A 70,741-nucleotide genomic window follows, 5' to 3' on the forward strand; every position below is an offset into this window, starting at 1 on the left:
TAGCTTCAGTTTTTTTTTTTAAGAAAAGATTTTTAAAAATATAAAAACGTGTTATATAAATTAAGTGAGTTTTAGGTGGAGCAATGTTTCAGAGAAAAGTAAAGGAGTCCTAAAGTCCCCATTATTCACCCACTGAAAATTCACTGAGGGACTGTTGTGTGCCCAGATAGGATTAGGGGAGGGAGCGAGGAGGCAGCCTCCAGCCTCCTGGGACTGAGGTCTTGGTGCAGACAGGCAATAGAGGCAGGCTGACCTTCACAGACGATCAAGAGGAATGTGTAGACTCAGGCGTGAACTGGGACATAGGTGCTGCTGTACTAGGTGGCCAGAAAAACCTCTCTAAGGTGACATTTGAGCCGAGGCCCAAAGGAGAGAAGCACTCGGGAAAGAGCCCTCCCAGGGACCAGCTCAGTTAGTGCAGAGACCCTGAAGCCCCATGATGCATGCTGGCAGCTCCATAGAGGACACCGAGCTGCCCTAAGTTCTCCGGGAATTCAGGTGACCCTGGAAGGACCCCAGAACAGGGTGGGACCAACTTCAGAAGGGAAGCAAATTAAAAATGTTACCATTGGGGAACTCGGGATAGGTCAGCAGTGAAGGGCTGATCTAACATTCTGGAAATCAGGGGAAGTCTGTGGCTCCAGCTGGCTATGTGCTCAAGCACAGATGTTCCCCATCTGTAAGGAGCAGGAGTGGATAACAGGGGAACTGGGTGTTGTGTCTGGCAGCAGTCACTACGTGCCTGCAAACTCCTACTCAGTCTTCAGAACCCAACATACATTTACCCTCACCGGAAAGCCTTCCAGACAGTTCTGAGCTAGCCAGTCAACTCCTACCACCTGCTTCTCACAGGAGCATGGAATGTTTGCTTCTGTCTCCACGGACAGCAATTCTGTTTATGCCCCTGGAGTGGACACGTAAGCACAGGGGTGATATCTCAGGTCAAGAACAAAAGACATGAGAGTCAGTGCTGTCTCTGAACTAATAATGCTTATGGATTCTGTGTCTCCAAGGCCTGGCCTCTAGGACATGTCCAGGCAAAGGGACCGAGTGACATGTCTGCCCAGAATGAAGGGCTTTGGTTAAGGTTTCCTGATACTGGAAGTTATTGAAAGTCCAGGCAGCCACAATGCATGCCGGGAAGACTTGGTTACTATGTCCACCAAGGAGGACGGACTGGAGCCCTGTTGTCTCTGGGATGGGGAGGGCAAGAGACATGGTAATGCGCAGGTTAGAACAACAGAAAGGGGCAAGCAGACCCAGGCTTGGAGCTTCAAACGCAGGAGGGGGGGACGAAGGGGGTGTCAAAATGCAGGAGGAAGAGAGAGGGTGGAAATGGAGGGGGTGTCGAAGGGGGCTTAAGGGCCTAACATCCTCGTGAGGCCTTACATTCATGCACTGCCTGCCATAGACACAGGGAACCTAGAGAAGCCAAGGCCCAGCCCGCCCCAAGGCCACTACAGGGCTTGTCTGGGGCCCAGGCTGGGTGCCTTGGTCTCCATAGCTCCTCTACTCTGAAACCATGTTCTCAGATTAAACATGAGGACCTGGGGAACCTGAGGCACTGTGGTGAAGACCGTGCATGAGGTTTCCCAACCCTATAGAGGTAGAGCTGCCTTGTGCCTGGGTGCACACGTCTGGCCCAGAATCCTTGGCTGCCTTCCCTCCCCCTCCTCCCCAGTGTTGCCCTCTGATGCCCTTTGACCCACTCAGCCTGTCACCCTGAGACGCTGTTTCCCATAAATCCCTCCTGGTCTTTTTTTTTTTTTTTTTTTTTTTTTTTAAACCTCAACTCACAAATAGATTGCACATCATAAGACACAGTGGCTTTTGGAGGCCAAGGAGAACTCTGTAGCAAAGGTCGCGGCTGTCTCAGGTGTGCTTATTGACGCTTAGTTAAATTGCCCCTCACGTCCCAGGAAGGTGGAAGTCTTAAAATCACTTCTCCCTCAATCTGGCGCCGCCCAGGCCCGGAAGCCCTGAGTCGCCTCGCACTGAATTATTAATTATGATTTTCTTCAGTAATTGTCCACCTGGAGTACGGACCAGCAGGCTCTGACTTGCCTGACCTTAAAGACAAGAACTCAAAGGCTCCTGGAGATCGGTTGCCTCCATCGGTGGAACTGCTGTGTGACCCTGGGCGAACACATTTCCTCTCTGGGCTGTTCCACGTGTGTGGTGTGGAAGTGAAAGCTTTTGAGTTTGCTAGCAGGGAGATTTTTCTCTTGTTTGTTTGGAGACAGTGGCTTACCACAGAGCCCTGGCTGTCCTGGAACTCTGTAAACCAGGCTGGCCTAGACTTACAGACATCTACCTGCCTCTGCCTCCTGAGTGCTAGGATTAAAGGCGTGGAACACCACTGCCAAGCTAGGAGGGACATTCTCTAAATTGTATTTTTAATTTCAAACTTGAAATTGGGACTCTGGTCCATTGCGATTTTAGATTTAGCTGGTCCTGTGGAGGAAGAGAAACATGTCTTCCATAAATCATTCCAAGGTCACCTGGGGTCAGGATCCATCCCTCAGCCGACAGGGAACAATTAAGGGGTGGCGCACCAAGGAAGGCCAGGTAGAGAGCCAAGAAAGTCACTTCCCTTATAGTCCATCAGCCAGAGATGGTCACATGGTTCCCAGGTACAAAGACAGTTGGGAAATGTAGTCCCCGACTAGACTAGGCAGCTACTAACCTTTAGCAAACTCTGCCCTCTGTTTGGTATTCTTATTCTCTCTCTCTCTCTCTCTCTCTCTCTCTCTCTCTCTCTCTCTCTCTCTCTCTCCTTCCCTCCTTTCTCCCCTCCCTCCCTCCTTCCCTCCCTCTCTGTCTCTGTCTTCCTCTGAAATGAAGTCTTTTCATGTAGCCCTGGATGGCCTGGAACTCTCAGAGGTGTGATACTCATTCTTTTTCTTTAGTTGCATTTGTATTTATTTATTTGTATGTGTGGTGGGGGGGGAGGGGGGAAGAGGGGGAGGGGAGGAAGATGGAGGAAGAGAGGGGTAGAGGGGGAGGGGGACAGGGAGAGGGAGAGGAAGAAGGAGGGGAAGAGAGAGAAGGAAGGGAAAGAGAGGGAGAAGGGGAGAGAGATAGAGGGAGGGAGAGGGGGAGGGAGAGGGAGAGGGAGAGGGAGAGGGGAGGGGGAGGGGAGGGGGAGGGAAGAAGGAGAGGGAGAGGGGAGGGGGAGGGAAGAGGGAGAGGGGAAGGGTAGGGGGAAGGAAAAGGGAGAGGCAGAGGAAGAGCTGTTCCTTTGCTGGCAGCAGCTCATGTGTGGGAGTCAGAGGACAGTTACAGGAGTTAGTTGTCCCCTCACACCCAGTAGGTCATCAGGCTCACACCCAGTAGGTCATCAGGCTAGATGGCAAGTGCCTCTATCTGCTGGGCCTCAGTGTTCTCTTTTCAAAGGAATTACGAAGAGGAAAGGAATTTCATCCCTTGTCTATCAGTGAAGGGAAACACAGCATGTGACTTCCTACCAGGTAAGGTCTGCCCTGTACCTGTGAGGGGGTCTAGTGAGGGCAGAGCATGGACAGACAGATACAGGGATAGTCGTTCAGATGAGCAGTCTGTGAGGATGAGTCCCCGGGACTAAGCTTAGAAGGCCCGTCAGCAGAAGAAGGGAGACTCTCTGAAAACAGTGTGTGGCTATCACACAGCCCTGTGCAAGAACAGTGTACGGATCCAAACCTAACTCCACAGGAAGCACTGAGGGGCTGGCAAGATGGCTCAGTGGGTAGTGTTCGCTGTGTTAGGGCGAGCACCCAAATTCGGATCCACAGCACCCACATAAATAGCCAGGTGTGATGGTGTTCACCAGGAGCCCCAGTGCCTGGGGGAGGGGCGGGGCTGGGAGAATACCAAGGACTCCCAGGCCAGACAATCTAACTGAATCAGGTCGCTTCAGGCCATTGAGAAACCCTGCCCCCAAAAGACAAAGAGGCTAGAGTAGGAGGAGGACCAGCCAGTTTGGCCTCTCAAACACACACGGTAGACACTGACACGAAAAGGCGTAGTTGGGAAAAAAGGAGGAGTGGACCAGCCTCAGGAAGGCTGAGAAAGAAGCTCCTAGATGTGAGGCCCTAAAGAACGGCAGAGAACAGGGGAGATCAGGGCCTGGGGAGACCTGAGTTCGGGTCCCTAGCACCCAGATAAAAGCTGACCATGGCTGAGCATGCCCGAAGCCGCGGCACTGTGGACGGAGACAAGTCCATCCCTAGGGCTTGCTGGTCAGGTGGCCGGGCTGAAACCACTTCTGGGAAGTGAGAGGCCCTGCCTCAAAACACGTAAGGTGAAGGACAAGTGACAAGTGACAGACAAGTGACATCATCCACCATGTCTGCATGTGGTACTCTCAGTGCACATGCAGTACACCATACACACACCACACACATATACACATGCACTACCACACATACACTCTCAGTGCACATGCAACACAACACACAATGTACATACCACATATGCACACACATACACACATGTACCACACACACACATATACACACACCACATACACATACACGTACTCACGCACACATACACACATGCACACCACATATATTCTCTCAGTGTACATGCAACACAACACACACATACACACACGCCATACGCATACACACACCACACACATATGTACACACAACACACACACGCACACACATATTACATACCTATGCACACACACATACATACACATGTGCCACCACACATATACATACCATCGTATGTACACACACATCACACACATACATACCACCACATGAACACACACACACATCACACAAACACACAGGGAAATTTGATCAGTGGCCTCACTGATTATATTCTTTTAAAGCCTCATTATAAAGATGGCACAGCAGAACCTAGGGTGGGGCTCCATGGTAGAGTGCTGGCCTTACACACAAACTCATCAGTTAAAAAGTAAAGCCAGCTGGGTGTGGCGCTGCATGCCTGTAATCCCAACACTCTGAAGTGCATGCAGAAGGGAGCTTGAGGCCAGCCTGGTCTACATGGGACCAAGGAAACAGAATGCTGGACATGGTGGCATGGACCTCCCATCTCTTGTGAGACTGAGGCAGGAAGATCATGAGTTCAGAGCCAGCCTGGGCTTCATAGAAAGTTCTAGGCCAACTTGGGTACCCAGTTAGACTCTGTGGCAAAGAATAACCATCGAAACAGGAAGTGAACAAGAGACTGAGCAGAAGGGAGGGAGTAGGGGAGAAGGGTGCACCATCCTTCGTGCAGGAGCGTCTGTGATATTAGTCAGATATCACGGGCAGCATAAGTGTTTACAAAAGACCCCAAACTCAGGGAATAGAGACTCGAGGTCCTGGAGTGGCAGTAACGTGGTCATGTGTTCAAAGTGATGGACTGAAAGTGGCCTAGGGGCGCTACATGGGCACCCTGGGCACAGTTGGAATTTGTGTTAACTCAACCTGCGGCATACAGATCAAATCCCTGCCTGGAGATCAGCAAAGGCAGTTCCTTGTCCTGTGGCTGCAGGTGACATGACCATGGGCCCGCTGACAGAGCACCACTCCATGTGTGAGAAAAGTGCTCTCGAAGCTCACAGCAAACAGGATTATGCTGAGCCAGACAAGCCAAAACCAGAGGTTATACACTGTGTGATGCCATTTATAGAACATTCTAGAAACCACACAATTATAGAAATGGAGAACAGATTAGTGGTTGCCAGGGTCAGGGTTGGGGTGGGAAGTGGGTTTGGTTAGGGAAGAGCAGAGTGGGGGGACTTTCTGTGGAACGGAATGTTTTTGGGTCTCCATGATGTTACCATAGGGGTCCTGGTAGGGGTAATGTATTGTGGGTTTGTTGGATGTCATGGCCAGACCAGGGGAAGGGCACTTAAGTCTGTGATAATCCTGGAAGGGGGTGTTTCCTAAAGACACTGCGCGACCCTCTCTGCCTAGGACCCGTTGAGAATCGCTGTAACTGTGGGACACAGAGGCATCTCAGAAACCTGAGGGATGTTGATGGGGTCACATTGTATCCTGCCTGTCTTCTCCTCAGGCCTCAGTTTCCCCATTTGTGGTGGGATTGCTATTGAAATATACAGAGCAAGCGTTCACTTCCAGCAGCTGCTCAGGGAATGCTGCTGTAGATCAGGCCATGACTACGGAGGCCTGGCCTCAGGATGTCTTTGAGAAGTCTCCAATGAATCAAGGTCTGGGGTTCCCTGAGATCTTCCTCCAGGGCAAAGCTGCTGAGTGGGTCCACTTCCCGGCCTTTGCCTACACTCTAGACTCTGGTGCAGAGAAGTCTGCAGGTGACTTCTCAGAGGTTCCGGCTCTCAGGAAGCCTCATCATGGTCTGTCCTCTTTGGGGCCATGGGGACATCGCAGAGGATGAACCCTTGAGTTCTTATTCTCACAACTGTCGTGAACAATGGATCCACTGCCCCTGCTTGACAGAGGCTTTGCCAGGAGAGTGGCCTTGTCTTAGTGACAAACTCAGTCTGCTCCTCGGAGCCATGCCTGAGTCCTTTGGTTAAAGCTAGCCTTGCTGGGTGTGGTGGCAAATGCCTGTAATCCAAGCACCTGAAGCAGAGACAGGTGGGTTTCTCTGATTTTGATGCCATCCTGGTCTACAAAGCAAGTCTAGGATAGCCAGGGCTACATAGAGAAACCCTATGGGGGGTGGGGGGGAAAGCTGGCCTTGAAGGACTGGGGAGACAGTTCAGTGGGTTGGAGCTCAGATCCCCAGAACACACACTTAGCAAGAATGGTGGCTGCCTTTAATCTGAGCACTTGGTGAAACACCACCATCCCCTTCCACCCCGTCCCCTAGGCAGGCTGGCTGGACTCGCTGAGTCTGTGAGCTCTGGGTTCAGTGAGAAACCTTGACTCGACGAAGTAGAGAAAGACCAAGGAAGAAACTGACATTAACTGTGCATCTCCTCATGCTCACACATGCACGCGCATGCTCAGGCGTGCACGCACACTTTCTCCACCGCATGACATGCAGTTTACAGACTTGCAAACACACACACTAACAGACATATATATGACACAGGCATGTAAAAATATAAATAAAAAAATAGCAGGGCGGTGGTGGCGCACGCCTTTAATCCCAGCACTTGGGAGGCAGAGGCAGGCGGATTTCTGAGTTCGAGGCCAGCCTGGTCTACAGAGTGAGTTCCAGGACAGCCAGGGCTACACAGAGAAACCCTGTCTCGAAAAACCAAAAAATAAATAAATAAAGAAAGAAAGAAAGAAAGAAAGAAAGAAAGAAAGAAAGAAAGAAAGAAACTAACTTCCCAGGAGGTAGGGCACTCCTTTAATCCCAGCACATGGGAGGCAGGAGCAGAGGGATCTCTGTGAGTTCTAGAACAACCTGGTCTACAGAGCAAGTTCCAGGACAGTCAGGGCTACACAGAGAAGTCCAGTCTGGAAAAACAAACAAGCAAGCAAACCAAACCCAGCTTCCCCTTGCGGTGAGTGACCTGGAGCTCTCTCCATTACGGAGCCGATGAGACAGAGTGGCCAGGTGGAGCTGGTGGGAGGGAACCCCCAGATCTTCACAAAGCTGCTGGAGGATGACTGTCTCCTCTCCAGCTGTAGCTCCATCCACTAAGACCCCAACATATCGGGGCTTGGACAGGAAGAAACATTTAAATGCTGAGTCAGCAACCATTGAGGTTCCAGGTTCAGGTCCAGGTGCCTCGGGGTGCTCTGGGTCTCAGTGTCCCATGTCTGGATCCATTAGCCAGTCAGAGCCACCACAGGTGGCTGGGGAAGTGGGGCGCCATTGGGAGAGATGGGGCTGGGGTCCCTCCCCTTCCCTAGCCCTGGAGCGGCTGGAGAAGGTGTGGTAACAGTGGCAGAGGCTTCCTTTTCCGGTGATGGTATTTACTGAAAAGCAGCTCTGCTTTTAGCTGCAGAAGTTCACGGCCCCAGCCAGGCGCCTAAGCCAGCTTCTTCCCCAACCGCAGCAAGGAGAGCCTCACAGGCCGGTTTCTATTTGGTGTTGAAGGAAAACCAAATACCACAGGCCCTGCAGAGGGCAGGGGAAGAAGCTGAGTCCCAGGTGTCACCGACCACAGTCCCAGCCCAGTGGAGGAGGGGTCCTTGCTCTCAGTTACTGGAAAGAGAGCGGCTGGCTCAGAGCGAAACCTCCCTGACGATTCCTCTTTCTTTTACAAGAAATAGAAAGCAAGTTTCTTAAACTAGGAAGCTGGAGCCCCGGCCCAGGGCCCCTGTCCCTGCCTGCCTCCCCTCTATTAGCCCCAGGGACCCCCTAAGTGGCTGCTCCTATTCCACTGTTGGAAATCTACGCCACACACACACACACACACACACACACACACACACACACACACACACACACGCTCACTCAGGGGAGGGGGCTCCGCTCTCCATGTGACTTTGTGTGGATGGTTTAGGGTGAGGGGTAGGTGGCCTGCAGGGCCAGGAGAGTCCAGAGAAAGAACCGTCTCCAAAGCCTCCTCACTGGCCAGCCTGACCTCCTGACATATGCACACCCCATAGGCATTTGTTGGATTTGGCTTTGGGGAGTCTCAGAGTTCGGCCATGTTGTCTGTGAGACGGCTGAGTGATGCCTCCATAAGTCTCTCAGTTCTAGAGGCAGTAATGGAGAGGTCACGTGAGGGCCTTCCTCTGCTCAAGATACATGGCTCCTACTTTCTTGACCAAAAAGCTGGTGTTCTCTCTGCCAGCCTGGTGCTCCCGAGGCTGCCCTGGGTTCCCGCTCACCTCTTTCAGTTCCAGCTCTGTTATTGGGTCTTAGTTCCTCTCCTCAAACCCACACTGGCTTAACTCTGTTCGGCCTGTGGGCCCCCTGCCTCGGGGCCTTTTCATCAACTGTCTTTCCTGGGCATACCCACTGGGCTTCCTCTGGAGTTGAGCAGACCTCCGCCACCCTGCTCTAACGTGCTCCCCGAAGCCTTGACGTTGTGCTCTTCACAGCTGCTGCCCCTGTTTGTCCCAACAGTTTGAAGGAGACTATCTCACACCATCCTCCGTGGGTTCTGAAGGGCAGAGTCCGGAGTTCAAGGCAGGCTTGCCAGGGTTTGCTGCATGAATAGATGTGATTCTGTGATAAGGGAAGAGGGAGATGGTGTCATTCATCACACAGGCAGGAAGCGCTTGGGCATTCCCCTGCCTTCTCATCTTGCCTAAGATGGCACAGGGTATGCTAAATCACTTTGATAGGTGAAGCAGGCAAGGAGCCGAGGTTGCCAGCTCATAGTGGCTGAGGCTCTAGTGTGCACCTAAGCGAGTCCTGGCCCCCAACATGAAGGTGATGTCATGCAGGGACCCAGGACAAACTGCTCTGGGATCTGGCTGAGAGACACTCGGCCAAGGGACCTTCAGACCCTTGAGAGGCCCGGGCTTCTGCCCTGCAGCCCTGCTTGTCACTGTCCTGCAGAAAAAGAGGACGTTCTAAAGAGACAGGTGTCCTTGGACCATCAGATCATTAACACAATAAGCCCCAAGAAACTAGAATCCTTCCCCCTTCACCCCAGAATCTTCTGCTGAGAGAGGGGCAAGGCTTGTTTCCCAGGAAGAGGTTTTCTGTCAGACCAGCTTGTGGGAGAGGCTGGGTCAGGAAGGGACAAGGCCACACCATGACCAGGACAGCTTAGCCCTGCAGGCCTCTTGTCCTTCTCTGCCTAAACCTAACAGATGACAAGACCCCTTTCTACTCTGACTGTACAACTGTGTCCTTAACTGGCATACAGGCACAGGTGACTGAGCCCAGCTGAGCAGGGCCGGCAGGGCCCGGGCTCTGACCCTAACACCTTTACAGCACAGAGGCCCTAGCTCCCGGGGAAGGGCCTCCTCCATGTTGCCTCTGGAAAGTTCTCTCAGGAAGTGTGGGAGCTGGTGGAGTCTCAGAGACCAGGAGCCCTTATGGCCTTGCACACGGCACCCAGCCAGGTCCCGGAGAGCAGGGACTTTCCAGCATGAGCCTCTTGGCTCCAGCAGGCCTGGCGTTGCCTCAGTTTCTTTGTTCATTCTTCTTAGAGAACCAAAGGCATAGGGCTGCACAGCCCCATGGTGAGCCCTGGCTTCTCCCGGGCTCTGGGCAGAGCTGTCTGGTGTGGGCTAGCAGCTGGGGCAGCACCTCTGACTGTTGTCCCCTGGCATAGCTGCCAGTGGGCTGCTCCCAAGGCGGATGCTGCTGCATGCAACAAGACAGATATGAGGGAGATGACAGGAGAAACTGCTTCTCAACACATTCTCACGCCAACTTGATAGCAAGGCCTCTGAGGCCTGGCTCGCTGAGCCGATGGCTCTGTTTGGCCCCTGACACAACCTTAAAAAATGTGATTCAAGCTGAAGCTGGACATGGCACCCCGTGCTTTTAACTCCAACATTCGAGAGGCAGAGGCAGGAGGATCTCTGTGAGTTCCAAGAGACCGTGGGTATCATTGTGAGACCAGGTCTCAAAACAAGGAGGCAGGGGGATCAAGGACTAGCAGCATTTGAAACACCAGGTAAAATGGCCACAGAAGGGTCACAATAGGGAACATGGTGGTGGATTTCGCAGTGTCTTTGTGGAGCAGCACTAATGGCCACTCTATTGGTTACTTGGTTCTGCTCCACCCACTTTTCTCACTTAAACACCCTGACAGGGTCTTGAAGTTTGAATAGGAGTTCGGTAGACAAAGATTAAAAGGGATTCCAGAAAAGGGGGACAGGATCATAGGTGAGATCAATCTGTTTAAAGGATAACAAGCCATGCATTGATGCTTACTGTATACACTGGAGAATCTAAAGGCCTTTGTTCCAGCTGGAGGTTACAGAAGGGCACACACAACACATGGCCATGTGTGGCTGTGAGCCTGAGGGGAGGGTGCTACTCCTGTCTGACAGAAGAGTGGATGGCCACCCCTAGGGTAGGCAGCGGACCTGTGCCCAGGTAGGTACCATTGGGACAGCTGACAAGGGAGCCAGGCCTCGATGAGTCTGATTGAAGGAGTCCGTGTGAGGACTCCAGCCTCAGGGAGGAGCAATCTGAACCCCTCAAGGGGTACTTCTGCAAAGGACCCCTCTGTCTGCCCCATCCCTGTGTTCTGCTCAGAATCACAGATATCCCTGTTTACACGCCACAGTTCTGGCAGGGTGTCACAGTGCCCAAGGGGCTAATCCTACCCACTGGCCACTTTTAGCTGGTAACCCTGGGTTTCAGAGATGGTCTCTCAATCACCATCTGCCATTCAGTCAACAAACATCTTACCAGCATGCCACAGTGCTCTGGCCGGATAGAGCAGCCTAGGGTGTGCTGCTTGGCCCCTGAGTGGCATACAGTAAGCCTTTTAGCCTGGAACAGTCAAAGGGACTGAAAGAACGGAGGAAGCCTTTGTCCAATTGTGGTCAGTCTGGACTGAGTGTCTGCTGTCTGCTAGCCCTTGAGCAAGTGATCTTCTCTGAGAAGAAAATGGCTACCGCCTCCAAGGCCAGTGGCCAGGAAGCAGCACAGGGATGAGAGCCCAGCCGCCCAGGGCCTGACTACACTCAACTCCTGATACTGCCTGTGTTCTAACTGTCCTGTGAGCTAGCAGCCAGCCAGAGTGGGGAAGCAGCTAGCCCATTCACACAGCCCAAAGCCCTGTCATCAGCCCCACAGACCCTTGAGGAGTCAGTCAGAGACAAGGACAGTGACAAGGAATGGGGAGGGGGTGGCCAGGGATACAGGAAGAGACAGGGTGCTCTGAAAGAGGGGTGCCTTGGGCAGGCAGGAGATCCCGCCAACTTCCACCCCCGCTGGGGACCAACCTGCCGGGAGCCTGTGAGGAGGTGCCTTACCGCCCTCGCCAAACTGACAATGACTCCTGTGTGCACCTTGGTGAGAGAGAGGCGTTGTCCTCTGGAAGGGCTGGCTGTGGTGGCCCATGTCCCAAGTCACTTGGCAAGGAGGGGTTCCGGTGCCTGAGGGTGATGTGTGCGTGGGTCTAGCCTTGTGGCTCCTGTGTGTCTGTCTCAGTGTGCCCACGCAGGTCTCGCACACCTGTGGAAGGTGTGTCTGAGCAGGCCTGTGGCCTGGGCCTCTTTTGTGTCTGGGGCTGGCATGTGTGTTTGGCTGCCTGCACATACGATTCAGTGCTTTGGTTGTGTTCAGTCGGTCCGTCATGTGCTCACCTATCTGTGTCTGTCTGTGGAGCACCTCAGAGACCAAACGGTGAACAGAGAGAAGACATTGGGCCTACCCATAGGCCACAGTCCTAAGTTGAGATGCAGTCACAGAGGGCTGGCTCAATGTCATCTGACAGTTGTCTTATGGCTTCTAGCTGTGGATCAGCAAGGAGCCAAGCTCACGGGATAGCCAAGCTGCCCACGGCAAGCCAGGGTACCTGGTGTCACTTGACAAACCTGCTGGGAAGACATGTCACATCATCTACTCCCCCCACATAGGGAACTCAAGATAGACCAAAGTACAGACACCACCAAAGTCCAACTTGGTGAACCAGTGAGCTTTATTGGGGTCACTTACGGGGGAGGAGTTATATTCACAGGAGCAGCAATGACTCAAAGACAGCTACATCACCAAAGCCCACCCAGCACGGGTGACGGCTCTCAACGCCAGGATCCTGGAGCTCACTGCACAGCCTGCAAGCAGTTCAACAGGTTGCAGAGTGTCCTTTCCAGGTCTAAACCTCTTCCAGGCAGTTGGTCTGGTCTTAGTCTTCTTTGCAGCTCAGCTTTCTTTCTGAGGCTGACTCTCTGCTGTATTACTTACTCTGGCAGGGCCCGGCCTAGTGGATCTTCTTAGTTTCAGGGACTTCCTGAAGTTATCTTGAGTTATTTACTTTCTTGCTTAAGGAGCTTCCAGGCAGGATAGAATGTTTCAATCTCTGAAGAAACTGTTACATATTACCTGTGCTCCGGACAGGAGTGACAGCTGCCCATTTTGTAGAGACTGCATCTGAGGTCAGGGAGGGACCACACCTTCTGAAGCTGGAGGAGGAGATGACCTAACATTCTCAGCTGCCTTCCCCTCCCCAGGTCCCTTCTTGTCCCAAAGTCTTGGTAAAGCCTTCACTAAAGACAGGACTGAGCACTTTGGAGTCAACCGGCCTGGATCAACTTTTGTCTCTGCTATTGAATGGCTGTGTGACCCAGGGCAAGCCACTTGGCCTCTTTGTGGTGTTTCTTCATCTGCCAAATGGGAATGATGGTTTCAGTCTCACTAAAGTACCTGGTCACTGCTGACCCTGACAGCAGCCCGTTAGCTCTGGTGTTCTCCAAACTGTCCTGGCTTTTGGCTCCTACTCCTCACTGGCCCTGAGGCTAGTTGAGGGAGTCTATGACTGACATGCCTGAGATATGCAAGACCAGGACTGCTGCAGGTGAGTGTCTATCAGGTGATGCAGTGGGCGGGGCCTGGAGCGGGGCCGGCTACCTGGTTGTGGAAGCTGTGTATCTGAGGACAGAAGAGTTTTGCACTCACTTCACCTCCTCTCTCTTGGGTCTGTCTGGGCTTCCTGGGCCAAGAGTTTGATGCAGGCAGAAGATCTGTGGCAGCTCTCTGTTCCTGTGAGGGATCTGTGACTCAGTTTACCCATCTGTCCATGATCACCAGAGGCTTCCATTGTCTCTGCTTTAATGATATCCTGAATCACTGGGACCTTAGTCCAACTGCCTATGACAGCAAACAGAGAGCCCTAAGGGTGGGACATACACCCTCAGAAGCCCTAACTAAAGATCCCTTGGTGGCCTCCCAGGGCTACCATGTGTCACTGGCTTATGGCCCCTGTTTTGGGGTTTCCTCCTCACCTGGTATTCCTGTTCCCAAGAGCACTCAGGTGGCCCAGGCTACTGTCCCCTTGCCTCTTCTGGCTTGTTACTCTTCTGGACTGCCTCATGCCTGGGTGTTGTGGGTGGCTCAGGGGAGGTGAGGTGGCCAGAGTTACTTCTTGATGACTGCCAAGGCATGGGGCTAGTTCAGCACTCCTGATCTGTTGATGGTATGGGGCTCGTGGAGAGGACAGAGCAGGAAAGCCAGGAGGTCGGAATCATGGGCTCCAGGCTGAAGGAATCAGATCATTCTGGGCATGTTTGAGCAGGCCTAAGGGCAGAAACACCACATGAAGGACTAGCCTTTCAGCTTCAAGTATAAGGGGTGGGCGATACTTGCACAAAGATCCTGGAATTGCCTGAGGGTGGGGCAGTGGGAACTGAGGGGTGGGGAGTGCAGGCAGGTGGGAAACGGGAGGTTCAGCTGTGTTTGACAGTCCAGGCAACAGGCTTCCCTGAAGGGGCTGGGTGGGTATGTGAGGAGCCGGCTCAGGGCAGGTGGCAGGACTTTAGGATGCAGGGACACAGCAGACATCAGGGTATTTGTTTTCTTTAGCTCTGATGCTGGGCTGAGACAATGGAGGCAAAAAAATGAGAGCTGTCACCTGCTACCTGCCATTGCCACTGCCATCAGTGTCCTCTGAACCCTCTCCAGTGTCCTCCCAGTCTATCCCTGTGATGGCTTTTCCTTTTATTCTTTCCTCAGTGAACTCCATTCTAGACCCCACCTCTTCTATGTATAAAATTCTTAACCCCCCCCCCCCCCCCCCGCTTCCACCTGACTAGGGGTGATTGCTTTGGCTGGGGCAGATTCCACCTCACCTGTCCTCTGCCACCTCAGCCCCATGTGGTCAGCCAAGGGGATACTCCTTATTTCCAGAAACACATCTGCTTCTGCCCGATTGTTCTCTCAGACACTATGAGCCCCTCCCCTCCCCCAGAGGTCATGCGGGGCTCAGAGAGGTCTTTGTTGGAGAAGGCACTGACTTGTTCTCTGAGGTGCCACCTCCCCTTCAGCACATTTTTAAACCATGTAAGGAGATTCAAAACAGACCTGGCATTTGAGAGTGCCCCAGGCCAGGGTTGGAAATGGCCCGTATAGAGCTGAGCACAGGGTTCGTTTCTGAGCCTCTGGGGAGAAGACTAGAGGCTGCCTCAAGGCAGTGACTGTGCCAGTGCAACGGTAGCCACTGTGTCACTGAGGGTAGACAGGTGCCTGAGATCACCACCAACGCACAAAAGCTAGCCCAACCCCCAAACACAATCAGAAGCTCCTGGATCCAGCTGTCCCTGAAGCCATCTAGTCTGAACACCTCAGAACTAAACCAGTATATTTTCTTTTTCAGTCTTTCTTTTCTTTTTTTTGTGTAAAGGTCACGTATGTTTGTATGTGAGGACACGTATGTGCAGTTAGACATGCATGTATATTTATGGTCAATGGCAGGAGTCTTCCTCAGGTTCATTCCACCTTAGTTTTTGAGACAAGATCTCTCACTGAACCCAGAGCTCTCTGATGTGACTGGTCTGGTTGGCCTGAAGCCCCTGGGGGCCCACTGTTTCTAGCTCCCAAATGCTGGGGTTGTAAGCGTGTGTCACCACGCTCTGCTTTTCTTGTGTGTCTTCTGGAGCTAGAACTCTCAGGTCTTAAGACGTATGGTCCAAGACTTCCACCTATGTCTTCCAGCCCCTCAAATCTCTGTACTTAAAACTCACCCTGGGTTGGGTTTCTGGTGTGTATAGTTCCCAGAATTCCGAGAGGCACAGGATTGACACAGTGTTTCCTATCTCCCTGCCCACCTTGCCTCAGCATCTTCAGGCATTCTTCCATTGGAATACACTGAGAGCCTGGTGCTGGGGAGGGCTGTCTCCCAGTGTTGGCACTCACCATGGACAGTAAGAGTTGTCCCCTCCTTCAGGCTCAGTGAGGCCCAGCTCCCAGCAGACTGTTCTGTGAGTCTCTGCAGGATCATGTAAAGCAAGCTTGCTGGGCACACCAGGGCAGGAGGCCCTACCACACTAGACCACACAATACACCTGGGGATGCTGAGCCTCTGTATCTGGATGTCTAGAGCTGACATTCCTGGCCTTCTCCTTGGATAGGTTCTTCTGCATTCCTTGGCCTCTACCAAGGATGTGAATGACACACCTTGCCCAGCACTGTGATAGCCTTGGATGTCTCCATATGTCCCAGGACAGAGGCAGTCCTGCTTGTGAATCCTGGGGGAGACCTCTTGTGAGCTCAGTGGATACCCACGGTGATCAATTCAAGATGGCACCGAGGAACATTCAGGAACTTGGTGTCTCTAGGAGAGCTGGCTTGCTTGTGTAGAGAGAAAGAAAGGAACACAGGGTGGGGTCAGGAGGGGAGACCTTCAGAGAGGGAGAGAGAAGAGGGAAGCAGATGGGAGAGTCAGGGTGAGGCTTCACTGTGAAGTTCGGAGCAACAGCAGCCATTCTGTGTCAATGAGCAGAGCCAGGTCGAGGACAGAGCCCAAGTCCTGGGGTCCATGTCCCTTCTGATCACCTAAGCTTATGACTTAGTTAATTAAGCAGTCCTTAATTCCCTGGAGCAATCTAAATACTTTGTCTATGAGGTGGGGTGTTCTCTAACTTCTGAACCCGGTTGGATGGAGCATCTAGCCTGCAGTTAAGAGCACCAAAGCCCTGTGGATAATATATTGCTTCCAAATCACCCTTGACCACACATCTGACTTCCCATCAAGGCAAAGAGACACACTCTTCCTACCAGGCTGGGGTAACTGGGATTTCACATGGCCCTAGACAGATCGCTCAGCTGGGAATGTGCTGAGAGGTTTGGCTCTTTCCAGAAGTTCACTTGCCAGCTCCTTAGAGTTCAGACTGTTGCTCTGGGCCTCAGTTTCCCCGTCTGTGAGCTGGGGTGACAGCTGGGCGGCCGATTCCCCAGTCTGTTGTGAAGATGGTTCTGTATGTAGAGAAAGCAACAGGTCTGATACCAGATCCCTGCTCAGCAAGCATGAACTGCAGCTTCTGTGGCTTGCCGTGGCTCAGGAAAATGCTGCCACAAGGCCCTGTAGGGGTGGCTTGGGGGTAGAATGAGATTGGCAGAATCAAGAAGTGAGATCAGGGCTGGAGAGATGGCTCAGTGATTAAGAGCACTGACTGCTCTGCCAGAGGTCCTGAGTTCAAGTCCCAGCAACCACATGGTGGTTCACAACCATCTGTAATGGGAATCTGATGCCTTCTTCTGGTGTATCTGAAGACAGCTCCAGTGTACTTATATAAAATAAATAAATAAATTTTAAAAAAGAAGTGAGATCAACTGGAAATAAAGACAATAAAGATGCTGTCAAGAACATTCTTGAGAGTCCCTGGGTCTGGGCAGCCCTGGGTGAGCTTCCCAGAGCCAGAGGCCAACTAAGCCAGGCCTAGCCTAGCAGTCCTGACTTCTTTCCAAGGCTCTGCCGCATCTCAAGAGGCCATGGGGCACTCAGCTCTTAGAAAGCAAACTGGTACTTGCATCTGGGCCTGGATTACCTGGTCCCCCACCTAGGGTGGAGGGGGGGGGGCTGGGCTGCACCAAATGTGTGTTTCCTGCTTGCCCTAACAACCATCCTTCACAACCGTCACTTTCTCTGTTCCTTGTCACTCCCCTGGGGACACCATGACCCTTCTTACTATGTGAGTCACATGAGATGACTTTGTCCCCCAAGCCCCTGCCCCAGTCCCCAGAAAGAAATGAATAGCCCTTGTCCTTTCGAGTCCTGAGCTGGCTATGTCTCCCAGGTGGCCCCCAGGGAGCTTACTGGGGAGGGTGGGTGCCGTAGCAATTCGGAGGAAAAGGCTGAAGAGATAAACCAGAAGTTCATTTTGGGAACTAGGGCTTTTCAAAATAACTGAGGCTAGCCTTGAACTCCCAATCCTTCCTCAGCCTCCTGAGTGCTGGGATTACTGCCACACACCACTGTGCCTGTTTATGTGATGCTGAGACTGGAACCCCAGGCCTCACACATGCTAGGTCAGAGTATACCAACAGAACCACATCCACAGCCCAGAATTCTGCTTTTGTTTTGTTTTGTATTCTTCTGTTGCTTGTTTATTTTGAGACAGAATCTCGGTGTGTAGCCCTGGCTGGCCTGAAGCTGGGTCTGTAGACCAGGCTGACCTTGAACTCATAGAGATCTGCCTGCCTCATGAGTTTTGGAATTAAAGGCATGTGCCACCATGCCTGGCTCAGATTCTGTTTTGTTTTGTTTTTAAGACTTTATTCATTTTTATTTCATGTGTATTTCATGTGTTTTGCCTGCAAGTATGTCTGTGAGGAGGTCAGAAGAGGGTGAGCATCAGATCCTTTGGAACTAGAGAGATCTGGCAGTTGTGAGCTACCATGTTAATTCTGGAAACCAAACCTGGGTCCTCTACAGGAGCAGCAAATAGTCTTAAACGGAACCATCTCTCCAGCATCCATAGAGTGCTGGGTTTGCTTTTAAAGCTTATGAGCCTGTTCATTGAATACTTCTGTATTAGATGCTTTATGTCCAAGCCAGAAGGTCCTGCCCTTCTGGAATTCACCAATTAGTGATCTATAACCAGTCTGCCAGTCAGTGGTGATCAGGTCCTGCCTGAGGTGGGCAGGTTGCAGCCCTCTGGTCTTTTGGGATCAAATACAATGTATTTAAGAAAAAGCCCATCTTCTGGGCATGGTGGCACTTCAGGGCTGAGGCAGGAGGATATTGAGTTCCTGGCCAGCCTAGACTATAGTGTGAGCCCTTGTTTTAGATAAACAAAGCAAGGAAAGAAAGAACGCTCACTGGGGAACTGCCTCCAATTGGGACATGACAGAGGGCTGAAGGGACCTCAGTGGGCCCTGCGACTCCCTACACAGGGATGTGGAGTCAGTACTGGCCCTAAATTTGGACTAGCCCTTGGCAGTGTGTGACCAGTGGAGGCCACAGCTTCTTTTTGGCAGGCCTACTTCAGGTCTGGTGTGAGCATGGGGGTGATGATGCTTGGATATCAGTTTTGGCTATGATTGTACCTCTGTGTGTCCACAGCAATGCTGGGCTTCTGCTGACCATGGGGACCGGCCCAGAAAGATCCAGTCCTCCATCACCCAGCAGTGACAGGAACTCCTGGAATGGTGGGGGGGGGCAGGGCATCACCCCACACTTCCTGTTTTGGTCCTTTTAAAAATAAATAATGAGCTACAAGTTAGAAGAGCTCAGTAAGTTCCAGCCACCAGAGTGGGAAGGAAACAGCAGGTGCTCATGGTCCAGCTTCACACCATGCCCATCTAAGAAAGTTCTAGAATCCTGTGTACCTGGCAGCAGGAGCCCTCCTTCCCTCTCCCACCTCATCTCTGGGGTCAAGAGAAGGAAGAGAAGACATGTGACCAAGGTAGGCAGCAGGTGGCAGGTCTTGGGAACAGACCTGCAAACCCTGACCACCCACCATTCTTTGCTCCTATTTCAGAAGGAAAAAGAGGCCCTGGGGAAAGAGTGGCGATAAGGAGGGACCAGAACCTTCCCGGGAGGCCAGGCAGGCACTGTGAGGGGCCAGTGTCCAGGGAGCAGGCAAGGCCAGGGGAGTTTGGGGTCTGAACTCTGGGAGCTGTGGGAGGGACAGAGTATGGGCTGGTGTCATGGTAGAGAATCCAAGCCCCCACTCTTATCCCCGCCCCCACCAAGCCCAGTGATGGTGGACAGGTTAAGAAGAGCTTGCTGAGGAAGGAACCTTCAATGGAAAGCCCGTGGCGTAGTGTGGGATCTGAGATGAGAGACTGAAGGTAATGGAACAGCAGGAACAAGGCTCCAGGGAGCAGTAGACCTGTCCTGAGCCAGGAGGCCAGCACGGCAGAAGCCAGGGAAGAAGGAGAATATTATGAGGTAGGAGGAGGTCCAAAGAAGAGACAGGATGGGCATGGCCTCAGAAGACAGTCCAAGGACCTGTTTTACCTGAGTGAGGTGGGAGCCATCCCCCCACCTCCCAACCCCCAGCCACATTCTAGAAGAAGGGACTGTGGTGCTGGAGCTCAAAGCAGGGAAATCAGTGAGGGGACAGAGGCTGAAGTCACTGCACATCAATTGTCATGCACAGCAAGGGACCCAAGGAGATGCACCTGCATCAGAAGCACATACCCGTGGGCTGTGGCCATTCATCCCCGCCCACATATGCCCACATATGGCCACATACACCCACATACAACCACATACACACACACACACACACACGCACACATATGCCCTCATACTGCCATGAAGAAGACACACACTTCATTTTTATTGATCCCACGTGTATAGTCTAGATGTGTGTTCCTCATCCTGACCCTACACATGGGGGTGATGCAATGCAGTGTCCAACTCACACACAGCTACATGGGTGTATTCTGTGACTGTATGTAGAGACTTGACGACCCATGTAGCAACCTTCCACATACACCACACGTGACACACACTGCACACACACACACACACACACACACACACACACACACACACACACACCTCACTCACACCCCTGACACCTACTAGGCCATAACACACCACACAAACACACACACCCCTGACACCTACTAGGCCATAACATACCACACACACACACACACACACACACACACACACACACACACAAACGTACCTAGTGATCCATTGTCTCCATCAGAAATCACGTCAATATGCTTCTGACTTCAGAATAGAGATCCAGCCACTGGATTTGGGGTGCAGTTTCTGCTTCTCACTGCTCGTCTTGGTCGGCCTCCCAGGAGTAGGGCCTTGTGGTTCATGCAGAGCGGCCACCTGCTTTGGGGGCAGACACAGGCTATGTTAGCTGTCATCACGTTAATAACGAGGTCTGATCTGGGGCCAAGCGAAGCCCACGGGGCACCTTCCCGGAACAAGGGCGTGCTCACACACTGGCATGCACACCCACACACCCTCTGTCCTGAGCCGGGTGTGTGGGAAAGGGGCAGACCCATGTGGGAAGGAAGGACTGAAACTCTAAGGGACCCATGAGTCAGCACAGGGATGGGACAGTTAATGGGTGTGTCTCTCAACTCCGAAGGATGAGAAGATGGAAGTCTGGATAAAGTCCGCAAGGCAGGTGGGTTAGTCAGGGCTCCCGACTTGAGAGGGACCAAACCCCAACTCCGATCAATCCAAGCTAAGAGGAACTCAGTGAGTCACATTAAAGACATTCTAGAGACGGTTTGCTTCAGACACAGCTGGATCCAGGTGTTTGGATGACTTGTGCTTCCTACATCTCTAGAAGACTGTTGACATGAGATACAGAAGGCTCAGTGGATGTTAGCTCTTAACTTCAGATGACAGCAGCTGCCAATGCCACAGTGACCAGGACGATCCTCCCAGCACAGGAGCTGCAAGGAAATCACACTCTGATATTCAGGCTCCCACAGCTGTGGGGTCACAGGCTGTGAGCAGACTGCTGTCACCAGTAGAGACAAATTCGCCAGCAGAAGGGAAGCCTCTGAGTCTGGGCAGACCTGGGATTCAGGCTCAGTTCTGTTCTTTAGTGGTATCTGCTTTCCATGCCTCAGTTTCTCCCCTTGTAAGACAAGGACAAAGAGGCTCACTTCTTTTGTTGTAGTTGTTGTTGTTACCTTTGTGTGTACCTGTGCATGTGTGAGCATGTTCATATGTATGTGCTCATGTATGGAGAAGTTGTTGTCAGTGTCTTCATGCTAGGTCTCTGCCTTATTTCTTTCTTAATTTGTGTTGGTGGGACGGGTATATATGTGTGTGTGCGTGCGTGCATTCGTGTGTATGTGTGTGTGCAGGCACGTGCGTGAGCGCACACATGCACGCATGTGTGTAAGGAGGAATGTGGAGACTAGCAGTTGACATTGGGTGTCTTTATTGCCCCAGACTTTAGTTTTTTTTTTTTTTTTTTTTTTTTTTTTTTTTTTGGTTTTTTGAGACAGGGTTTCTCTGTGTAGCTCTGGCTGTCCTGGAACTCACTCTGTAGACCAGGAGACCAGGCTGGCCTCGAACTCAGAAATCCACCTGCCTCTGCCTCCCAAGTGCTGGGATTAAAGGCGTGCGCCACCACTGCCCGGCCAGACTTTAGTTTTTAAGTCAGGGTCTCTCGCTGAACCTGGAGCTCTCGGATCTGCTAAGTGGCTGGCTGGTGAGCCCCAGGGATCCTCCAATCTCTGCCTCCGCTATGCTGGGGTTGCCATGGTAGCTGGCCTTTTATGTGAATTGTAGAGATTGTACTCAAATCCCCAGGCCTGTGTGGTGAGCACCCTACCCACTGGGCCATCTCCCCAGACCCCAACTGTTTGTTTTGGAGACAGGGCCTCACTCTGTAGACCAGGTTAGTCTCAAATTGGCAATCCTTCTGCCTTAGTCTCCTGCTTGTTGGAGGGTCCCTTGCCAGGGAAAGCCCGGATTTGTGTCCAGGCCACGCAGCTTGAGCATGAGGTAAGATTCAAGCTGCCCTCATGGAAGGCGCCTTGAGTTGGAGGTTGGTGAGGGAGTGATGTCTGTTCTGCTTCAGTCTCTCTCCCTTGTGAAATGACTCACAACTGTGGAACAAAGAGAGACATCACACAGGTGTGTTGAAAGCCTACTATGTGCTTAGAATGTTAGGATGGTGCCTGACTTGCCATCTCCGAGAGATCTCTTTCCACTATCTTCTCCAGCATTTGTAGACAAGGTCACGATGGTACCTGCTATGGAGAGACCAGAACAGTGACAGAGTACTAAACAGAACAGGAGACATCTGGGCTGTGACTGCCCTAGATGAGGCGGACGGAGACCCAAGTGTGGGAAATGCAGTCCAGGCTGGAAGAACCATCAAAGCACAGGTCCAGAGGTTGGAGCCAGTGAGGCCTGCTGGTGCTTGCACGAAGGCCAGGTCCAACCCCTCCACAGGCTCCCAGAGTGCAGTCTGTCCTCCTCAGACTCCTGCCTCTCTTCCTGCAGAACCAACCTCAGGCCAGCATCGCCTTGCTGAGCCATCCCAGCTGTGGCGGAGGCGCTGCTGTCCTGGTTCGCTTGTTTAATGACAAACAGCACTTTTGTCCTCACTTAAACACACAACAGATGCTGCTGTGTCCCCTTCCCTGGTGCAGGCCTGAGGGCTGCCAGCCTTTGCTGTGCCAGGTCCTCAGCTCTGTGTCCTAACCTGGCCCCCGTGTCTTCACCTGTGGAGCTGGGACACTGGAGAGGGTCTGTAGGTGATCTTGCCGCCCACTATCCGGTTCAAGACAGCATTGGGGTTTGCCAGGGGTGTGTGGGGCCTCGGGACAGGATGTTGTCCTAGCATGGAGAAGAGTGAGCCAGCTAACCCCTCAGAGACTGTGGGAGGGTAAAAGGCAGGCATTCCTGGAACCGGAAGACAAGGCTCTGCGTGGCCCGCCTCTGTGGGATGGACACATTGCTTGCTTTAGCCAGAACCTCCTTCCACAGCAAAGACAGAGACGGTGACATCTCTCAGGCGATCGATCATTGTGTGGGTGCTGCACACAGCCGCCCTCTGGTTGTGTGGGTGGTGTTGTTCTGAGAAGGCAATAGCCTCCCACTGAGATCGGCTCCAACTCCCCTGGGTCCTTCCCACAGCCCTCTTTCCGAGTCCCAAACTCCCGAGGGAGGTGTGGCTGGCTCTGCTGCCTGTCTGCATAGGGCTCTGAGCAGCCAGTGCTGGAGGTGGACCTGAACCCAGGCCTGCAGGGTGGGGCTGCCTATGCTGCAGGAATGGGCTGGGGTCTCAGAGTGTTGGTGGCTCTGTCTTCTGACCTCCTGACCTCCGGGCATCCTGGGCGGCAGACCATGGAAGATGGCTGTCATCCTGTGCTGAGGGATGACGGTGTCAGAGATGTTTGCCGAAGGATCTGTGAACAACAATGAAGAGGAAAGGACTTGGGGACCAAACACCTGGGAGCTGCAGCTTCTGAGACGCTCCCCAGAGCCCTGTCTGCACCGAGCGAGGTCACCCCCATCCTTTAGTCTTCACCTCCCTCTGCACCCCACATCTCCTCTCTTCTACTCGTCTTGGACCCAAGCTTCAAGTGGTGAGAGAGGTCAATCAGAGCCAATGCAGTGATGTCCTACCCTGGTGAAGTTCCCGTGGCCCCTGCACTGTCCCCCAGACTCTGCCTGGAACCTCTACTTCAGCCAGTTGGCCCCGCTGGATTTCTCAGCCCTCAGCCCTCGTCAACCTCAAACTTGGTTCAACAATGGCCTGCTATGGAGGCCATCCCTGCCTCTCCATCCTGCCTCCCAGTAAACACTGCTGTTCTCACACACCTGCTGACACCCCCAGAATCCAGTTCACACTGTGCCCAGGAGTTTCCTCCTAAACTCCAAATTCTCACTAGTTTGTCCTTGCCTAGACCTTTTTTCTTTCTTTCTTTCTTTCTTTCTTTCTTTCTTTCTTTCTTTCTTTCTTTCTTTTGTTTTTTTGAGACAGAATTTCTCTGTATTGCCCTGGCTGTCCTGGAACTCACTCTATAGACCAGGCTGGCCTCGAACTCAGAAATCCGCCTGCCACTGCCTCCCAAGTGCTGGAATTAAAGGTGTGTGCCACCACTGCCCAGCTAGACCCTCTTTCTTGTCCTACCTCCAGGTTCAAACTCCAGATAAGCTCTTGGTGGGCTAAGCCTGTCCCAGCCTCCCTTTCCCCTGAGCTCCCCTGTACCAGCACGCAAATCCTGTGCTGTGCTGGCTGCCTAGGCCTCAGCTTCACCCTCCATGGCGGGCACCCTGGGGACAGTGGGCACTGTGTGGCACTGTGAGATCCCCAGATGCTGCAGGATCCTGTCAGCAGTTACATCTCCAACTGCTCGCCAAGCAGACCGGTATCTCTTTGGACAAAGCTGTGGGTTAAATTTCATGAAGGTGGCAATGTCAAGTCCCATCTCCACTGCTTTCTGGCTGTGTGTTCTGGGCTGGGTTGCTTGAGGTCTCTGGGTCTCATTCCTCACTGAACTGTAGAGACTTTTTGTCTGGGTTGATTCCCTTCAAAATTTATGGACACACATTGCTGCATGCCCCAGGGCCCTTGCGTAGGCTATTTGTACATCTCTCTGAAATATCTTTCCTGCTGGCTTTGCCTGGGAAGTTCAGTGCTGCCTCCTCCAGGAAGCTCTCCCTAATCTTCCCAGAGCACCCTCACTGATTTGTGGTTTTTGAGCCTCAGGCTCCTGTTCCAACCAGAGATTATTTTTTTTACCTCTGTCATTACCACAGTATGAACACTGTTGGAAGATACTAGTCACCAGGGTCACCTGTGTTGTCACCTTGGTCTTTGCATCCTCTAAATGAGAAAGCTGGGACTGCAAGGGTCCCCTCCCAGCAGGCCCTCATCCTCCCTCCTCCACCTGAACTGGACACTGGACACTGGACAAAGCATGGAGGCAGAGCCATCCCTCTTTGTGGTGTCTGTGATGTCTCTGAAGGCTTGGGGTCAGGTTCGCCAGCCATCTCCCTCTCTCCAGGCAGCCCCTGGTGGAAGCCTCGATGTTCTCCACACACACTGCTCCCTCTGTCCCCACACCCTGCCTGTGTCCAGGGATGGCTGATGGCTCTGTCAGGATTTCCTCTCCCTGCCCCAGCCAGGGCCACACCTGCCTGTGCTCCTGTCATAACAGAACCCTTCATCCTGCCTTGGGTGTCATTCTCCCATGACTCCTCACTCAGCAGTGGGGTCTTTGTAGCCTTGGCTGCACATATTGCTAAGGTGACCAAGGGCAAAGAAGTGGACAGGCTGACTCAGCTTGCTGCTGCAGAGAATCAGCTCGGGGCTCACACCGGAGCGCTGGCCCTGTGTGCTCGGCCCCTCCCTCTTCCCGTCCCACCTCCAGAGTGGGAAAGCAACCCACTTCTGACTAACTTCCAATAGAGAGGGAATTTGCTAGTCACACACAGAGACCTAGCCTCGGGCCTCTCTCCTGGCCTCTCTTCTGCTCTTCTTCGCTCTCCTCTTCTCAGTGTTGATGTTTTTCCCAGCTGACTTCCACTGTGTTCCACTGAGCACAGCAAAGACCCTAAGGAAACCTGTGAACGGCTGCTGGCAGTATGCAAATAAACTTTCTAAACCCCAAACACTGAGTGGTCTGCACTGCAGAGAAAGAACTGGGTTCCTGAAGCTGGAGAGGACATTTAGAAGATCGGCTTAGCTGTGGGGCAGGACTACCATGTCTCCCCAAAAGAGAAGCTGGAGTAGTCACCAAGGAGAAGGAGTTGAGTCAACACCACTACTCCCGGTCTCTGCATCAGAGTCCAGAGGGGAGAAGCTCGCTGAACAAAGAGCAGCCCAGGGTGGTGTGAGCCAAAGCCGGAACCAAGTGTTGAAGGCAGGATGTGCAGGCTTCACGGGGGTAAAGTTGCCCAGCCACAGGGGACTCTGCCAACAGTCCCTTTAAAGTGTTTGTTTTTCTGATTGTGGCGACAATGGCATGCTTATTGTTAAACCACCTCCAATAACTGAGAAGTATTTAAACAGTGGCTCCAACCCGGAGTGCTTTGGTCCCTGGAGGAGCATGTGGCATTGTCTGGGGACATTTGGGGTTATGTTGGGGGCAGGGTGCCTCTGGCATCTAGACTCCACAACATTCTCCAAGGCTTAAAGAGACCCCACCGGCCTCAATGGCGTTGAGCTGTCTGCCAAGGGGCTTAAAGATGGGAAACATTTAGTGTAGTAGTCCTGTCATGTCAGCACTTGGGAGGCTGAAGCAGGAGGATTGTTATGAATTTCAGGCCAATCTGAGCAACATGTCAAGACCAATGCACGCCAAGCCTGTACAAGCCCGAAAACCTGAATCGCATCCCCAGACTCATGTTCTACAGGGCTGGGGAGATGGCTCAGAGGTTAAGACCATCTGGTGCTCTTAGAGGACCTGGGTTCCAGTCCCACATGACGGCTCACAACCACCTGAAACTCCAGTTTGAGGGCATCCAACAGGTGCACACTGATGCATATATACTGCACACAGGCAAAGAATTCATAGGCACGAAGCGAAACAGGTAAATCTAAGCAGAGCCAAGCAAACAAAATCCTGCAGTTGCCTTGTTGTTTCTTTTCCATTGTCATGAAAAAAAAATCCCTGACCAAAGGCAATTCAGTAGGGAGAGGGTTTACTTCGATTATACTTCCAGGTCATAGTTGATCACTGAGGGAGGTCACAGCAGGAACCTGAAACAGAAACCCTTGTTGGCTCCTGTTCATTTTAACTTTCTTATCTAACCCAGGACCACAGACTCGGGGATTAGTGCCCTCCGTGATGGGCTGGCACCTCCTACAATTAACCATCAAGACAACCCTTCCACCCCAACCCAGCCCCAAGGCATGCCGACAGGGCAGATCTGAGCTAGACAAGTCCCCAGGTGGGTCTTCTCTTCTCCGGACGGCTCTAAGCTGTGTCAGCTTACTAGTTAGAGATAACCGGAACGTCGCCCAAAGGTAGAAGGAAAATCAACTCCACAGAGAGGTGCCATGCACACACACACACACACACACACACACACACACACACACACACACAAAGTGAAACCCTTTAACTCTTCCCAAGTCTTCTCATCCATAACACTGCTGCCTTCTGCACCCACACCCACTTTGGGGTTCATCAGCACAGCCTGCACACATGGCCTGAGACGCCAGCCGTAGCCACACTGGCCTGTCCCTACGATGACTTGTGGGGGTCTCTAATGCCACTTTTATTATTTCTGCACTATTTCTTGGCCTTGATTCTAGGGACCAAACTCTGGGCCTCTCACTTCTGGCAGCTGATTGGCAGTTAGCTACAGCCCCACCCACCATTTTTAATGATTAATTCTAACACGGTTGGACTTTGGGGTATTTTTGTTTGTTTTTGTTTCGGAGACAGGGTCTCACTGTGTAGCACAGGCAGGCCTTGAACTTGGGGTGACTCTCCTGCCTCAGCTTCCTCAGTGTTGGATCAGAGACCTTTGCTGCCACTCCCAGCTGGCTTAGTGCAGGCTGTCTCCTCGTTCTGTGACTACGCTTGTTTACTTGGTGGCCCACATCATTTAGCATTCCTTTGCAGACTTTCATGAGCAAAGCTTTATCAAGATTTCTTGTCCTTGGAGGGTCTGGGGGCTCTTGTATGTTGAGTGGAATGCCCCACATGTGCCCAACATTTCCCAGACACTTTAGAACTTCTGGTCTTTGGCTAGCAGGTGTGAGGTCATTCTGCCCCCAGGAACTGTATGCTATCCCCTCAGCGTGGAGCAGGAGGTCTGCTTCCCCACAGCCCCGAGCTTGCCAATCTGTGTATGTGCCAATCTGATAGGTGGAAAAATGACATCATTGTAGCTTTTATTGGCATTTCCTTGGTTTATTGTCAGAGCAAAACATGTCTTCATGTGATCGCCGCCTTTGGTAGTTTTTTCCTTGGTGACTAGTTAGTTTTGTGTTTATCTTATTTTATTGTTTTGCAAGAACTCTTTGTATATTAAGGATACGAGCCCTTTCTGAGAGTTCCACGCTTCCCTAATTTCCCTTCCCCTCTTGCTTCCTTGCTTTCGAAGATTGTGCCTGAAGTTCCCTGGAGCGTTTCACGGTCTGCATTGGGAAATATCTCCAGTAACAAGTTGTCTTACAGCACCCTCCTTTCCTGCCCTGTGCAGTACAGCCTCTGCCCACCTCGTGTCATTAACCCCTGCTCTTTTGCTACCGCCCTGCAGATCGCTTTCCTGGCTGGGAGCAGAGTTTCATTTTTACCTTCCCGCTGGCCCTGTGCCCCGAGACTGTTTACATAAGAAACGGTTTGATTATACTGTGCAGCCAATGGCAGCCTTTCTCAGAAGAGGGGGGCCAGGAACGTATAATCAGAGCCATTAACTGCACACAAAGCCTCACGGCCCACTCCGGGTTTCCCACCATCCCTAATGACAGTTTTCCAGGGAAAACTAAAAGGGGGGTTACGACCTCCTACTAGAAACGTGTTAAGGAACAGGCTCTTAAGAGGAGACTGTGGCTTCAGCCTTCCCCCTCCTAAAGCCCCAGCACTGCAGCTCACAGGCTTTGGGAAAAGTTGTTTCAATACCAGGATCTCTTGTAAAAACATCATTTTCAAGATCTGGGGAGCGGGCTCACCTTTGGGGGTGGGGCACTGAAAGTGCTCTCTCCAAAGAACCAAGCACCCATAATTTCTCTCGCAGGATCCTTCTGTCCTGCAGCATGATGGCAAAACCAAAGACTCATGTTTTTTCTGTGCCTCCCCTCTCCACCACCCTCCATCCTACTCCCTCCCTCTAGTTCTGGATGCTTGCTTTCCCTCATGCTTTCAAGGCTGCTGCTACAGCTGCAGGCGCCACAGACAATATTCCACAAAGACTCCTGCTTCTGGGTCTCCTTGTATGAGCCGCACCCCCCTCCCGCAGACTTCTCATTATATCACAGGTCTAATTCCTAATCAGTCATCAATAGGGAAGAAAACTGTCCTAGACTGGCTTATGCCTGCAACAACTTGCTTGGCTATGAGTTCCCCTGAGCACATAGGCCGACAATCACGTAGCAAAACTGAGCCCTGCTAGGAAAGAAAGCATAGGCAGGAAGGGTTATGGGCACAATTCCTGGCAACCATTAGGGGCATCAAGGCCAGATGTGGCACGCTCCGGCCATGTACGGCCCTCCCCGTGGGAGGGTCACTGCTGCCATAGGCCGAGAGTCTCTCGGTGTATCAGGATCCAAGTCTCAGGCTTCTCATGGGGCTAGCCCACGGCCACCTCACACTCAGCAAACCCTTAAAGATCACACCCATCCCATCTGTCAGTCACTGGGCCTGAACCCCCACCTCCCCTTTCCTGACCTTGGTAATCTCCTGGCTGTCACCTGGCCTTTCATGGCCTCTGCCTAGAGCTCTCCTGCTCTGTCCTCGCTCAGGGAAGTACCTCTAACCCCACAGCTGTACAAAGGCCTTTGATGCCCCTCATGCCAATGAACTGGTCTGTGTATTGGGCTCAGAGTGAGAGGAGAAGGGGAAGGGGAGAGGAGGGGAGGAGAGCGGAGGGGAAGGGAACCTGCAGGGAGAGGGTTTATCATCATCATTATTGTCATTGCTATTGCTTTAATCTTTTTGAAGGAATAACTGGATTCAGGCTGGAGGTGTGTCTCAGTTGGCAGAGCCCTTGCCTAGCATGCCTTAAGCCCCAGATTTGATCCTCAGAACCCCATAAGCCAGGCATGATGGTACACTTGTCATCCCAGGAGGATCAGAAGTTTGAGGTCACCCTGACTATACAGACAGTAAAAGACCAACTTGGGCTAGAAAGAAAAGAGTGGGTATCTGCCCACTACTCTGTGGTCGGAACAATCTTTCCAAGAGACAACTCCAACTGTGGTACTCTCCTGCCTGCAGTCCCTCAAGGCGAAGCCCGGGACCTTAAGTGGCTTTCCCAGGCCACTGAGGGGGCTGCCACCCACTTGCTGCAGCTCACGTATCCTCAGTCACTACACTCTGTGCCCCATAGCCTCGTCTTTTACCCGCTCCTGGACTTGGTTATGCTCTGTGCTTCTCCTGGGAACCCAGTTTCTCTCCTTCCATCTGCTCTGCCAGCCTCTGCTCACAGCTCCACACAGGTTCCAAATGGCTCTGCCGGCCGTCACTCCTTCATTCCAGTCAGTGGGAAATGGGAGTCCCTTTTATTTACAGGAGGACTGTGGGAAGAAACAGCTAAAGGCAGGCCCTGGACCAGTTCCACACACGTGTCTTGGTGTCTCTGACACCTTACACTGAAAACTCTGAAGCTCAGTGAGGGGTACATGACCAAGGGCAGTGGGCTTCATTCATCTGGCTCTCAGTGCCCCCATCATTGTGGGGACTGTTAGCACCTTCCTGGGTCACTCTCCTCATGACAGAGACTCACTCAGAGACAGGGCAGAGTCCTCAGAGGGCCCCAGCTGCCTCCCAGACCTGCACTCTTCCTACCCTGCCTGGGGTTATCCAGCCTGGACACTGAGGGAGGCTCCCTTGCTTGGCTGAAGGCCCAGAGCTAGGTCCCTCTGCTCCATCCTTTACCCTGGTCTCTATTGGGAAATATCCTTACTGTCCCTAAAAGGCCACAGCCTGATCCCAGGTGTCTCCCATCCTGAGTGCAGCTCAGCTGTCTTGGCAGGGATGTATGGGATATTGTTCCAGATCCTTCCTCCATCCACCCTTCATCCAGAACACTGTAATGCAGCAACAGGGTTTGTCCTCCTCTTCCTCCATTGGGTTCAGAGCCCACAGGGGCAAGAGAGACAGGGTCGCATTAGAGGACCTTCCCCATCTTGGCCACACCAACACTGGCACAGCACAAGCCATCCCATTTCACAGCTGAGAAAACCAAGTCTCAGAGAGTAGAGGCCCTTCTATGCCCATACTAAGAGATGGGGGCAAGTTTGGGATTTGAGGCCAGATCTCAGAATGAGGGAACTAGTAGACTGTGAGGAAAAGGAAGAATCCTGGATTTCTCCATGGAGGCTAGGGTGTCCACGTGTGTCAGTCTGAGCTCCTCAGCCTGGGTGACTGTGTCCCCAGGACATGTTTACAGTTGTCCACAGACATCTGTGGCCATCATGATGAGGGAGGGGACTGCTCCTGGGGCCTAGCACACAGAGGCCCCTGCAGTGCCCACTTCACTTCAACAGTTGATCTCCAGACAAAATCCCAAGCCCCACCTCCAAGACAGTGTGGTTAGTCTTTGGCGAAGCCGGGGTTTCAGAACGATTTCTATCGAAGTTAGAGAAGGACAATAAAACCAGAAAAGGAAAAAAAAAATCTCAGGGAACACAGTGGTCCCATCGTAAGAGGCAAGTGAGACGTGAGAGAAGAAAGCCACACATAGCCGTGGGGGATGCGTGTGCTCCTGGATGGGTTGGCATAGGGGCTTCGGCGTGAGACAATCCTTGATTTATAGGAAAGTGCTAGGCCATAGAGAGGGCTACACAAGAGGCTCCCTGGGCTGTGACGTTAACAGTTAAGGTCCTGGCAGGAAGAAAACCAGAACTGTCCAGGGACAGCAGCAGGGAAGGAAAGACCAGCACAGCCCGCTATGATCGGAGGTAAGCTGACCCAGTGACGTGGCTCTGCTCCAGAAGCCTGTCATGGGGTGAAACTTAAAAGCCAGCTGCAGAACCAGGTGACACGGGACAAGCCCCAGGCACACACCACTGTGTCCTCCTCTGTCCCTTCCTCAGCATGGGACCCTGATTTTGAAACCACCACCTTCTCAGCATCCTCCCAGCTGTGAGGATGTGCTGTGTGGCAGTCAGTAAGATGGGAAAGCCCTCAGGTGGGGCTCTGAAGAAGCCACCTGTCTCTGCTGGGGAGTTTCCCGGCTCAGCAGTCCTGCCGGGGTAGGAGCACATACCAAGCAGGGAAATGGCCCTCAGGGCGAGCTTGAAAGTGACATACCCAAATGGGTCATCGGTGACAGCCCTGAGCATGTCCACCAGCTGGGACCTGTCCCCATACAAGCTCAGGCCTCTCAGACCCGAGAGTGACGAGCGCATGTCTGTACAAGCCTCTGGGGGCTGGTCCTTTCTCCTTTCGGCCAAATACTGTCCCTGCCATGTGGTAAGCACATGCCTCCTTGTCCCCAGCTCTCCAGGACAAAATTACATCCAAGCACTGGCAACGTAGCTAAAGGCTTCTTCAAAACAAGATTTTTTTTTTCAAAAGATGTATTTGTTATTTTTACATTTATATGTGTATGTGCCTGTGGGCATTTATGACTACCACCTGAATGCAGATCCCTCTTGAGGTCAGAAGAGGGTGTTGAGTGCCCCCTCTCCAAGCTGGAGTTCCAGGAGGCTGTGAACTACCTGACGTAGGTGCTGGGAACCGAACTCGGGTTGTGGAAGAGCCGTATGTGCTTTAATGGCTTAGCTAGGTCCTCAGTTACACAGGTACAGACTTTGAAAATACAGCAGGAAAGCTGGGCGTGGTGGCACACACCTTTTACCCCATGGTTTGGGAGGCAGAGGCAGGCAGATCTCTGTGAGTTCAAGACCAGCCAGGGCTATATAGTAAAACTAGGCAGGGCTGGGGGGCGGGGGTAGAGAGAGTATGAATTATATTGCCCATTGCCTAGGCAGCACCCCCTCAACACTACTTTCTCAATTCACCCACTGACTAGCCCCCCCTTCCTTCTGACCCAAGCCCACAGGACAAAGGACACCTAGAGGGGCACCCCAACCATCTGTGAAGAGCTAGGGTGGTGGATTGGGGAGAGGGGAGGCTCCACCTCCCAGGAGAGAGGCCTTGAACCAGGAAGGGAGGCTGTGAGCCACGCAGCTGGCCTCATGAGGCAGCCTCTGTCCCTGTCCTCCAGCACAGACATGCGATGCCCCCCTCCTCCAGGAGGTGGCCTGGCCACTGTCCCCGTTGTCTGTCCTTTTCCCAGAAGTGGGAGGCCGGCTCCCTTTATCTCCAGGCCAAAGTCCCCCCCTCCCCCCCCAGGGAAGAGAAGGAATGTCACCTGTCATCATGAGGCTGGTGAGTCACCTCCTGCTGGCTGGGGGCTACAGTCTGCCTGCCTGCTGCCTCTGCCTCTCAGCTCCTGGGGGAGGGGGATGAGAGTCTCACCCTGAAGATGGCCAGTGATACCTCTCATGTCCAGGCTGCGGGGTGAAGGACTCTGGCTTTCATGTCCTTACCTAGTGATTTAAAGGTAGTCATGGCTCCTTCTTCAGCCTCAGTCACACATTTGATGCTCACATTCTGCTCATGCTAACCGAGCTCAGGGCACTGGGTGTGTGCCAAGCGGGACACAGGAGGCCATCTTGCTCCAGAACAACAGCAGGACCAGGTTGAAAATCAGCCTGGTAGTGAGACCATCTGGCTATGTTCTCTGTGTATTGGCTTGGGAGTGACCTGGGGAAGGGACAAACAATGCTGTACAGGTCCTGGAAATGTCACCTGAAAATGCCTCAGCCTGGCAGTCATGGAGGAGGACGGTGGTTGCTCAGGGATGGTTTGCACAGGCATGTGCAAAGGTCCTGAGGTGGCAGGGAGGAGACTGCTTGAAGCTGACCCAGAAGCAGCCCAGCACAGTGCGGCAAATTCTCCCTGACTGTGACTGCTGCCCCTCTCTTTGTCTACAGGTGAGAAAGTAAACACCCAGAGTGATTAAGTGATTGGTCCAAGGTCATCCAGCTTGTGTGCAGTCCTCCCAGCTCCACTCTTGATCTGAGGGCTGAGTGCAGACTCCAGTTCTTGGCCTTGACTTGATGTCGCCGGATCTGTAGTCACTAGGCCAGGCTGTGAAGAGGGAGAGGAGGTGACTGCAGAGTGGGTAGTGGTAGAGGCAGGGGGTCGCCGCTACCGTGCACGGCCATTGGGATAAACTGGGCTTTTGCCTCTCCTGATGATGCAACGTATCTCCCCTCCCCCTCATGCCTCAGTTTCCCCAATTGTGGAAGGAGATAATACAGGGTGATGAGAAGACTGAATGAAGTTAGTCTATGAAAAGTCCTAGGAACTCAGTGAAGTTCCTACTATGTGCAGGCTGAAGCTCTTGCTTGGTTGTTCCAAGTTGAGGGCCTGTCTGTGTGTGCATGGTCCTTGGCGACCTGGTGTCCCTTGGCTCCCGTGTGTCTCTCACTCATCTGCCCAGAGTGGACAGTTTCTCACCCCATATAGTGGTACCTAAAGTCCCCAATGACACTAATGGTGGCCATTGTGGGTCCCCAGTAGGGACCACTGGGGAGCCAGGGAGTCATTGCACCCAGGGCTCAGAAGCTGGAGAGAGGAGGGCTCGGGTGGAGCCTCTTTAGCAGTGTGTCACATGGCCCCAACAAGGGACAAAGGGACTGAGTATGTGGCAAAGATTCTCATAGACCTATGTAGTTGACAGTGGGACACCAGATGACTGACCTGGGCTTTTGCAGTCAGCTGGAATTGGTTGGGAACTCAGGGAGAGCTGGTGGGGGTGGGGGTGGGGCTCCATATTAGGAAAGCTCTCTACTCGGTTCTGTTAGAATCCATCAGAACAAACCCATGTGGTTTGTCTCGTTCATTAAGTTCAGTTTTAGGTGTTTGCTTAGTTTTGTTTTTGTTTTTGTTTTTAGACGGAGTCTCACACTGTAGCCCAAGATAGCCCGGAAGTCTCAGAGATCCTCCTGACTTGGGACCACAGGCACCAGCCATCATGCCCATGTGTTTCCACTTTCTGAAAATGCAAAAAGTTTGGGGCTGGAGAGCTCAGTGGTTAAGAGCACGTGTTGCTCTTACAGAGGACCCGGGTTCTGGTCCCAGCACCCACATGATGGCTCACAGTTACCTATAACTCCAGTTCCTGGGGATCGTTCCTCTTCTGGCCTTCATGGACACTGTGTGCATGGTACCTGGAGAGGCATGCAATGTAAAACGCCCAGGCGCAGGAAAGAAAAGTAAATAAAAATCTAAAACAATTTGAAACAGGGTTTCTCTGTGCAGCCCTGGCTGTCCTGAAATGCGATTTGTAGACCAGGCTGGCCTTCAAACTCACAGAGATCCACTTGCCTCTGCCTCCCCAGTTAAAAGCATGTGGCACCACTGCCTGGTAGTAAGAAAAAAATTAAAAAGCAGAAGTTTTTATTGGGGCTGAGAGATGGCTCAGTGGTTAAGAGCACTGGCTGCCCTTCCAGAGGTACTGAGTTCAATTCTCAGAAACCACATGGTGGCTCACGACCATCTGTAATGGGATCCGATGCCCTCTTCTGTCATGTAAATTGAGCACTCATATACATAAATAAATTTTTTAAAAAGTTTTTATTGGTATCACACAAGTCTGCTTTTCACCTGTCTCAGTGCCTGCAGAGATCCGGAGTCAAGTCCAGTGTCTGTCCTGCCTTGGAACCTAAAGCCCAAGGAACACTTCAGACAGCCCCTGGCCCAGGTGGAGCTGGCTCTGCTCCTCCTTACCAGCTGTCCCAGCGCCACCACTCAGGCCTCACGCCTCTGTCTGGTGTGTCCTATACAGGTGCATCTCTCTGTCACCTGAGCCCAGCAGAAGTGGGAACATGGGGGCTATGGGGATGGGGACTTGCAGAGACAAATGAACCCCCAGGCAAACACCAGGAGACAAGCTGGCACAAGAGCAAGCTCAGGGTGGAAGTTTGGGGCCATGGAGACCCAATCTGTCACTTGTCACATGGGACCAAGACTGTTCTGAGGATAGGTGATAGCTCTTGGCATGTTCAGAATACCACAGGTCCAGTCGTCAGAAATGCTATGGTCCCCCTGATGGTCAAAAAGGAAAGTGCTCCCGTGAACCCCTTTGCAAGCCTTCCCCTCCCAGGCCATGCTCCCTCCAGGTGAGTGGTCGGACTGGGTCACAGCTCCCCCATTTGTCCCTATGGTAGGGACAGATTGCTTCCTTCCTTTCTGTTGAGGTGCCAGGCAGGCCCTAAACTGGCTGATGTCAGCAAGGCTGCCGCCCACGATGGGAGGAAGTGGGTAGGTGCCCAGGACAGCGCCAGCAGACATGCCCTGGGGCTGCCCAGTCAAGGATGACGTGCTATCATGCACCGTGATGAGCTGGGCCCAGGGCAGGGGTCAGGTCAAGGATGCACCAGAGTCAGGGTGGGCGCCCACGAGATGCCTTGTCGCAGGTACTCAGGGTCACTCATGGGGGTGGGGGGTGGTGTGCAAGCCCTGCAGAAGACAGGCAGACATCTCAGGAGGTGTGGCTGGGGAGGGCAGGGGATGTGGTACTGTGTGTGTGTGTGTGTGTGTGTGTGTGTGTGTATACACTCAGGCAAAGACACAGTAGGATCGTTGAGTGTGCCTACATGTTTGGGCATGAGGTCTTATTTGCTGGGGCGTGTTCGTGAGAAACTGGGTGTGTTTGTTTAATTGTGTGTGAATGTGAGTTCAGGTCTGGAGCTCTCAGGGTGGGGGGAATGGGAGTGTGTAGAGACAACATGTGTGTCCCTGCCTGGGGGTCTGCGTGTGTGGCCGCTCCTGCACAGGTGTAACCTGGACAGGCAGCCAGGTGATTGCACCAATCAGCAGCTCATCCAGAAAGTTCCAGGAAGTGGGAGGGGCCAACACCCTATTGGAGCACAGGTGACAGATGCTGACAGGGTGTTGCCCTAACAGCATGGTAGACCCTTCTATTGTCCTACCAGAAGCTTCCACAAGGGCTCAGTCCTGGGGCGGTTGGAGGCTGACTCTTGATTCAGTCAGTGATAACAGCAATATTCATCCATGCCTTCATTCATTCACATACTCATTAATTCATCCACACACTCATTCATTCATTCACAATTCATGTATTCATATGCTTATTCATTTGTTCACTCATTCATTCATTCACTTACACACTTTCATTTGTTCACTCATTCATTCATGCACTCATTCATTTGTCCACTCACTCATTCATTCATTCACACATTCATTCATTCAAACATTCATTTATTCACACTCATCCGCTAGCTCACTTATTCGTTAGCTAATTAGCTAATTCACACATTCATTAGTCATTCATTTCTACATGCATCCACTAACATATTCTTTCTCTTATTCATTCACGAATTCATTCGCCCACTTGCTCATTCACCACTACTTATGAAGACGCTCTTATGTTCTCAGCGGTTCTTGGTGCCAGGGCTGCAGCCCAGAGTGAGATGGACAGAAGTCCCTCTGACAGGATGCTCAAATGCCGCCGCAGGGCCCGTGTGGGACCCAAGGATGGCCCGGGGAGGTCTGATGGTAAGTGCTGCCCACAAAGGCAAAGGTGGGCTGAGAACAGCCGATGAGCCTCTGTTCTCAGGAGGATTGGCCAGCCATGATTGTAATGTGACAGTGACATTTAAGCAAAGGCTGAATGAAGGTGTTAGGGAGCCAACTGTATCCTAGGGAGAGCATCCTAGCCAAGATCATGGCAAGCACAAAGGTCCTGTGGTGAGCTGGGGTTTGTAGTTCAGGGTAGAAACAAATCCAGCTCAGAAGATGAAGCAAATGGTGTGGCTGGAAAGACTGGACACACGAGACTAAGGATTTGAAGACCCACAGTAACTGAGGTGCAGGAGGGCTCAGGGGGTTCCTCTTTAGTTCATCCGCTAAGCAAAGCAGCTGCGTCACTCTGCAGCTGTGTCCCATCCACCCGCCAAGAGCTTCTCGGCAACTCTCAACAAAGCCCCAGCAAAGCCAGGCAGCCTGTGGGAGCTGCTGGGGCTTTAGGGGTCCCTCCAGGTCCCCCTGTCCTGAAGAGGTCGTCAGAGGTGGGTGGCACTCAGTGAAGGGATGGTTACTGTCCACACTCCACAGGCCGCGTGTGCGGCCCTAGAGGACAGTGCAGCTTCTCCCTCCTCCCTTTTATGAGCTGCTAAGGAGCTTGCCCGCTTGCACAATCGCCCCTTAATTGCCATTTCCTCTCAGTTATGTCATGGATCGGCCACTCACGTTATTAAACTTCCCGGCCTTATCGTCTGGAGCAACGCCAGCTGCCGGCCTGACCTACTTTCTCACCCGGTTTCAAAGCCCTCACTCAGCCTTAGGACTTTTCCTAAGGAGAGGGCTCTGCCCAGCTCCACTGCTAAAAATAAATTAGACCAAGGAGGGGGGCCTTCAAGGGCCCCACAGAAGTCCGGAGGCCAGAGCCAGTGGCCCTGGGGTGATGACTGGGCCCTCCCTGCCTAGAGGCTCCCTCTGGAAGCCTGTCCCGTCCTGGGGACCCAGGATTCCCACACAGACAGGTTGTGGCATAAGGGAAACCAGCTCCCTCTTCTTGCTTGTGGGTACAGAGAGCGACTTTGAAGAAGGGGAACCCAGGTCTGAAGTGAAGCCCGCCTTTGCCTCTGGCCACTTGTCCATCCATCTGTGTATCCATCCATCCATCCATTCATCCACTCACCCCTCTGACTCTGCCCAGCGCTAAGTGTTGACAGCCATGGCCCATTCCTACCCACGCAGAAATCTGGTGGGAAAAGGATTTTGAGATGAGATGAGAGTAGAAAAACCGGCCCTGTGGCCGGGAAGCTGAGCTACGAGTCAGCACACCTGAGTCCCACACAGTGCGAGGAATCGGGCTCAGCATGCAAACCAAGAGGCTGCCAGTGGGCAGAAAGAAGGGAGATGCTGGCTCCCTGATTCCTTTGTGGCGAGCTGCTACCTGGGTAGGGTCTGCCCACAGCAGTTGCTGAACCTAGTCCTGGGCCTCTTGGAAAGCAAGTGAATCAGAGAAGTGAACACACACAAAGGTCCGGAGAAGTGGTGTGGGGCAGGGTGGGTCAGCCTATTCTGTTCACCCAGTTCTTCCTGTGAGAAGTGATGACTGGGGGTGGGGGGGGGTGGCAAATAACTCCACCTTGGCCAGACAGAGATGCTGGCCCTGTGCCCCAGGGCACATGGCTGCTGCCAGGGGCTGGGCTTCAGCCCACAGTTTTCCAGAAGTGACGCCCTCCTGGCCAAACAGGCCTGGGCAGTGGAGGCGGAAGTTTTCATTCGGCTTGTGCTGTGCGTGAGGCTGTTTATCTAACTTGGCTGGAGGCTGAGTACTGGCCCTGCAAACACTCTCTCAGTTATGACACAAACAGAACGTGTTCACAGAAGAAATATTTGGAAAATGCAAATTGGCAAAAAAAAAAAAAAAAAAAAAAAAAAAAAAAGATTTTAAGCAATGGCAAAAGAAAAGGCTTGCAAGGAGGTGAGGGGTGGAGCAAGGAGAAGGGAGGGAGAGGGAGAGGAGGCCAGGAATCTAATGAACAAAGGCTGTCACCTGAAGTGTGCCACATCAGTCATAGGCTGAGGCCCGAGAGCAGGCCCCTCCCCATGCTTAAGCTCAATGGTGTTTTCATTCTCTGTGGTCACGAGAGGCTGAGGCCAGGCTCTGTACCAATCTGGCATTGCCAAGATGAAATGCTGGCTAAGAGAACATGACACGCAACAGAGATAAGAGATGCAGCTGAGTGTGTGTGTGTGTGTGTGTGTGTGTGCGCGCGTGTGCACGCACCAGGAAGTATCTGGATGTAGTGGTTTGAATGAGAATAGCCCCCAATAGGCCCATGTGTTTGAGTACTTGGACCCCAGTTGGTGGAACTGTTTGTGAATAATTAAGAGGTGTGGCCTTGCTGGAGGAGGTGTGGCCTTGCTGGAGGAGGTGTGGCCTTGCTGGAGGAGGTGTGTCACTGCTCACTGTGTGCTCTCTGCCTCCTACTTGTGGATCCAGATGTGAGCTCACCACTGTTCTTGCCACAGCTGTGCCTTTCCTCTACTGTATGAACTTTAACCCTTGGAAACTATAAGTCCCAAATGACTTTTCCTTCTGTAAGTTGCTTTGGTCACAGTGTCTCTTCACAGCAACCAAAAAGTAACAGAAGTCGGTACCACGTGCGTGCGGTGACAGGCCTGATCATGTTTTGGGGCGGAATGTGGAAGGCTTTGGCTTTGAACTTGGAAACTGGTTGAACATTGTAAGCAGAGCTTCATGGGCCACACCAGTGGGAGCTTGGAAGCCAATAGTGCTGAGAGCAGCGTGGATCGCGGAGACCATGTGTGTGATATTTATGTGACTGCTTCCTTGACCTCAGAATCTTTCTGAGGCTAAACCCACGGATTAGGCCATAAGCTGCCATAGCAGTAATGATACCACAGCAATTGTCTTAGGTGGTTCGCTGCTGTGAAGAGACACAATGACTGTGGCAACTCTTATAAAGGAAAACGTCTCACTGGGGCTGCCTTACAGTTTCAGAGATTCAGTTCATTATTGTCATGGCGGGGAGCATGGTAACATCCAGGCAGACTTGATGCTGGAGAAGGAGCTGAGAGTTCTGCAAGCAGCAAAAGGAGAGTGTATGTCACCCTGGGCATAGCTTGAGCATCTGTGACCTCAAAGCCCGCCCCAACAGTGACACACTTCCTCCAATAAGGCCACACCTACTTCCACAAAGTCACACTTCTGGAATAGTGCCACTCCTTATGGGTCAAGCATGCAAACACATGAGTCTATGGGGGCCATTCCTATTCAAACCACCACAATGATAAAAAAGAACCTAAGTCAGTAAATGGTACCCCTGGTATTACACATGTGTTTGTGGCCCCCTGGGAAGGGGGAAGCTGCCTCTGATAATGCCTGTGGGAAGACCCTGGCCTTGCAGCACACTGTGGACTGGCAGGATGAACAGAGGTGGCTACTGAACCTTCTCAGTGTCCCCAACACTGCTAGCTGCAGCTATCTCCTTTCTGGGCCCGTCACTCTCTATGCATGCTGTCTGGAAGGCTCACAATGCTCTCCTTGGGCTCAGAGACTCCTAAACAGCTTAGAGACACTTGCAGGGGTGACAACAGGAGGGGACCTACTTCACGGCCACCTCCTTCTGTCCTACAGCTCAGATGCCAGGTAATGTCTCAGTCATGATGGGCTTCGCCTACCTTAATGGGAAATTTTTGAAAAGCTTTGATTTTTGAACAATCTTATCCCCCTTAGAAATGAGGAGACAGAAGCCCAGAACAGGGGGCCGAGCAGCCCTGGGTCCCAATTCCTCTTCCCTGAACCTTCCAGAAGGATAAACATGCTTAAGAACTCTGTGAGTCAGGAACCCCTCGAACTCCTCCTCGCAGAGAACAAAAGTAGAGCCAGCCCTGATGCCTCAGGCAGGCCCCCAGACTTAGTAAAGGAGCTTGGCTCTCTCAAGACACCTCCCCTTGGCCCCTCAAGCCCAGGCCTGGCTGTGATTCAGTTTCTGAAAGCCAGCTCACCACAGGACTCTACTGTTCTTGGAAACTGTCAAGTTCTGGAGAGATAAACATGACTCAAACTGTCTTTGTCATGGAAGAAAGGCATCGCTCTCCAGAACCCTCAGGTGTCAACTGTGAGGGACACAGACCCTGGCTGCTAATGTGAGCACTACTGTTCCCAGATCCAGGGACAGGCATGTGGGGCTGCGGGGAGGCGGGGAGGGGGCGGATTGGATACTGCAGCCACTCAGCCTGTCCCAGCTTTGATTTGACCATTCTGCTGTGTGACTTCTGTCATTATGGAGGATCCAGGGTGCTCTGGAGCTGTTCCCCAGCCTGCTACCACCCAGACTGCAGGAAGGAGGAAGGCGAGGGGCAGTCATGGGCCTGCCAACCTTGTCTCCTCACCAGGAAGCCTTCTCAGCCCCACCTGGATTGTGGCCACTCCAAGGTTGCACCCATGCAACCAGCCCAAGTGGAGTGAAGGGAGACTTGCTGGTGGGCCAGGGCTTGCCACACAGGTAGAGCTAGGCTGCCGGGGTGGCAGCTCAACTGCCCATCACTTTCCTTTCTGCCTCACCCCCCTCTCTCGTGGACTTCCATCCTGACCCTTGTCTGTCCCATCCTTGAAGCAGGAGCCAGTGTCCTTCAGACAGAAGAGGATGCCCACTTCTAGGCGCGGTGCTGAACTGGGCCATCAAAGGCAGGTCACGCTGTGTGACAGAGCTCTGTTCACCCAACCACTTGCTGTCAGCCTATGACCAGTCTTCCCGAGTGTGTCCGTTATTTCCGGCTGGAGGATGCTGCCTTAAGCACCCCCTGAGCCCTCAGCTCTCCTACAGACGAAGTCAGCCTCAGGTTGGCAGCCAGCAGAGGTCTGAGGGGCTCCACTCCTTTACGCGTTCTCCACTCCGAGGCCAGCAGCTGCCTGGGCATGGTGGGCTGGGCTTTGCTTTCTGGGCCTTTCATCCTTCTCCTAAGATGGGTGTGCCACAGGCATATCTGTATCACACTGACTCTGGGTCACAATGAGTCACTTGGTTGAGTGACATTGCCTACTTCTTCAGGGAGGGGACCCCTGGGTACAGAGCAGCTGCCCCTGTCACGGCACCTTCTGTTCCTGGCTTTCCTCTATATACAAACACTGGGGTCCCTGGAGTTCTGCGCACTCTACCCCACTGATCTTCCTCACTGGTTTCAGGCTATCTCAGCCACTTCCCAGTATTCAGTGGCCAGTTAGCCCTGTTAACCCTCAGACCTGCTTGCCCCACCCTAGCCAGTTGGCTGAGGTGATGCCAATCAGATGTACCTGGGATCCATCTCGACACCCCACAGAGCCCCAATTCTTTCTCCCAGTCTGACCCTCAAACCCTCAACATCAGTCCTCCTCCTATGTTCCAGCCACGAGCATGCTCACCAACAGGGTTGCCCAGTACAGACACCAGATACCACCAAGTGCCCTAGTCCCTGGTCTCTATGATCCATCCCCTCATGGTACTGTGATCATTGATAAAGACCTTGGCCACGCACTTCCCGTTAGCTGGACCCAAGGCCCAAGCATTACTATTTCCAGAGACACCCCAGGGAGACACCACATCAAGACCCCACACCTTGCCACAGTGTGTGGCATCTCACAGACGCTACGGTGAGCGTCACTAAGCTGATGAATGTCCCCAGTCTGAATGAAATATTTCATGATTCTCGTTGCCTTGGAGCCTGGTGGTGAACCCTGAGCTCTGGCAGACAGCCTGGCAGAGCTTCCATTCCTCGCCACACAGCAAGACATGGATGTATTCACGCCATGTGCCAGGCAGCGCCCAGGTACCAAGAGATCCCAGTTCCTGGGAACTGGGCTCAAAGGCAATGAACAGATACTGGAAGTTTCTGGCTGAAGAAGCGCTTCAGAGAAGCGAAGTGAGCCGGTGGCCTCCAGCAAAGGGCCACTATGTCATTTGAAGATCAGAGTCGGTCTCTGGTTAGAAGGGAATGTGGGGTGGGGATGGGGAGACAGCTCAGAGGAAGAAGTGTTCCCTGAGCAAGTCTGAGGAGCCAAGTTCAAATCCCAAGAATACATGGTGTGCCCCTGGAACCCCAGTATGTCTACAGCAAGATGAGAGACAGAGACAGGAGAACCCCTGGAAATTCTCAGGTCAGTTATCCTGGAGAACAACACAAGGCCCTGTCTCAACTAAGGCGGAAGGTGAGGACAGACACCTGGGTTGTTCTCTGATCGTGCACATACATGCATGTTCATACATACATGTTTTCACTAACTCACATATGAAGAAGCACATCGCATGGACACTCACACACAGTTTAGGGGGAGGACACAGAAGCGTTGGAAGGAAGGAAGACAGGAGAAAGTGCAAAGGCCCAGAGACAGGAAGGGCTTGGACAGAGGAGGGCATGATGGGAAGATGGCTTTGAGGTGGAGGGACAACGTGCTCTGACAGGTTCCCACAGAATCCCTCTGGCTGCTGAGGATAACAGGCTGTGTGCAGGATAGGACAGAAGCCGGAAGTAGGGTTCGGCTTGCCCCAGACACTCCCATCGTAGAGAGAACTCAAGGATGACTGACAGTCTCAAAAAGCTCAGGAAAACCAAACAGGATTTTCAGGTTAAGCAGAGGAGGAGGAGGGTGCCTCTCCTGGTCCCCGGTTCCCAGCCGCTGCCTCCCCACAGTATCATGGATGCCGACAATGATGCATGCATCTCGTGGCTGCCCCGCCCTGTGCCCTGTGCCCTGTGCCCTGTGCCCTGTGCCCTGTGCCCTGTGCCCTGTGCCCTGTGCCCTGTGCCCTGTGCCCTGTGCCCTGTGCCCTGTGCCCTGTGCCCTGTGCCCTGTGCCCTGTGCCCTGTGCCCTGTGCCTGCTGTCTGGAGATGTGCTGTTCACAGTGTGACATGCCAGCCGCAATGACTGAGGATGAAGATGTTTATGACTCTGGCCCTTTTACCTCCGCAGAACCAAGTGGCTCCTGGTTCCTGCTGTGACCCCTGCCTAGGCCCACTTATCTCATCCTCCAAAGGACAGCTTATTTATGTCTATGGTTTGAGTCTCCAAACCTGTGACATCAGATAAGAATTACACACACACACACACATACACCACTACCACCACCACCACCACCACTGTGAGGGGAAACTGAGGTAGAGAAATCCCAGGCTGGTTTGTAGGGAGAAGCCTGAGGTTCTTCAAGCCCTTCTCAGTCTCCTGGTCCTCTTCCCCTGCCCTCCTTGAGACAGGGGCCTGATAGCCCACCTGGCTATGTAGCTGAGGCTAACTCCCGACCCCTCTGCTTCCACACCCAGACACAGGTGTGAGTTACCATGCCTGCTGAACGAGGTGCTGGGGGCAGAAGCCAGGGCTTTGTGGGTGCTAGGCAAGCCAGTGCTCTACGAACTAAGCCACACTCCAAGCCCTTCCAGCCTCCACTCCTTCTCCTTGTCACCCTGATGTCATATGGACAAACCTTGTAAATTCTGTTTCCAGACTTGTCACTTGTGGTCACCCTTGGGCTTAAAGTCCGTGGGGGTGAGAACGCAGTTCCCCAGGTCAGCTCCGGTGGGCCTTGATAGATGATGCTTCACCAAACAACTGTTCATTGCTTTGTAAAGTCTGCTTCGATTTTTAGACGGCAGCCCCTTGGCTTGTCTGGGATGACTGAGCACTGAGCTGCCTGGAGCCTCTGCAGGAAGGCCAGCCTGGCTTATCTGGCCTGGTGTGAAGGAAGTGGGTGCCCTGCTCCCCACAGTGTGGTCAAGCCCGGAACCCTCTAGGCTTTTAACCTGGCCTGCCCTGTCTTCTGGCTGCCAAGACCTCCCTGCTTCGGATAGGTTATCTTTGAATAACAGGCTCCTTCACGGGGAGGGACTCTGACCCCAGGGAGCCCCAAAGGAGCCCCTGGCCAAACACAGCCCATTGGAAGTGAGATAGCATCCAACACCACAGTCCAACAGCTCAGGATTTTATGTCTTTAAAAAAAAAACTAGAGCCGAGCTTGCTGACACACATCTTTAACCCCAGCACTTGGAGGCAGAGACTGATGGATTTCTGTGAGTTCAAGGGCAGCCTGGTCTACTTAGTTGAATCACAGGCCTCGGCTAAATAGAATCTGTCTTTAAAATAAAAAAAAAAAAAAAAAAACAACTAGAGATTCTGGAATAATTTGGAAAAAATATTCAAAGTATACAAAATAAGATGAAAAGGCGGGAAGACGTATTTATGTCAGCCCTGCCCTGGGGCTGACAACTGAGTGTGTTCCAGTCACCACCCACAGGATTACTGTGATGAGTTATAGTCATCTTCATTCACAAAGGAGAGTAAGATCGATAAGAAAGCGGGGAGGAAAGGCTGGAGATCCTGTTTAAACCGGCTGGGAAAGTAGACTATCCTTGCAGAGTGCTGGCGTGGCACCCTCGGCAAAGAAATAAAAGACCCGCCCTCTGCCTAGATGGACAACAAAAATCCCAGAAGGGCATGTGAGGCATGGGGAGAGCCAGACACAGGAAGGTGGAGAGTTCCAGGTCAGCCTTGGTGGTGTTACAAGTTAGAGACCAGCCTGGGCTACATAAGCCTCTGACTCAGTAAACAAAACAAAACACACAGAGATTTAACATGAAATACTTGTCAACTCTGGCGTGGCCCCCAAATCCTGGCCACAAGAGTCCCTCATTTCAGAGGTGGCTGTGGCTGAGGCTGGGGTCTTTCGAGGGCTGTATAGTCTGTCTGTTTCCAACACTCCCTGCCACCTTCGGCTCCCCTAGGACTGGTGACTGTAGCCCCTTGACCTCCGTCCAGCCCTGGGAGAAGCTGGTTGATGCAGAGGGACTCAGAACTTTCGAGGATGGACTTGTCTGCCAGCCTCCTCGGTGGGCAACCTTCACCACTCACCTGGGGCTTCCCATGGGTTTCCTCATAGGGAAAAACTGCAGGGAGGAGGCGAGCGAGCAAGGGTCTACCTTTGATCTGCTTTGGTCAGAGGAGGGGAAAAGGCACCTATTGGCCTCCTCTGGCTGCATCACCTGCCTGCCTGTGGGGCCTGGTGGCTCTGATAAGAGCCAGTCAAATCTGCCCTCCAGCCAGCTTCATCCCACCCAGAGTCTGGGACTCCTAAACTAGGCCTTCGGTTTCCTTTTTGTTGTTTTTTGAGTTTTTGTTTTGTTGTTGTTGCTGTTTTTCTCTCAGCAAAGACCCAAGACAGGGGGAGAACGGAAAAAAGTGTCTTCCGCAGGGAACCCACACAAAGAGGCCACACAGGGCTTGGAAAGGGGCTCCAGAGCATCCAGCCCAACAGGAATCTCTGGCATGGGGCTTCTGGAGGGAAGAGTAAATCTAAAGCTCTCCCTTGGAGGAGGTTGTGGTGGAGGCCATTTCTCCACTCAGAAGCACCCCAGCTGTGGCTCTGGCCCTGCCTGCTACACCCTGTGACTTCTAACCACCTTCACTCTCCACACCTATCCTGGTGTGTCCCCACAGGGTTGCTAAGGGGCAACTGGGACCCTGATAGTGAGGCCTGGTGCACAGTAAGCACGAGCAGAGAGCCCTGGTGCAGCCTCAGGACGGGAGTCAGACATGCCCAGGCCTGGAGTCCAGAAAGGTGCAGGCAGATCTGTTTGCTGCTGCTGAGGGCACCCAGGGTCCCGTAGTGAATGAGGTCGGGAACCTACCTGGTTCAGGCCAGGAGGCAGTAAGTTCAGGGCAAAGGTCACCAGGAGCAGAACACATCTACCACGTACTTGCTGGGCTGGAAGTTGGTGTGTGTGTGTGTGTGTGTGTGTGTGTTTGTTTGGGGGGGGGAGGGTATGGGGAAGGATTGATTGAGTGCTCTGACCCCTAAGGGGCCATTGACATGTAGAGTTTTAGACAAGGGGTTAGGGAGAAGTTTCTGGAAGCAGAGGGACTCTCCCCGCACTGTCCTTTCTGAACTATGTACACTGTGTGTCTCTGCCTCAGTTTCTCCCATCCATAGATCCAGCCCATAACAGGAGCAACTTGTTCTGAGAGTGTGGCTAAGTCAGTAGAGGCCTTTCCCAGCAGGCCTGAAGCTCTGGGCTCCATCCCCTGTGCCATATTAATGGATGTAGCTGAGCAGACACCTACAGTCCCAGCACTAGGAGGTAGAAGAGGAAAGATCAGAAGGGCAAGATTATCTTGGTTACATAGTGAGTTCGAGGTCAGGCTAGACTGCTTGACACCTTGCCTTCGAAACAAACAACCTGGCCAGCCTGTCTAGGACCAGCCTTGTCCACTGGAGGCAGGGACGAGCGTTGCCTCACATATCCCAAGTCTCACAGGCCAGACCCCTGTCCCCAAGAGCATGGTGACAGATGGGGGGAGGGGACTGTCACAGCCAGCGAGGGACAATATGAACTGGTGAAAAGTGGCAGAGGAGAGGGAAATAAGCTGCCCAAGGCCTGAGGAGAGGCCATTTAAGCAGAGACTGAGGAGGGGTTGGCTGTAGAGGAAGCCTGGGACATTCTTGGGAGTCAAGGGACAATGGATATAGCACAAGTGGCCTTGGGTGAGAAAAGGAAACACCAGAGAACTGAGCTGGGCAGCCCAGGCTCTGCCACTCAACTGTGTGACCCCTGTTCACCCTTATGTCTGGGCCTCAGTTTGTCCTTGCAAACAGGAGGAATGCTGGTAACTGTCTTTTCTCAGGGTGCTGAGGACTCAGGGCACCTGAAACAACCCAGAGGGTCGAATGAGGAACCTGTCTGATGAATTTCCTTCCTCACGCACACTCTCACACTTCTGGGCTCCAGGTACTGTCTGCCATGCCCAGAGCGGGTTCTCAGGGCCCCTCTGTTCTTTGGTGTCTGAATCTCACCTGCTTGAATGTCAAACGCACAGTGGCATTTTTTTAGTCACACTTGCCTTTATTGCATGTGTACCAAGAATACCTGTCATGTTCCCTGGGGCCTTGACACCTCTCATACCCTGCCCCCAACCCCTGCAGGCCTTGGAATCCATCTGCAAACAGCAGGGTAGTGTCCCTGGCTTCTCCCACAGGCTCCCATTTTAGGGGTCTGCAGAGAGGAGCAGAAACCCACAAAATCATCAGCTGTCTCTTAAACGTGTGCTCACCCACTCACAACCAACGACTTATGAATATTTATCCACTTTCTTGGGAAGTGAGAAAATCAAGGCTCCGGAAGGGGAAGTGACCGTCCTAAGTTATAAAGCTAGAGACTGTTAGCTGGGGCTTGTTTCTGTTTATTTGGTGTGTGTGTGTGTGTGTGTGTGTGTGTGTGTGTGTGTGAAAGAGAGAGAGAGACACTTCGCTTTCTGTTTTGTTGTGTCATTTTGCTTTTGAGATAGGGTGAGTCTTACTATATATCCTTGTTTGGGCTGGAACTTTCTATGTAGACCAAGCTGGCCTCAAACTTACAGAGATCTGCCTGCCTCTCTCTCCCAACTGTTGGGATTAAAAGCATGGTCCGCCATACTAGCCTAAACTGGGATTTGAACTCACACCTGCCTGACTCGAGAGCCAGGCTTCCTACTTCCCTGGAGACTTCTGGGTTCACCCACAATCACGTGCCCAGCTAGCAGTGAGCTCAGAGGTCTGGCTGCTGGTGCCTGGGAGCCCAATTCCTTCCCGCCAGGCTTGGGCAGTGTGAGCTCTGCCCTCCCTCCCAGCAGCCTGGACTGGGAAGGCCAAGTACACGGTCACTCTGGCCAGCGCTGATGGGAACAGGACGTCCTGGTCCTCCTGCCTGGCGGGCCCCAGTGAGCTATTTTGGGCACGTTTATGGATAGGACATGGTGCCCAGCTGGGCTCTCAAATCAAGAGGAGGGCCCGGAACTGGCCCAGGCTGCTGGTGTCTCCATGCCCTTCCCTCCTGATGAAAAGCCACTGTGAATGCCCTGTCTGCAGCCCATACAGAGGGCCATGAAGCCTAGACTGGATGATCTAGGAGAGTTGAGGATTCCCCTGGTACATATAGATGCTGGGATGCACACAGATAACTATACCCCCAAATTCAGGAGCTAACCAGCAGAACATAAGATATAAGGAGAATAGTTTGCAACTTGGGCAACTGTGTCTCCTCTTAGTAATTCATCATGGCATGTTAGATCAACTCCTAGAGACTCAGTTTCCCTGTCTGTATCTATTGAAAGCTTAGCGTGGGCCAGCGCTGGCCAGCACCGATGGGTTTTCATCCCTCTTCACGGCTAGCCACCCAAGGGACAGCGACATGCTTTCACAGGTGTCATTACTATTCTTTTGCACAGTGAGAAAGTTGAGACTCAGGTTGGGAGTGTAGTTCAATTGGCAGGGTGCTCACCTAGCGTGCGGAAGCCCAGGGTTCTAGGTCCAAATCATGGAAGATGGTGGTATGTGCCTCTAATCCTAGCCATTAATCCTGGGAGGTTGGGTCTTCAAGATCAAGGTCAAGATTGACTACATAATGGCTTCAAGGCCAGCCTGGGCTATGTGAGACTCTGTCTCAGGACACAAGACAAAAACAAACAAACAAAAAAGGAAAAAAAAAATAAGTCTTGAAGGGCCAGCAAGATGGCTCATTGAACAAGGGAGCTTGTTTGCTACCATACCTGATGGTCTGAGTTCAAACTCCGGAGCCTATATGGTAGAAGGAGAGAGCTGGCTTCCATGGTTGTCTTCTGATGTTTATACACGTGCTACGGAGCTTGAGCGTACACACACACACACACACACACACACACACACATTTTTTAAAATTAAGGCTTGGAGAGGAAGCAGCTTGCCCTCAATCAATCACATAGCAGGCACGGAGCAAGGAACTTGCTTTTTACTCCGGCTCACAGGAAGACTTGGTGGGGGACTAATTGCAGGGCCAGGTCACAGACCTTTTAACCTATGAAAACTGCTTAGCTGCTCCTGTGAGCACTAGAGCTCACGCTATGGTCACTCCTGGGTCCCAGGATGAGAGCGTTGGACCTACAGTCCTAAGGACAAAGCAGTGAGGCAGGGTACCCTACCACAGCTTTGTCTCCCTGGCTCATCCACAGAAAGTCTCTAAAACACTGTCAGGGACTGTGGCACCATGACTGGGTAAGTGGGGTGCTGGGGCCCAGCAGGCTGGGAAAAGCGGGGCTCTTGCACCTGTTCGGCCCCTCTATAGAACTCGTTAGTTGGAGGAAGTAACCATTTATGATCTGACATTTGCCTAGCCTTCTCTTTTTCTAAACAAGGGATCTTCTCCAAATAGCCCACCTCCTTGGGCTGCTCATGACAGGTATTAGTAGAAGAGTCTGTGCTTAGTGGGCTGGGGTTCCACACGCACCCTCAAAACACCCTCCTAAAAGACCACACTTATGCTTTTCCTGGGCCTGTGCCCTCACAGTTCTCTCTGCTGATGCTTCTCTCTGCATTCCATGATCCCTTCCCACCACAGGCTCTCTTAGCACCATTGCCCCATCAGTTGCCATGGCAACTGTCATGACTTGTAGACCACCTTGTGCCCCCCATACCACAGTGCACACCTGGCTAGCTGATGCAGCCTCCACCCATGTCCCCAGACCCTCAGAATCCCAAGGTCTTCTACCCCCAATGTCCAGGCAGGTGCTCAGGCCCCAGTGGGTAAAAACAAACAAACAAACAAGCAAACAAACAAAAAAACAGCTATGCATGCATGCATGTGTGCACACACACCACCAACCACAAGTTCTCTTCAACTAACCAGGGATGGAAATATTCAGAAAAGAGTAAGGAATTCCAGCAACCTTTCTCCTTTGTTATTGAATAAATTGACACAATGTAGTGGTGTCATTGTAGTGGAAGTCTCTAGAGTGTTCAGGGGAAGAGCCAGGTTCCTGTGAGGACTTGAGCGTCTGAGAACTTTGATGTCCACAGAGGCAGGCCCTGGAACTGACATGAAGACTGAGGACAGTGCAGCTCACACCCACTGTTTCATTGTCACCTCCACAGCCACCACAGCCCAAATGCCATCTTCCTTATCCAAGCAGGATTGCAGCAGTTGGCTTCGCGCCTGGCATCCTGGCTTCCAGCTCTGCTCCACTGTAGGTACAGTGCATGGAAAGACAAAGCAAACTGTGTCACCACTGGCCCAAGACCCGGCACGAGTTCCCAGCCCTCTTCAAACAAGAACCCTTCTCTCCCTGGCCTGTAAGTCCTTTGTGACCTAACCCCCCACCTCAATGCTACCCAACTGTTCCTCACTCTATCTCCCAGACACCCAAATCCTTCCAATTCTGGAGCCAACAGGCTAGCTCCTTGCTGTCCTTTGGCCTGAGCCTCCTCCTGCCACCGTTTGCCCAGTTCCCTTTTGTCCCTCACTGGAGTCTCCGGTCACTTCCTATAGTAAGCCTTCTGGGACCTTCCCCTCTCTGGTGCTGCCTGAAGCCTCCCCCTTTCCAACCCTTTCCCCCCCCCTCCCCCAGCTTTGTTCTCTGCTGCAGTCAGCTTCTACTGGCAGGCAGGGTGCACGTTTCTCTGTGTTCTGTTTTTGTCTGCTTTATGGCTAAACATTTAACAACTCGTCTTGGCGAAAGGGCACTCTGGGTTTTACGTTTACTGATTTCTGTGATGGAAATAATCTGTTGTTTCTACCTGATCAAGACAGGAAGTGGGGATGACTCAAGGGTGTAGTGTAGGAAGGGTGAGACCAACAGTGGTGATCAACAAACATTGGAGAGAAAGAAGACAGATTAGAAGGGGGAAGAAAGAAGAGACGCTACACAGTGCGACCCCAGCACTTAGGAGGCTGAAGCAGGAGGGTTGCGTGTTCAGCGCCAGCCAGGGCTAAATAACAAACTCACAACTTAAAGGCGCCAAAAAGAAGGTGACAGGTCTTTGGACTGGGGTCCATGATTTTAACCGTGGCTTCTCTGATGTTAAGAGCAGAGAGCATTAAGTGTGCTAGGTGCTGTGTGACAATTAGCTCACAGACCTCACAGGTTAGAAGCAGGGGCTCAGAAACTCCCCAGACCTGAGGAATGGACTATTGTTTATTTATCTACTTTTTAAAATCTATTTCCCAAGGCCCAGAACTGTGAAAAGCGTACACAGAGTCTAGGTGTGGGACAAGGCTCTGGACTGAGTGCACGCCATGTGTGAACTTTGCCTGGCTCTCAGAACATGTCAAGTATTCACACCTGGGGCTATACCTTGGTTGGCAGTGTTGCCTAGTGTCTTCAGCACCAGCCCAGCTGGGGGTGGCAGTGTATACAACAGTCAGATGGAGGCCTAAGGACCAAGAGGGAGTGCAAGGTCCTTACTTACACAGGGAGTCTGAAACAGCCCAGTCCACATGAGACCGTAGTGAGAACAAGACAGAGATACAGACACAGAGACAGACAGACAGAGAGACAGAGCCAGACAGAAAGAGGCAGAGACAAGAGAGAGGCAGAGGCAGAGACAAGAGAGACACAGATAGTCAGAGACACAGAGAGAGATAGAGAGAGCGTTCATGCACATTCACTAGCTAGATGGCTCCGCAGGTAGACATGTTGTACAAGTCTAACAACTTGGGCTTCATCCCCGGTGGAAGGAGAGAACTGACTCCGCAAAGTTGCTCTTTGACCCACACACCCCCCCACACACACTTTTTAATTTAAATAATGTTTGCCTTGTTTGTTTTTGTTTTTTGAGACAGGGTTTCTCTGTGTTTCCTTGACTGTCCTAGAACTCACTCTGTAGACCAGGCTGGCCTCGAACCCACAGAGATCCGCCTGCCTCTGCCTCCCAAGTGCTGAGATTAAAGACATGCATTACCATGCCCGGCTCTTAAATCATGTTTTAAAAGACATATTTTCTTCATTCTGGATTTGCAACCTTTAGACAGGTGACAAGGTAAAATGGAGTGCCAGGCAGGCTGAAAATGAAAGAAGTCTGAAGCCTCAGGAGCAGCAGGGTCCTGGCAGAGAGGCACTAAGTGTCACAGCCCAAAGCTCTTTGGGATTTGGGGGTGCCAGCCCAGAGCAGATCCTTGCAGAGTGAGGCAGAGGGTCAGCAAGGAGGGTCAGCAAGAGGGTCAGTGAGGAGCAGGGTCCCGGAGTCACAGGTCTCTGGTGGCCAAGGCAGGAAAAGTCCCTCTGCCTGCAGCTACTGGTGCTAGGGCTGATCTGATCCAGTTCCTGTGTGGGCGGAAACCTTCGGCCTGGGACGCTGAGTGTCCTGAGCTCAGCAGCGGCTGGAACCTTAGGGGACAGTCCCCAGTGAGAGCAGCTACACTCTGAACGCTTTCCATCTTCCTCCTCTGTCGCTGTCCCCTGAAATAATGTCTGCTTTTTACCATTTTAAAAGGAGGCTGGAAAGACGGCTCAGCAGTTAAGAGTGCTGGCTGCTCTTCCAGAGGACCTGGGTTCTGTTTCCAGCAACCACAGGATGGCTCACAACTGTCTCTGACCCCAGTTCCAGGGGATCTAGCACCCTCTTGTGGCCTCCCTGGTTAACAGGCATGCATGTGGTACACAGACATGCAACAGCTAGAGATATGCATCTGTAATCCCAGCACTAGGGTGGCTGACATAGGAGGACCATGGGTTCCAGGCTAGCCTAGCCGCTTGGTAAGGTACTGTCTCAAAATAAAAACAGTAACACCCTCACAACCTCCCCACCACCATGGCTAGGTTTGCAGACTCTCTGAACTGTGGGCCCAGTACCTCCTACCACTGCCTGTCAGTCAGGCCAGAAGCTGGCAGTTGCCACAGTCCCCACCCTTCCCTGGAGTCTCAGGATGCCCTCTCAGTCACAAAAGTCAGAAGGCTGTGTTCACAGTTCAACTGTCACCTCAGCCCCTATCTCCAGGCTGGACTCTGTCACTGTCAGACAGTGAGTGCCTTGGGGTCATGCTCTGGGGGGTGTGGGGGGGGGCCTTTCTCCCATGTGAGGTCGGCACAGAGTAGGCCTGCAGGTCCTGGAATTCTGTTAGATTTCTCTTCTCACCAGGCTGAGCCCCCTGGCTGTAATAACTGGTACAGCCCCACCCAGTCCAAAGGAATGTGGCAAGAAGGATGGCCTAGGCCAGGGTTTAAAAATACTGTGGAGTCAGGGAGGTGGACACTCAGGAACTAGGCTGTTAGGGACAGTGCCCGGGGTGGCACTGTCTGGGATAGGCCAGTGCTCAGCATGGAAACAACCATGGTGACATGGCCTGACTTCGAATAAAAGCCAGCAGTCAGGCCTGGGTGCTAGGCAGCCTCCCTGAAGTCTCTACACCAGGGTCCCCTAGCACAGGGAACCTGGGCCGCTGCCGAGAGACCGCCCTGTAGCCTTAGCAGGCAGAGTGTGCCCAGCCCACCAGAGCCGCGGTTAAAAATAACAGCAGGTCTGCAACTGGACTTGGAAAGAGCCAGAGGTGACCTGCTTCCCACTGGATGTCATGCTCTCCAGAGGTGTGAGCTCATGGGACTGTCATGGCCTTAGGCAGAGGAAAGCCATCCCAAATGGGGACTCCTAGGCCCAGGAGCAGTGCTGCCTCTGTTCCTGGCCTTTTGTGTTCTCCTTTGCCGGCAGGACATCAACGCCTATGGTAACGCATGAGTGAGCAGGTGAACTAGAGCCCTCCTGCTTCAGACAGTGATGCCTGCTGAGGGGAGGTAACCCAAGAGAGGACTGGGGTGAGAGAGGCTCAGCCCTGAGCCAGGGTGAGCGGTGAGGGGCAGGAGGAGGCTCACCGAGTCGCACTTGAGAGATGAGAAGGATGAAGCAGCAAGTGCAAAGGCCCTGGGGCTCGATCCTGCCCCAAATATGTGAAGAGTACCGAGGAGAGGCGGTGTGGCTGGGGCCACGTGCATGAAGAAGGAAGCAAGGCAGGGGTGTGTACCTCTTCATAGGAGGGGCTTGCTTGGATCTGTCTCTGCAGTAGGCAGAAGCCATGGAAAGTTCTGAGCAGAGGGAAGTACAACTTGACATGGGTTCTGAAGGGAGCCCTCTGGTGCAAGCGGTGCACGTCAGGGCTGGAGTCGGCCATAGGGAGGTTCTGTCAAGTGCTGCTGGGCCAAAGGGGATAGAAACCAAGAAATCGTGGTGGCTCTACAGTTCTGAGCACTTTCTCATCAGTGTGGGAAAATGTGTGTGTGTGTGTGTGTGTGTGTGTGTGGTGTCTGTGTGTGTGCACGAGTAATGTATGTGTGAATGTTATGTAAGTGCATGGTATATGTTTATATGTATGTATGTATGGTATGTTTGTATATGTAATGTGTGTGTGGTGTGGTGTGTGTGATGTGTGTGCACCGTGCCTGCGGGCATATGATGCATTCGTGCACGTGTTCCAATGCTCTCCTGTGGTAGTCACAGGATAACTTTGATAACTTTCCAGGGATTGAACTCAGTCTGGCAGGCTTAGAGGCAAGCACCTTAAAACCCACTGAGCCATCTCACCAGCCTGTGAGCCTCCATCTTCCCTGAGCAGATGGGGTGCCCCACAGTCTCCCCCACCTCCAGGACCTGTACAACCATGGGCCTCACTTCCTGACGCTCCCTCCCAGTTTTAGGTCCAGATTCTGCTTCCCCTCCCCCATCTGGTCCCTGGCCTTGTAAATGTGTCTGTCTGTGACTGAGCCAGCAATCCCTTCTCCATTCCTAGAGAGCAGTACACTCATCCGTAGGCCTCACTTCGGTACCCGGAGGGATCCTGAACTTTGATATTCACAGATTCACAGTCACAGCGGTCACCAGGCAGGCAGGTGTGATCATGTCTGTACCCCATCAAGAAACAAAAGAACAGTGCTGTACAATCTAGGACTGTGTCGTACAAAGGTGGCACTGATTTGCCTTGAAGCTGCTAGCCCCTCACTGCCTGCAAGGAATCTCTGTTGGCTTTGCAGAGGCTAGGTGGACTTGGGGATCTTGGATGAGAGGGACTTACACAGTCCTTTCCCCCATTGTGGCAGCCCCTCTGGACTCTGAGTGTCTACCCAGACTTGGCCCTTGAGTTCTGTATCCCACCCAGGTGGACATTTTGATGATGGCACCTACTCTACAAGTGGGAATCAAAACTCAGGGAGGGAGATTGCATGGTTAATGTCACACAGCCAGACAAAGCACTTGGGCTTTGGGGCCCAGGACACTTCTGTAGGTCCTCTCAGACTTCCTGAGTTGTCTGTGGTCCATTTCTTCCATGAATAAGTGAATGAATGAGTGAGTGAGTGAGTGAGTGAGTGAGTGAATGACATCATTCACCATGTTGAGAACAGCCAAGGCAAGGGCCGTGTAGCCTTTTCCCCAGCTGCCTGGCCCTGAGGCGAGGAAGAAGTTTGTGGCTTCAGCACCACGAACTGCAGATCTGCCACATGGAGGGTCTCTCAGGCCAGCAGGAGGACAGGCACTCAGGAAACTGACGAACGAGCCAGGGCCAAAAGTATCCAAAGGCCAGGGATGCAGTCGGTTCCTCTGGGGTAGAGAGTGATGGGGTGTCACAGGAGAATGTGTGTAAAGCCCTGGTGTCTTGGAGAGCCGCCTTCTCTCCTTGGGCCTCAGTTTCCCCTCCAAGACAGTGGTCATAAGATAGAGGACTCCCAGTGTCTCTGCAGGGCTCAATTCCAGACCAGAGTCACTTTTGAGCGAGGAAAAGGTAACACTCACTGAGGTGAGCAGTCCTAACCAAGGTCACAGTCAGGAGGAACCGAGTGCTGGGTGGCCCCAAGGTCTCCCACATCCTGGGCTCGCCCATCTCTGCTGTCAGTAGCCCAGGCTTGCGTTTTATTGAGTATTTCCTGTGAGCTGGAATGATTCAAGCTCGTGCAAGCATTAAACATCATTAATCTTTACCAAAGTGGGGGAAGGGTGTGTTCCGCCCTCTCAGACATAAGGAGGCAGAGTCCTTGAACATGGCCACGGAGCCAGTGGTCTGCAAAGCCAGCCTCACCTTGGGCAGACTGGCTGAATCCTTGGTTTTAAATCACAAATACCCCGTCAGGCCTTCAGTAAGCACATATTAGTTGGAGAGAGCATGGAGGAGCCCGGGGAGATAAGCAGGGGCTTCCTGTTCCGGCCACAGCCCACAGCGAGCTGTCCCACAGGCTTCCATCCCATTCCTCTGTTGCCCCCTCCCTTACCTCTCCTGGGAAGATTCAGCCAAGCTGGAGGGTGGAGGGCCAGCGCAGTGGCCAGCATAGAGCCTGCCAGGGTGTCAGGTTTCCTGGTCAGCCACCTTCGCCCCTGACCAGTCCCGTCTTTCCAAAACAGAACATTCAGTTACCGCCTGTCCCTGGGCTCAGCTGCCCTTGTGCCCTGACCTCGCTTCCTGCTGGCCGCCCTGGGTTTTCCCAGTACCTTGTCGCTTGCTGACATGAAGGAGAAGGGATGTAGGAAACAACCAGGGAAGGAAAGGCTTAGACACTGACAGAAAGACAGACTGACAGAGAGAGAAAAAGATAGACACTCCCACCATACTCCCTGCACCCCACGCTTCCTCTTTAGCCTCGAGTCTTCTTCGGGGGACCCCTGGCTTTCTTCCCAGGCATCTTCACCCATGGCATTCACTTAACCAGCTCCTGGTGTTTTCTCATCCTCCAGGAAGCCCTCCTTGACTACCTGGGACCACGCTCCCCTCTCAGGGCCGCTATCCACCTGTAGCTCTATCTCCTCTCCCCGGTGGCCACCTCTTAGGTGCAGACACCACACTACCCTGCTTGTCCAGCACCTTCCCCAGTGCACAGTAGGTACTCGGTAAATGCCAGAACTCACGGCTGTCTACATTCCGGGATGGGTAACTGTGTAAGGTAGGGTCTGTGTCCCTTCTGGTCCTGGGAAGGCACAGTCGATCTGTTATGTCCCTGTTCCCTTAGTACCTGGCAGAGAATTGCCATAGGAAAGAATGAATGAATGAACAAACAGTGAATGAATGAATGAATGAATGAACAGTGAATGAATACGTTAATATATTACCCCACCCATCTGCAGGGACTGAATCCTATTTTCACCCATCTACATGAAGTTCAAGTACTTGCTGTTGTCCTTCAAATCTGAGTGCAGGCCCCTGCCAGGGCTCCTGCCGTGCCCAGGCGTCCTCAGCCAGGGTCACAAGTCATGTCACTGAGCTGTTTTCATGGTGAGCAGCACTGTCAAGACAAATGGAACACAGTCACACAAACAACCTCAATGTCACCAGTGGACCTTGGTCACTGTGGGACCGTCTCCAAGGCTGGCGGGCAGCGGTCCAGGCCTTGTCCTGGGTTCTGGTCTCAGCTGTCCCGTCCCTCCTCCCCGGTACTGGTAGGGCAGGACGCCCCCTGACCCAGCGCTGACCTGTTCTGCAGAGGTGGAGAAAGGGGCCTAGGGACCCTGGGGACACAAAGCAGACCTAGCTCATCACTTGGATCAAGCTGGACCCCACCTCTAGAAGCCTCCTTGGTCAGTCTGCTGCTGCTGTACTCGGCAACTGGGATTGTCCCTCCACGAGCTTAGAGTCAGATAAAGTTAGCACTTATGAGCACCCTACACCTAGAGGCCTGAGTCCTCTGGCCATCCTCTGAGGCAGGAACCAAATCCACTGCCCTTTTACAGAGCCCAGAGAGGTAAAGCCACTGAGCCAACATCACACAGCAGAGAAGGAGAAGCCAAGAGTCCATCTAAGCTCCAAGCTTAGTTCAAGTTCAGAATCTGGGGTTCAGGGTGCCTGGCTCCTCCGTGACTCTGACTGGGTGCTGGGGACCAGCTGATCAGACTCTGGTTAACTCTAGGCCTCTCTTTCTTCACCTCTGACCCAGGGGTGATAATGGCGCCGTCACCAAATGTGTGGGCCCACATGGGCACTCAGTACAGTGCCTGCCATGAGGCCAGACTTCCTTCAGCTCGGTAGTACAGACAGATACTGTCCCCACCTCTGACACAGGGCCACAGTGAGAAGGGGGTGGAGCCACAGGCCCGAGGTCTGTGCCAGGTCTGTAGGGGTGAGATGGGGACACCAGTACTACCCTGAGGAAACACCCACATGCATCCTCAGACATGGCTGCCCAGCACCACCTCGATGGTGGGGCAGAGTACCAGGATGTCCAGCATGTGTATCTGCAGGGTTCTACCTCACACACTGACCTGCGGGGTCCTGATCCACAGTGGTACCTGTCCTGCCACTCAGGAGCTTCCCTGGTTCACACAGCCAGGACTAGTTCAGCCTCCAAATGTTGATGAAGGTCCCTGGGGACAAAATGGCCTGGGCTCAGCCCAGAGTTTAAAGCTTACTGTTTGGGGGCGCAGAAACTGGAAGGTGTGGGCCACCCTCACCAGCACAGCTCCTGGGAAGATGAGCTCCTTAGGCAACCACCAGAGCACGCATTTCTACACATCCTGGCATCTGGGACCGTAGAATGGTCTGTTTCTTCCTTTCTCACACGGGCTGCCTCAGCTCACTGCAGGACAGAGCTCTCAGCATGAACCACACCAGAGAGGACAGGTCATGGCTGGCTATTTCTCCGTCCTACCCTTCTTCCTCCCCCATCCCCTCTCTCTCCCCCGTCCCCTTTCTCTCCCCCGTCCCCTCTCTCTCCCCCATCCCCTCTCTCTCCCCCGTCCCCTCTCTCTCCCCCGTCCCCTCTCTCTCCCTCGTCCCCTCTCTCTCCCCCGTCCCCTCTCTCTCCCCATTTTCCTTCCTCTTCCATCTCTCTTTCTTTTTTGAAACAGGGAGTCCTTTCCTTTGGGAAATTAAGTTTACCCAATTAGTGAAAATCCACAAAATACGTGAAATCATCAAAGAATAATAAATAAATCTTAAAAAGCAACTTTGTAAAATAAAGGGCAGAAAACAAACAAAAAACCAAATCTTATTGTGTCACCTTAAAGGCCAGTTTTATCTGGAGTCACCTTCTCCAGTTTGAATTTGAAAACTTTTTAAAAATTCTCCCGTGTGTTTGTGTGGTTTTGCCTGCTTGTGTATCTGTGTACTGCATGTATGCCTGATGTGATGTGTCCGGAGGCCAGAGAGAGCAGCAGGTCCCCTGGGACTGGAGTTACAGAAGGTTGTGAGCTGACACGTGGGTGCTGGAAGTGAACCTGGATCCTCTATACGAGCAGCCAGTGTTCTTACACTGAGCCATCCTTTCTCCAGACCCCATTTTGAAATTTTATTAGAAAGTTGCAACCATGTTTATATGGATCCCCAAAGCCCTCCTGTTCCCCAAACTGTACAGTGCTGCCATGTGGCTGCAAACTCTTCTTAGATTGTTGTTTTCATTGTTACTAATTGTATCAAGGCCCCTGCCCCCTCCCCCTCCCTGCTGCTCTGATATCTCTCTCTCTCTCTCTCTCTCTCTCTCTCTCTCTCTCTCTCTCTCTCTCTCTCCCTTCACAACTTTTGCTAGATTATGGGCCAGTCCAGGAAATCAAACAAACAAACAAAAAAACCAAAACTACACTTTCCAGCCTCCCTTGCAGCTATGTGTGGCCATGTGACTAAGTTCTGGGCAACAGAATCTGAGTAACTGCCAAGTCCTGTCTGTAGAAAAGGGTCTTTCTTTCTTCCAACTTCCTTATGGCTGTTTGGAAGGTAGACGTGATGGCTAGAATCTGTGTGACTATCTTGGGCCAAGGAGGAGCAATAGAGAAAAGGGTATCACTCCCTAATGAACTCATGAAGCCGTTCTGCCAGCCCAGGTACTGCTTCTCCATTTTATGTAAGAGAGGAGCAGGGTTCACTTCATCTGACATCTGCTTATTGGGGGGTTTGGGGGCTGAGCAGTGACGTGAGTCCTGTGTTTTGCTGTTACACTGTGGTGATTTGTCTTTAACATGGCAGTTACCTGTGTGGGGTGTAATGAATTCCATTGTGCACTCTTCATCACTGTGAGTGATTATTTTCTCTGCAGGGGACCCCAAAAGAAGTACCTGGTAGTCACAGGACACAAACCGTCTCAAAGTTGCCCATGTCTGTCCCCCAACAGCATCCACAGTTTGTTCACTTTGCACCCAAACTCCCCAGCACACATGGACACACATGGACATAAGACCTAATTTTTGAAGCTGAGACAAGGATTCCCATGTTCAAAACCATTGTCTCCTGGGCCCAAGTGAATGGTCACAGCCATGTATTTCTCAGTAGGTCTTGAATATAGAATCCTCCATGGGAAGTCACTGCCCAAGATGACCCAGTGTCTGGCAGCACCTCGGAGACAATAGAAGCCACCACCTAACTAGTCCACAGGGAGGGGTGTTGGGAAAGGTTGTTGTTGGCTCACAGAACTCGGAGAAGCCTCAGCTACCGGCTGGATCCAGGGGAGGCCTCTCTGTAAACATCTCCATCCTCGGGGCACAGGGTCCTATCTTCTGCTCTTGTAAGTATGGTCTTAGCAGGGATGCTGTGTTGCTCCCTGTAACTAGTCCTTGGTTACTTTGTGAGATCTTCTTTCTTCCACCTTCTTCACCTTTTCAACCCCCTAACACTAAGACAGAAAGAAGGCTAGAGGAGAAAGGGGGTAACATTATCTTTAGACTACTTCCTGCAGATGAGGGTGGTTGAGTTCCTTAGGGGCAAGTTTGGTCTTCAGTGTCAGGATATCTAATTTCTTCTTTCTTCTTTGTGCAGGATCACCTAACAAACCACGACCACCGGTGACCAACAACCCACCCTGCCTCTCAGGGACCTAACATTTATAGACCCTCTGAAAAGTCCACAGAATTTCAAATGTCACACAATCGCAGAAACGTCACACTTTCCGCGTCTGGCACAATCACACCACTGCCCTGCTAACGTGCACAATGAAAATACAGTCAGCCACCGTGAGCGAGCAGCCCCATATCCCACACCTGGGATTAAAACTAAAATCAGTCCCATAATATTTCTGTGTTTTTCAAAAAACCAAACCTCTCACTACAGCTCCCCTCCCAAGGCAGAGATCTCAGAGAAGTTTTAACTTCTAGGAACCCTGTGCACAGTGAAGAGAGGCCAGGCTGGCCCTGGTGCCAGCCGGAGGGGAGCTTGACTCTGGGAAAGTTTGCCCAGTCCCCCAATCCTGACAGTAGTCAGACCATTTGGCATCAGAGGCTGGAGCCAAACAATGACAGCCAGAGTCCAGTGGAGCTGGGGTGTGGCTCAGCATGGAGTCCTAGCTCTACAGAAGGTTAGTCCAGCAGAGAAGGGGGTTAAGGACAGGGAGGAGCAAGAGCAGGGTAATCAGAAGTTCAGGTTGTCCTCAGCTACAGACTGAGTTCAAGCCTGAACTAGGGAAGACTCTGTCTTTTTGTTTGTTTTTGTTTTATTTTGTTTTGTTTTCCAGACAGGGCTTCTCGATCTAACATATCTATCTCTAACATCCCTTTCTGTCCTGGAACTTGATTTGTAGACCAGGCTGACCTCAAACTCACAGAGATCCGCCTGCCTCTGCCTCCTGGGTGCTGTGACTAAAGGCGTGAGCCAGCACTGCCGGACAGAACACTGAGTCTTAAAAGAAGAAATGAAATGGTCGGCAGGGCCATCACCTGACTGAGCTGCTTGGCTTTGCAGACCTCTCTCCCTCTGTTTAAACCTAAACCTCGTGTTGGGAACCCAAAGATGGATTTGGGGGTCACTGGGCCTATTTGTGGTTCTTCGCACCATGGCCGTATCTGCTTTCTGTGTTCCTCACCATGAGTCTGTCTCTAATGATCCTTTTGGAGCAGGTAGCTGGGCCTGGAATGTCATTGTCTCCAGGTTCTGACCTGACAACTTCAGTGACACTTCTGTCCAGTGACCCCTCTACGGACCCCTGGGACTGGGTGACCTCCCCTGGGCCTCTGCCACCATCCCATAGCTAAATGTCTCTGGTGAGAATTCCAGGCTGGCAAAGCCTTTCAGTGCCCATATCCACGCCGCAAGGGAAGCTGGGAAAATAAGTCTTCTGGCATCTCTCAGGGCAGGGGAAACTCCCTTAGTATGGGCCAGGAGCTGGAGGCCAGGAAATGGGGTAAAGGTCAGCTCTCCAGGTAAAGGCCTGGCTGGGCAAGCAGAGGAATGCAGAAAGATTCCAGCACCTTCCTGGACCTGGGTGAACCTCTGTGGTTACCCCTCCTCCTCTGTAGTCGGAGAACAGCACAGAGAGGCCTGTTTATGCTACCCTCATGGTTCACCTAGCTCTGCAAGGTGCAGGGCCCAGACCACAGCAACAATGCCTTCAGTCACTGGGAGCCCAGGCTCGCACCAGTGTTCAGGAACTACAGTGGGTGGATTGAGGCCATTTCCCTCCAGAAATGAAATTGTTTGTATCTTCCTCAAGGCTCCAGGCCTGGCTTTGTCTGTTGGGTCTTCCATAGGAGAGAAAAGTTCTCAGGCCCTCAACCAGAGCAAAGTACAATAAAAAACAAAGCCCCTGAATATTAACACGCCACAGCACGACACGCTAGAAGGACAGATGGGAACAGCAGCCCCGGAGGAACAGAAGTTGCGCAGCTGATATCAAGATGCCGCTAAGTCCTCCCTGAGAAGGTGCCTCGTGAACAGAGACCCAGAGAGAGTAAGGGTGTGAGCCCAGCAGATCTCCATGGGAAGCAGGATGGATCAGCCAGTGCAAAGGCCCTAGGGTAGTATCTTAGTCAGGGTTTTACTGCTGTGAACAGACACCATGACCAAGGCAACTCTTATAAAAGGCAACATTTACTTGGGGCTGGCTTACAGGTTCAGAGGTTCAGTCCATTATCATCAAGGCAAGAACATGGCAGCTTCCAGACAGGCATGGTGCAGGAGGAGCTGAATCTACATCTTCATCTGAAGGCTTCTAGCTGAATACTGGCTTCCAGGCAGCTAGGATAAGGGTCTTAAAGCCCACGCCCACAGTGACACACCTACTCCAACAAGGCCACACCTACTCCAATAGGGCCACACCTCCAAATTGTGCCACTCCCTGGACTGAGCATATACAAACCATCACAGGTAGGATCAAGTGTGGCACAGGCCATCCTTGATGAGGTGGCCAGAGAGGCCAGCATTATACCCAGGTTCCTGACTCCAGTGAACTGGGATTGGGGGTGGGGGTGGGGAAGCAGCTGTTTGTTCAAGCTTCTCTGGAAAAACATGATGTCAGGGTCCACAGTAAATCTTGACTTGTCCTACAAAACAATGGGGGGGATAGAAACAGGGAAAACTGTCAACTGGCCAGAGGGCTGGGGCACAGTTGATCATAAGGAACTTATTAACAATCTGTATTTAAAAGAGTGCTTCCCAGTATGCGGGCAAAAAGGCTTCTGGCTGACTTCAAAGAGATGTTTATTGTGGTGTCCCTAACATAGGCATCAGAATGAGAAGCTAGAGGCAGCTCGCTGGGCAGAGATGCAGAAAGACACACCCTAGTCTGGCCACTGGACAGTCGTAGGTCGGGGGACTCTTTAGAAAACTGACACATTCATCCATTCATTTCTTCAGGCCTATCATGTGTCTGCGGAGAGCGGCATGGCTGTCTCTGCCTCCCATGACAACAACTACACCACACACAAACATGTCACAGACTTCGGTACAGGAATAGCACTTGCACGTCAGGGAGGGAAAGGTGTTCCAGGGTGCTTTCCAGCGTGAGGGAGTGAGATGATAGCTGAGCCCCCGTTCCTTCTGCTCCCGCCTGGTTTTATATTGTCATAGGGAGGGACTCAAAAGCAGCAACAAAGTGGAGCAGAGATGGAGTCAGGCCCTGGAGAGGAGAGGCATTCAGGCCCTGGAGACCATGTGTCTGACTGACGTAGATGTGGGGAAATAACTTGACAACTGTTCATTGGCAAGAAGGAAAAACAGAATCTGGGGCAGAATGGAGGCTTGCTTCTCACAAGACACCTTCAGACCCCTTAATGGGTCCAAACAATGTTGGTAGGCAAAAGCATATTAGGACAAAACTGCAGGAAGGCCCGGTATTGCTTTCGTAAAAAACGCAAATGAAACTCACAGGAAGATCACATAGAAAAGTGTTAGCTGAGGGCTGAGTACATGACTCAGTTAAAAAAAAAAAAAAAAAAAAAAAAAGGGTAGGCTGAGCAAGTGTAAGGACCTGAGTTTAAATACCCAGAACCTACATTAAACAAAAGGTATGGTCACTCTCTTGCCTGTAATCCCGACGCCATGGCAAGTGGGGACAGGAGGATCCCTGGGGCTTCCTGGGTACCAACCTAACTCTAGGCTCAGTGAGCAGCCCTGTCTTAAGGAGATAAAGCAGTACACAAAAGTCATCCTCCGGCCTCTGTGCAGGTATGCACAGGCAAACCTGCACACAAATGCTCACATACAACACACACATACAATCACACACACAAACACCTGCCCAAACATATTTATATCATACATTCACTCACACACACATACATACATATATACCCACATACAGACACTCACACAGACATACATATATATGTACCTACATACACACATATATACACAATACACAAACATATACATACACACATATACACTCATACACACATGTACAGATAGACACACATACTCACACACGTGTGCACACACACACACGTGCATACACATTACTAAGCCACATTTTCATGAAAACCTTAGAGTGTGTTTCTGGGTTGCTCAGTTTATCCTCTGGGACTTGCCTGTTTTTCTCATGCTTCAAATAAGAACAAGACAGAGGAAGGAAGTCTGCAGAATAGAACGGGTCATCACACCGAGACCTGGGCCCCTTGGAGAGCATGGCTCTGCCCATCCTCCCTTATCACCCCCCCCCAAATGCACACTGACAGCTTCCTGATGCCAGCATCAGGGGCCTCAGTGTGCTCCAGCGGGACCACAGCTGCTTTGTGGAGATGTGAGCAAGAGACGCTGCATTTTCAAAGCACTTATGTGGAGGCTGGAGAGATGGCTCAGCAGTTAAAAGTGCTTCCAGCCCTTCCAGGGGACCCAAGTTCCATTCCCAGAACCCAGGTCAGGAGACTCACAACTGTTTGTAACTTGATTTGGAGAGATCTGTGCTCACACACGTACATGCTCACACACACAGAGACACAGACACAGACACACACACACAGACACACACACACACACACTCACGCACGCACGCATGCACGCGCACGCACACACACACACACACACACGCACACCTTAAAAACAAGGCTTTTATAAACACCCCACTTACTTAGCCTATGGCAGGCTGAGACCAGAGACTGGGCTTGGGACTTTCCATACAGTAGGACCTTGTTTGGGGTTTGGAAAGGGCTCCCTCCCTTCTGCCTGGGACCCTTGAGACCTACACAGATGGCCAGTTGAGCCTTGTCCCTATGACTCTAGTTTCTCCTAGCTCAGCTGGCCCTCCTCTCCTGGAGAAGCAAGGCTTTGACAGGGAAGGTTTGAACCTCTGCTTGCCAGGCCTTCAGGCACCAGCAGGACACTTGATGAGCTGCCCTGCCCTGCAGGCGCCTTGCCTGCCTCATTTGACACAGAACAAAGGTTCAGAGAAGCTGAGTGTATATCCGATGCCACACAACCAGGACCGAACGCTGTGCGACCCACTCACTCTCTGGGCCTGGCAACAGCGGGAACTGAGGGTCCAAGGAAGAGAAAGAGACAGCCAGCATCCTGCAGCTCCACTTACAGGCCAGGCAGCCTCAGAGTACTGTCCCTCCAGGGCTGGCTGAGGCCGAGATGGAGGACCAGCAGGCAGCCACTGCTGGGGGATCAGGAACCTAGCTCCTCTGCCTGCCCGGCAGCAGCAACAGCAGCAGCAGTGTCCATGGCTGCCCGCCAGGCCCTGCCTGACGTCAGGCTCTGACCAGACCAGGGACATAATGTGCTGGCGTGAGGACAAAGGCTGAGTGCAGAGGCAAGGTGGGGCCATCCAGAGAGCTGGGGATAGGGGGTTGGGGGGGGAGAAGAAGAGACAGGCTGAGAGGAACATGGAAAGGGATGAGGGAATCAGAAAGGCTGTGAATGATGGGGTGGGCGGGGAGACAGACCACAGGCAATACAGCAAAGAAAACCAGGCGGCCACGGAGAGAAAAGCCGGGGGCCGAGTCGGGGACTCCAGTCCTCACACTCTGTCTAGCTGTGTCCCGCTGACCGGTGGCTTACCTCTGAGAGCCTGGGAGCATTGCCCAGGCCTGGAGATGACAGTGTCAAAGCCTCTGTCATGGGGGCAAGGGAGAGAGCCTCTGTCGTGATGGAGAAGGGGGCACTATGGAAAAGGCTTTGGTGGGGCCCTGTATGCAGCAGGGGGTTAATAAAGTACAGGCTGTGGGGAGAAAGAGAGGTGACAGTGGCCCCTTGGGGAATGAGGTGCCTTCTGCAGCCTTGCTATCCTGCAGTGGGGAGCCCTCTTCTGACCATGAGGCTTCAACATGAGGCCATGGTACAGACCTTGGCCTGGCTGGCCTGGCTTGGGGCACACATCCCCCTGCTTATGGGCTCAAGAAGGCCACAGTCTCAGGGCCACCACATCACCAAAGCCAAGCAAGGCCAGGCCCGGTCACTTCTGGCCTTCCAGCCATGGCACATTTATACAGCTCAATTATTAAATCCAGGATGGCTGAGGGGTTGAGCTAGCTCCTCCTGAGTGAGCAAACCTGTGCTCTCTGTGGGGTGCAGGGACCCCCCCAGAAATCCCAGGGGCACTTACAAAAAGTAAGATGCTAAGTTCCACCCCAATGCTTTCACCAGTGCCCCAGACGCCTTTGCCCTCTCCTCTTCCTCCTCTTCCTCCCCTCCTCTTCTTCCTCCTCCCCCTCCTCCTCTTCTTCCTCCTCTTCTTCCTCCTCTCCCTCCTCCTCTTTTACCTCCTCTTCTTCCTCCTCTTCTTCCTCCTCCCCCTCCTCCTTTTCCTCCTCTTCTTCCTCCCCTCCTCCTCCTCCTCCTCCTCTTCTTCCTCCTCCTTCTCAGAATGCCCATTTATTGAGCACCTACTGTGTTCTAAGTGAGCTGCTAGTATGTAGTTTTGCAAACAACTGCCCAGGAGGAAACAGAGCCAGTGTCCCCTGAACAGGTAACATCTCTGCTCCCTAAACAGCTTGAGTGTCAGCTGTGTCCCACTGTGTGCCATGATGATGTCACCACATGGCCATAGTTTTGTTAAGGTTGATCCCCCTGCCCCTTCCCCCAGAAGACCTTTGGCTGTCTCTGGAAACAGTCTGAAAACATCTCCATCGTGGAGATGTTCTGGCAACTCAAGGGCACAGACCCTACTATGCACAGGATACCCCATACAATACCCTACTGTGCACAGGATACCCCATACAATACCCTACTATGCACAGGATACCCCAGCACAGAGAACCCTCCAGCCCCCAACACTGGAGTGGCAAGGTTGAGAACTGAGCTGGGAGGTAAGAGGCATGCATATGCGCGCCCATGTGGAACGTGTTGCCTGAGTGCCCTTCCTCAGGTATCAGCCACATTGTTTTCTGAGACAGGGTCTCTCACCTGTCTGGGCTCTGACAAGTAGGCTAAGCGGCTGCCAGTAAGTACCAGGATCCTCCTGTCTCCACCTCTCTAGTGCTCGGCTTCTCACAGAGGCTCGAAACAAGCACCTCACCTCTGACCCGCCTCCTCAGCTGTTTCTTTGTCATCCGTTTTCAGGCGGTTCTGGATGCTGGGGACGTGGAGAATGGCCTGACCTGTTCCCAGGACAGGAACAACCTTGTCATCCAGTGAGTCTCCAGCACCTAGAAACAACCCTGACGTGAAGCAGAGCCCAGTGTGTGTGTGGTTTTTTGGTTTGTTTTTTTTTTTTTATGAAATAATGAGAAAATAATCAGAAACGGTGCTGAGGAACTGACACTTCTGTGAGCGCGCAGCTGCTAACGGTAGCATCAATGTTTGCGCCAGGAGCCAGCCCTGCAGCTGGCACCTAACATGGGTGATGCTGGACAGCCCCACCCCAGTGCAGCAGAATTCCATCTTCCATGAAGAGCCGGACATCACCCCTCCTTACGAAGCCTGCAACCCCACTGACATGTCCAGAACACACTGGATATCTGGCAAGATGAAGTTCAGAGAGGGTGGGGATCTTCCTCAGGTTACACGGTAGCCAGCCCGAGGAACTGGGTGGGATTCAGTCTTGCCAGGCAACTGGTCCTTGTCATTTCCAACATTCTGGGCCCTGAGGAGTCAGAAGAGCTACTTACACAGAGTTATGCCACTTGTCAGCCTCGGGCTGCCCCCAGCAAAGAATTCTGGGAAGTGAGCTGGGGTTAGGAACTGGGTCCCTGGAGTTTGAAACCAGCCTGGCCAGTTCTCTACTGTACAGCCTCAGGTAAGTGGCCCCTCCTCTCTGGTCTTCTGATATGTCCAGCTGAGATTCTGCAGAACTAGAAGGGTTATCTTCTTACGCTGTGGGTCCTGAGCCCACAGGTGCCTCCTAAATGAGTGCAGGGTTGCGAAAAATCCAGCAACTGTGAAATGTTTCTGAACACGCAACAACCAAAACTTAATGCAAAGTCAGGCTTGTAAGAAGTCTGAGCAGTTTCTGCCGCACTCTCCTATATCAGAATGCACGACTTCGCCACAGCCTTGTCCTGGACCAAAGATGGCTTATGTACCCTGCATGCCACCCCGCCACTCAACACCACCAAACTCTGCCTGAAACAGCACCATCAGGCAGAAGGAACGGGCATGCTGCTCGGAGGCCTAAGAAGTGGGAGGGCCCAGCTGGTAAGAAATCAGTCAAGGGTCTGATGCTGGGGGGTCCTGAAGCAACAGATGTCAGAGGTGGAGGGGGGAAAGGGAGCTGCCTAGAGGGGCCTGGAGGTGGGCATAGCTCACAGTTGGTCAGGGTGCTCCTAAGGTTTCATAGACGGTGTCAGCCAGGGCCACAGTTTCTGGTGGGGGTGACATTACCTTCCACATGAATGTCAAGCAAGGACAAGGAAGCTGCACTGGGGCCTCTGAGAAAAGAACATTCCAGACAGAGGGACTAGTCCTTGCAGAGACACTTAGGGTCAGAGAACAAGGTCAGAGGCAGGAGTTCTGGGAGGAACAGTCCTGGCCAAGCTGAGGCTGGGTCCTGAGGTGGGAGATATATTCAGAGTCTCATCCCAATCCCTGGTCAGGGCCTGCAGTGGATCCAGGGCAAGCAGGATCTGTATTTGTTGTCCTGTTTACAGCTCACAGGGGACATGGACCTCCCTGTGGCTTGGAAATCCCTGGCACTGCATCCAGAGCTCCAACCAAACTGTCACTCTCTCAGATGGGAAACTGAGGCCCACGAGGAGAACACCTCTCTCCAGGGGCTCACCTCTAGAATGCAGTGGAAATGGGGCCAAGGCCCGGGTCTTTACCTCACTTAATTGGAGGTGAGAAACAATGAAAGAAAGAAAAAGAGTAGAGGGGAGAGGAAGAAGAAATGGGGGTGGGGGTGGGGCTGGGGGAGGAATACACAGCAGCCAGGCTGCACAGGCGCTTCCTCTCACCCACAGGGCATCTCCATTCCCTCTCAGCCTCTGCCATAGATTAAAGTATTTCCCATAGAAACTCCGTTTCCACTTCCGTTTAAACACAGGGCCCAGTGCCAGGCCATTAAGGGTT

General features: G+C 52.5%; 3 long non-coding RNA genes across 4 annotated transcripts; 1 reads left to right on the plus strand and 2 right to left on the minus strand.

Annotated features, from left to right (window-relative positions):
* Nucleotides 1-12,449: 12,449 nt before the first annotated feature.
* LOC143441516 (uncharacterized) lies at nt 12,450-16,134 on the minus strand. Its single transcript, XR_013109018.1, has 3 exons — nt 15,655-16,134; nt 13,749-14,040; nt 12,450-13,614 (listed from the first exon to the last, which is right to left on the minus strand). It is a non-coding gene; the product is annotated as an uncharacterized LOC143441516 (long non-coding RNA).
* Nucleotides 16,135-51,076: 34,942 nt separating this feature from the next.
* On the minus strand, nt 51,077-59,696 carry LOC143441517 (uncharacterized). Of its 2 annotated transcripts, XR_013109019.1 has the most exons (6): nt 59,551-59,696; nt 59,362-59,463; nt 58,216-58,388; nt 58,015-58,118; nt 57,384-57,500; nt 51,077-51,381 (listed from the first exon to the last, which is right to left on the minus strand). It is a non-coding gene; the product is annotated as an uncharacterized LOC143441517 (long non-coding RNA). The 2 variants fall into 2 exon arrangements; XR_013109020.1 differs by lacking the exons at nt 59,362-59,463; nt 59,551-59,696 and adding an exon at nt 59,026-59,336.
* A 7,226-nt stretch (nt 59,697-66,922) lies between these two features.
* Nucleotides 66,923-70,537, plus strand: LOC143441519 (uncharacterized). The gene is made up of 3 exons (XR_013109027.1): nt 66,923-67,051; nt 68,795-69,868; nt 70,321-70,537. It is a non-coding gene; the product is annotated as an uncharacterized LOC143441519 (long non-coding RNA).
* The last annotated feature ends 204 nt before the right edge of the window (nt 70,538-70,741 follow it).

Source organism: Arvicanthis niloticus, chromosome 2, assembly GCF_011762505.2.
Source record: "Arvicanthis niloticus isolate mArvNil1 chromosome 2, mArvNil1.pat.X, whole genome shotgun sequence".
In the NCBI taxonomy this organism is placed as follows: domain Eukaryota; kingdom Metazoa; phylum Chordata; class Mammalia; order Rodentia; family Muridae; genus Arvicanthis; species Arvicanthis niloticus.